The sequence below is a fragment of the Somniosus microcephalus genome, chromosome 4 (assembly GCF_052327205.1).
Source record: "Somniosus microcephalus isolate GS21.2 chromosome 4, FLI_Smic_1.0, whole genome shotgun sequence".
Classification (NCBI taxonomy): domain Eukaryota; kingdom Metazoa; phylum Chordata; class Chondrichthyes; order Squaliformes; family Somniosidae; genus Somniosus; species Somniosus microcephalus.
Window position 1 is genome coordinate 82467472 of NC_140990.1, and position 71830 is coordinate 82539301.

Consider the following 71830-nt stretch of genomic DNA (forward strand, 5'->3'; position numbering starts at 1 on the left):
CGGGGGCCTCGGTTTAACATCTCCTCCGTAGGACGGCACCTCCGACACTGCAGTGCTCCTTCATTACTGCCCCTCCGACAATGCGGCACTCCCACAGCATTGCTTCCCCCGACAGTGTGGCGCTCCCGCAGTACTGCATGTCCGACAGTGCAGTGCTCCCTCAGCACTGCCCCTCCGACAGTGCGGCACTCCCTCAGTACTGCCCCTCCGACAGTGCGGCGCTCCCTTAGCACTGCCCCTCCGACAGTGCGGCACTCCCTCAGCACTGCCCCTCCGACACTCCCTCAGTACTGCCCCTCCGACAGTGCGGCGCTCCCTTAGCACTGCCCCTCCGACAGTGCGGCACTCCCTCAGTACTGCCCCTCCGACAGTGCGGCGCTCCCTCAGTACTGCCCCTCCGACAGTGCGGCGCTCCCTCAGCACCGCACTGGAGTGTCAGCCTCGCTTTATGTGCTCAAGTCCCTGGAGTGGGACTTGAACCCACAACCTTCTGACTCTGCTAGCCACTGAGCCACAGCTGACTCCAGTCTTTTACAGTTTCATCAGAACTTCCTTGCTTTTTGCACTCTACGCCTCTCCTAAAGCAAGGGAAGTTATGATGAATTGTTAAAGTTTATTTTTGCAGAGTGACCAAGGCTGTGTGTAGGAAACAATTTTGCATTTGAAAGAAGCTTGTATTGCAAAGCTTGTGCCCCTTTGCCAGGCCCGCTGCCTGCGGCCCCTCTCCCAGATTCCAGCCCCAGCTCTGTGCTGCTCTCACCTGGGGACAGCGCAACCCTCTTCCTATTGGTAAGCGCTCCCGTCAGTAAGAGGCCCGGGCGGGCCGCCATTCACTTGAATGGGCCGCTTCCTCTGATGACGTCACAAACGGGCCCGAGCCCACCAGCGCCGGGGAGGGAAGGTCCCGCCCCCTAGCCGCGCCGCCATTGGTTGGCGGACCAGGCCGCCCAGTTCAGTCCTTCCACCTTAGCCGGCTTCCTATTGGTCCGCGCTCCTGTCAGTCAGAATCACATTGCTCCGGCTCACTCCGCCACCCCGCGCGTATCAATCCGCTCCGTTCGGCGTCCGCGGAGGTCGCGCCCGCCCGACTCTCAGGTTTGGTTTTTCTCGTATTTCACTTTATAATCTCGCTCTCCGCTCCCCCCGACTCACCTCGATTTAAATCGCTTCCCAAACACTTTACTTTACCCCGGCCGCTGATTCCGCCTCTTCCCCGGACCCGCTGCGTCTTCCGTCTGCTGCCCGGAGGCCCCGCGCAGGCACACTGGCAGCCTGGTGTTGTGGGGGGCCGAATGAGCATGCGCGGCCCCCCCCCCTCCACATTTAAAAGGACACCGACGCCCTCCACATTTAAAGGGACACCCACCCCCTCCACATTTAAAGAGACACCCACCCCCTCCACATTTAAAGAGACACCGACCCATCCACATTTAAAGGGACACCCAACCATCCACATTTAAAAGGACACCCACCCCCTCCACATTTAAAGGGACACCCACCCATCCACATTTAAAGGGATACCCAACCATCCACATTTAAAGGGACACCCACCTCCTCCACATTTAAAGGGACACCCACCACCTCCACATTTAAAGGAACACCCACCCCCTCCACATTTAAAGGGACACCCACCCCTCCACATTTAAAGGGACACCCACCCACTCCACATTTAAAGGGACTCCCTCCCCCTTCATATTTAAAGGAACTCCCCCCCCTGTCGTGTGTTCTTCTGATTAAAGGGACAGTGACAATTCCCCCGGCCACTGCACTTTAGCAAGGATGTGAAAGACCTTGAGAGCCAGCCAGTGGCTCAGTTGGGAGCACCCTGAGTCAGAAAGTTGTGGGTTCAAAGTCCCCACTCCAGGGACTTGAGCACATAAATCTGGGCTGACACTCCGGGGCAGTGCCGAAGGAGCGCCGCACTGTTGGAGGGGCAGTACTGAGGGAGAGCAGCACTGTCAGAGGGGTAGTACTGAGGGAGTGCTGCACTGTCGGAGGGGCAGTACAGAGGGAGCACCGCACTGTCGGAGAGGCGGTACTGAGGGAGTGCTGCACTGTCGGAGGGGCAGTACTGAGGGAGCGCTGCACTGTTGGAGGGGCAGTACTGAGGAAGCACCACACTGTCAGACGGGCAGTACTGAGGGAGCACCACACTGTCAGACGGGCAGTACTGAGGGAGCACTGCACTGTCAGAGAGGCAGTACTGAGGGAGCACCGCACTGTCAGAGGGGAAATACTGAGGGAGCGCCGCACTGTCGGAGGGGCAGTACTGAGGGAGCACCGCACGGTCGGAGGGGCAGTACTGAGGGAGCGCTGCACTGTCGGAGGGACAGTACTGAGGGAGCGCCGCACTGTCTGAGGGGCGGTACTGAGGGAGCGCTGCACTGTCGGAGGGGCAGTACTGAGGGAGCGCCGCACTGTCGGAGGGGCAGTATTGAGGGAGCACCGCACTGTCGGAGGGGCAGTACTGAGGGAGTGTTGCACTGTTGGAGGGGCAGTACTGAGAGAGCGCTGCACTGTCGGAGGGGCAGTACTGAGGGAGCACCGCACTGTCGGAGGGGCAGTACTGAGGGAGCGCTGCACTGTCGGAGGGACAGTACTGAGGGAGCACCGCTCTGTTGGAGGGGCAGTACTGAGGGAGCGCCGCACTGTCGGAGGGGCAGTATTGAGGGTGCACCGCACTGTCGGAGGGGCAGTACTGAGGGAGCACCGCACTGTCAGAGGGCCGTCTTTTGGTTGAGATGTTCAGGTGGAAACATAGAAGATAGGAGCAGGAGTAGGCCATTCGGCCCCTCGAGCCTGCTCCGCCATTCAATGCGATCATGGCTGATCATCCAATTTCATTACCCGGTCCCTGCTTTCTCCCCATACCCCTGGATCCCTTTAGCCTTAAGAAATATATCCAACTCCTTCTTGAGTATATTTACTGAATTTTCTTCTACTGCCTTCTGTGGTAGAGAATTCCACAGGTTCACCACTCTCTGGGTGAAGAAATTCCTCATTTCTGTCCTAAATGGCCTACCCCATATCCTTAGACTGTGACCCTGGTTCTGGACTCCCCGACCATCGGGAACATCATTCCTGCATCTAGTCTGTCCAGTCCTGTCAGAATTTTGTAAGTTTCAATGAGATCACCTCTCATTCTTCTAAACTCCAGCGAGTACAAGTCCAATCGACCCAATCTCTCCTCATACGTCATTCCTGCCATCCCAGGTATCAGCCTGGTGAATCTTCGCTGAACTCCTTCCATGGCAAGAACATCCTTCCTCAGATAAGGCGATGAAAAATGCACACAATACTCAAGATGTGGTCTCACCAAGGCCCTGTACAACTGCAGCAAGACATCCTTGTTCCTGTACTCAAACCCTCTCGCTATGAAGGCCAACATACCATTTCCCTTCTTAATCACCTGCTGCACCTGCATGCTTACCTTCAGCGACTGTTGCACAAGGACAACCAGGTCTCGTTGCACTTCTCCTTCTCCCAATCTATTGCCATTCAGATAATAATCGGCCTTCCTGTTTTTGCCACCAAAGTGGATAGACTCACATTTATCCACGTTATATTGCATCTGCCATGCTTTTGCCCAATCACCCAACCTGTCCAAATCATCCTGGAGTTTCTCGGCATCCTCCTCACAGCACACATGCCCACCCAGCTTTGTGTCGTCTGCAAATTTGGAGATATTACATCTAATTCCCTTCTCTAGATCATTAATATATATTGTGAATAGCTGTGGTCCAAGGACCGATCCCACCGGTACCCCACTAGTCATTGCCTGCCACTCGGAAAAAGACCCATTTATTTCAACTCTTTGCTTTCTGTCTGCCAACCAGTTCTCTATCCAAGTCAATACCTTGCCCTCAATCCCATTTGCCTTAACTTTAAATGCTAATCTCTTATGCGGGACCTGATCAAAAGCTTTCTGAAAGTCCAAATACACCACATCCACTGGTTCTCCCTTATCTATTTTACCAGTTACATCCTCAAAAAATTCCAGTAGAGTAGTCAAGCACGATTTACCCTTTGTAAATCCATGTTGACTTTGTCGATCCTGTCACTGTTTTCCAAGTGCTCTGCTATTACATTAATTTATAATGGACGCTAGCATTTTCCCCACTACCGATGTCAGGCTTACCGGTAATTCCCCGTTTTCTCTCTACCACCTTTTTTGAATAGTGGGGTAACATTAGCTAGCCTCCAATCCATGGGTACTGTTCCAGATTCCATCGAATGTTGGAAGATGATCAGCAATGCATCTACTATTTCTAGGGCCACTTCCTTAAGTACCCTAGGATGTAGATTATCAGGCCCTGGGGATTTATCTGCCTTCAATCCCATCAATTTCCATAACACCATTTCCCTACAAATACTGATTTCTTTCAGTTCCTCCCTTTCATCAGACCCTATGTTCCCCGACATCTCTGGGAGGTTATTTGTGTCCTCCTTTGTGAAGACAGAACCAAAATATGTATTCAGTTGGTCTGCCATTTCTTTGTTCCCCATTATAAATTCCCCTGATTCTGACTGAAAGGGACGCATGCTTGATTTCACCAATCTTTTTCTCTTCACATATCTATAAAAGCTTTTACAGTCAGTTTTTATGTTCCCTGCAAGCTTACTCTCATATTCAATTTTCCCCTTCTTAATTAATCCCTTTGTCCTCCTTTGTTGAATCCTAAACTGCTCCCAATCCTCAGGTTTACTGCTTTTTCTGGCCAATTTATATGTCCTCTCCTTGGATCTTATGCTATCCCTAATTTCCCTTGTTAGCCACGGTTGAGTCACCTTTTTTGTTTTATTTTTATGCCAAACTGGGATGAACAAATTCTGTAGTTCATCCATGCTGTCTTTGAATGTTTGCCATTGCCTATCCACCGTCAACCCTTTGAGTGACATTCCCCAATCAATCTTACCCAACTCGCGCCTCAGACCATCGTAGTTTCCTTTATTTAAATTCAGGACCCTAGTCTCTGAGTCAACTACTTCATTCTCCATCTTAATGAAGAATTCGATCATATTATGACTGCTCCGACCCAAGGGGCCTCGTACAACAAGATTGCTAATTAATCCTTTCTCGTTACATAATACCCAGTCTACGATGGCCTGATCTCTGGTTGGTTCCTCGACATATTGGTCCAGGAAACCATGCCGTAAACACTCCAGGAATTCCTCCTCCACAGTATTGTTACTAATTTGGTTAGCCCAATCTATATGTAGATTAAAGTCACCCATGATGACTGCTGTGCCCTTATTGCACGCTTCTCTAATTTCCCTTTTAATGTCATCCCCAACCTCCGCATTACTGTTTGCAGGTCTATATACCACTCCCACTAATGTTTTCTGCCCCTTGGTATTTCTCAGTTCTACCCATACAGATTCCACATCATCAGAGCTAATATCTTTCCTTACAATTGTGTTAATCCCCTCTTTAACCAGCAATGCTACCCCACCTCCCTTTCCTTTTTGCCTATCTTTCCCGAATATTGAATACCCCTGGATGTTGAGTTCCCAGCCTTGGCCACCCTGGAGCCATGTTTCCATTATCCCAATCAAATCATATTCGTTTACCTCTATTTGCGCAGCGAATTCATCCACCTTATTACGAATGCTCCTCGTATTAAGACACAAGGCCTTCAGGCTTGTTTTTTTAATGCTCTTAGACCTATTAGAATGATTATTTACTGTGGCCATGTTTGATTTAAACCGTTGATTTCTCTGACTGCCACTTTTGTTTTTCTCCTTCCTATCTTTTGCTTTTATCCTTGTTTCCCTTTCCTCTGTCTCCCTGCTCAGGTTCCCAACCCCCTGCCATTTTAGTTTAAACCCTCCCCCAGAGTACTAGCAAACACTCCCCCTAGGACATCGGTCCTGGCCCTGCCCAGGTGCAAACCGTCCGGTTTGAACTGGTCCCACCTCCCCCAGAACCGGTTCCAATGTCCCAGGAACTTGAATCCCTCCCCGTTGCACCATTCCTGCAGTCACGTATTCAGCTGAAATATCCTTCTATTTCTGCTCTGACTAGCACGTGGCACTGGTAGCAATCCTGAGATTACTACCTTTGAGATCCTATTTTTTAATTTACCTCCTAACTCCCTATATTCAGCTTTTAGAACCTCATCCCGTTTTTTACCTATATCGTTGATACCTATATGCACCACGACAACTGGCTGTTCACCCTCCCCTTCCAAAATGTTCTGCAGCCGCTCTGAGACATCCTTGACCCTTGCACCAGGGAGGCAACACACCATCCTGGAGTCTCGTTTACGGCCGCAGAAACGCCTATCTGTTCCCCTTACAATAGAATCCTCTATTACTATAGCTCTACCCCTCTTTTTTCCTCCTGTCCTGTGCAGCAGCACCACCCCTGGTGCCAGGAAGTTGGCTGCTGCTGCCTTCCCCTGGTAGGCCATCCCCCCCATCAGTATCCAAAGCGTTATATCTGTTTGAGAGGGGGATGACCTCAGGGGACTCCTGCTCTACCTGCCTGTGCCTGTTACTCTGCCTGGCGGTCACCCATTCCCTTTCTGCCTTTGCAACCTTTACCTGCGGTGTGACCAACTGGTTAAACGTGCTATCCACGACGTCCTCAGCCTCGTGAATGGTCCAGTATGCATCCAATTGCAGCTCCAGTGCCGCAATGCGGTCTGCCAGTAGCTGCAGCTGGATACATTTCCCGCACACATAGTTGTTGGGACACAAGAAGTGTCCCTGAGTTCCCACATAGCGCAGGAGGAGCATACCACGGGGCCGGGCTCTCCTGACATGACTTACCCTTAAATTAATTCAATTTAAATTAATTCAAATCAACATAAAAGATCCCACTATTTCGAAGAAGGGCAGGAGAGTTATCCCGAGTGTCCTGGCCATTATTTATCATGCAAATTGTCTGCAGTGTTTCCCACATTACAACAGCGACTACACTTCAAAAAGTACTTCATTGGCTGTAAAACCATTGATTGTGAAAGGCGCTGTATAAATGCCAGTCTTTCTTTATTTTCTCTCCTGTATTTACATTAATTACTTACTTATATAAATCTGTTTTACTGTGTCTTGCAAGGGGAGGAATTGCAGACGGGCAGATTAACGTAAACTTCACACGAAGATCTGACAGTGTCACTCGATTCAGCAGGACCTGAATATCATCGACATATGGAAGCGGAAAGCAGCAATCAGAATGCGGGCAAACTGCACACGTGTCTTGTGTGTGGACGTGGATTCAACCAAAGGTGCAGCCTGGGGAGGCACAAGTGTAACCAAAGTGAGGAGAGTCCGTGCAAATGTCGGGAATGCGGGAAGGGATTTAGTTGCCTTTCCGAGCTGGAGACTCATCAACGCAGTCACTCCGTGAAATGGCCGTTCACCTGCTCCGTGTGTGGGAAGGGATTCACTCATTCAGGCACTCTGCGGGCACACCAGCGAGTTCACACCGGGGAGAGGCCGTTCACCTGCTCCGTGTGTGGGAAGGGATTCACTCAACAATCCGCCCTGCTGAGACACCGGCGAGTTCACACCGGGGAGAAGCCGTTCGCCTGCTCCATGTGCGGGAAGGGATTCGCTGAACAATCCGCCCTGCTGAGACACCAGCGAGTTCACACCGGGGAGAAGCCGTTCGCCTGCTCTCACTGTGAAAAGAGGTTTAACCAGTCTTGCAACCTGTTGATACACGAGCGTGTTCACACTGATGAGAGACCTTTTCAGTGCTCCGACTGCGAGAAGGGCTTCAGAAGATCCTGCGACCTGATACAGCACCAGCGAGTTCACACCGGGGAGAGGCCGTTCACCTGCTCCATGTGTGGGAAGGGATTCACTCAACAATCCGTCCTGCTGAAACACCAGCGAGTTCACACCGGGGAGAGGCCGTTCACCTGCTCCGTGTGTGGGAAGGGATTCATTCTCTCCTCCACCCTGCTGATACACCAGCTGGTTCACACTGACGAGAGGCCGTTTTCCTGCTCCGAGTGCGGGAAAGGATTCACTCGTCCCTCCTATCTGCGGCTGCACCAGCGAGTTCACACTGACGAGAGGCAGTTCACCTGCTCCGAGTGCGGGAAAGGATTCACTCGTCCCTCCGCTCTGCGGGAACACCAGCTGGTTCACACTGACGAGAGGCCGTTCTCCTGCTCCGAGTGCAGGAAACGATTCACTCGTCCCTCCTCTCTGCGGCTGCACCAGCGAGTTCACACTGACGAGAGACCGTTCACCTGCTCCGAGTGCGGGAAAGGATTCACTCGTCCCTCCGCTCTGCGGGAACACCAGCTGGTTCACACTGACAAGAGGCCATTCTCCTGCTCCGAGTGCGGGAAAGGATTCACTCGTCTCACCTCTCTGCGGGAACACCAGCGGGTTCACACTGACGAGAGGCCGTTTAAATGTTCCGACTGCGACAAGAGTTTCAAATGCTCCAAGGGCCTGAAGAAGCATCGACGCATCCACACCGGGGAGAGGCCGTTCAGCTGCTCTCACTGCGGGAAGAGGTTTACGCACTCATCCGGTCTTTGGAAACATCAGTTCACCCACACTGGGAAGATGCCATTCCCCTGCTCAGTGTGTGAAAAGGGATTCACCAGTTCATCTCACCTGCTGAGACACCAGCGAGTTCACACCTGAGCGCACTGGTCCCATTCTGCTGTTAATCACATGAAGGACTATTCTGTGTTAAGAATGGCAATTACGGGGTTGGGGGGTTCGGGCGGTTTGAAGATGCTGATAATAACCCCAATAACTAGGCTGGAGTTTAAGAGGGGTCAGCCTCGGCTCAGTGGGTGACACTCTTACCTCTAGTGTCAGAAGGTCGTGGGTTTGAGTCCCACTCTGGAGACTTGAGCACGTAATCTAGGCTGACACTCCAGGGCAGTACTGAGGGAGAGCTGCTCTGTCAGAGGTGCCATCTTTAGGATGCAACATTAAACCGAGGCCCCGTCTGAAGGGATAATTACAGTCCTAGCCCTTTTGGGCTGTCCCAGATCAGGTGTATTCCCCAGATGTTCACTCTCAATTTAAGTTAGAGATAGCCGAATTCCATAAGACGCTTAAATGGGCCTAAAGGGTCAGGCTATCTCTCCCTAAAGGAATGGAACGACTAAAGATGTTACCATCCTCCGGATAGTACTTTTAACATGTTGAACTAGACTGTAACCTTCTGGATATTATGAGGGTCTGGAATACCCCCCAGAATTCTGCAACTCCTTACAAAATTGTGTACAGAATTTGTGGATTCGCGAGTCTATACAGAATTACTCTTTGAGACTATTCTAAAAGTATATAGTTTTATTTAAGAGCTGACATTCAGTTAACATCTGTTGAATCAGTCGCAACATTAACAAATCAAAGTACAATTAGCTTACATTCCTTATTTCTCAGAGATCCTTATTTTCAAATCTTTACTTCATTACATTTCTTATTTCTTACTTATTTCTAAATCCAGAACATCCACCAAAATCAATGTGACTTCCCGAGACTCATAGTTAAAGACTGACAAGAGATGCCTCTGGAAAGTTGAGAAATGCTTTGCCCGTTCAGCGTGTTCTGACTTTCTGTTAAAAATGTCTTATTTTTATACACTTTTGGCAGTGGTTTCTTCTTTGATGTTCTCTGCTGATGTCAGCTAATTGTCTTTATTGATACCTCTTTCGAATGCTTTCTATTTTACTGTCAATTCAACTATTGCATGCATAATTATTTCGCTACCTTTAAGTGTTCCAAAAACCATCGTAAAATCAATGACAGCAGTGGTTTCCGTTTGATGTCATTCTTACCGAAAATTCTTCATTCAATTCTTAATATTGGCTTTACTGGTTCTTAGCAGACATTTTGACTCCCCTTATTCTCCAAGTTCAATACAAACACAATGCAATTGCTTGGTGTATCTATTGAAGTCATATCTTCCAAGTGTCCTTCTTGGTATCATATTTATTTTGTCTATAAATTAAAGACACTTCAACTGAATGTTTCATGCATTTCTAGCTATCGCAATTGGTTGCATATTTAATCTTATGGTTCCTGTTTTCCAAGTCTAACATAAAACTATTTGACCAGCAGATGTTTCTTTTACTTGATGTCATGTTTTCAAAGGCACATGCCTCTTTTAATGTTTGTGTTTCTGTTCCAACGTGTTAGTTCTTAACGCTTAAACTGGGCATTCTCATTGTGTTCGTTCCAAACTCTAGACTCTTCGGAACCACCAATGGTTTGCTTCAATCTTTCATTGTTTTAGCATATTTAACGAATTCCCATTTCAAAGCTTGTTTACAACTTTGTTATCAACGGACCTTTTCTCAGAAGCCTGTATTTCTGTTCACAGCCTTGTCTGCTGAGACTTGTGTCTGTTAAACCCAGTCTGTCTTTTATTAATAATATTAGAATTCTGGTCATAGTATCGTGTATTTCCCTGAATCATGACTATTCCTTCACACGTCTGCCCTCTCAGGTGGGCGTAAAAGATCCCGTGGCTGCTATTTCAAAGAACAGATGCAAGAAAGGATCTCGGCTCGGAAGATCAGGAAGCAGAATAAGGAACTAAGGAATAACAAGGGACAGAAAACACTGGTAGAGTAGTATAAAGGCCCCCTAACAATAGCTATACCGTTAGACAGAATATTAATCAAGAAATAGCAGGAGCTTGCAACAAAAGTAATGCAATAATCTTGAGGTGTTTAATCTTCATATCGACTGGACAAATCAAATTGGCAAAGGTAGTCTGGAGGACGATTACATGGAATGCATTTGGGACAGTTTCCTAAAACAATATGTCATGGAACCAACCAGGGAACAGGCTATTTTAGATCTTGTATTGTGTAATGAGACAGAGTTAATTAGCAATCTCAGAGTAAAGGATCCTCTGGGGCAGAGTGATCGTAATATGATGGAATTTTACATTAATTTTGAGAGTGACTTGCCTCAGTCCAAAACTAGAGTCTTAAACTCAAATAAAGCCTATTATATAGGTATGAGGGGCGAGTTGAATAAGATAGATTGGAAAAATAGATTAAAAGATATGACGGTAGATAAGCAGTGGCTAGCATTTAAAGAAATATTTCATAATTCTCAACAAAAATACATTCCATTGAGAAATAAATACTCCACGGGCAAAGTGGTCCAACCGTAGCTAACTAAAGAAGGCATTAGATTGAAAGAAGAAGCTTATAATGTTGCAAAGAATAATAGTAAGCCTGAGGATTTGGAGAGTTTCAGAAACCAGTAAAGGTTGACCAAAAAATTGATAAAAAGGGAAAAAATGGAATATGAGAAAAAATACTAAGAAATATAAAAGCAGATTGTAAGAGTTTCTACAAGAATGTAAAAAGGAAAAGAGTAGCAAAAGTAAACGTTGGTCCCTTGGAGGCTGAGACAGGAGAAATTATTATAGTGAATAAGGAAATGGCAGAAACGTTACAAAATATGTCTTCACAGTAGAAGACACAAAAAGCATACCCAAAATGGTGGAGAACCAAGGGTGTAATGAGGGTGAGGAACTTAACGTAATTAATATAAGTAGAGAATAAGTACAAGGGAAACTAATTGGACTAAAAGCCGACAAATCCCCTGGACCTGACTGCCTACATCCTAGGGTTCTAAAAGAGGTGGCTGAAGAGATAGTGGATGCATTGGTCGTGATCTTCCAAAATTCCCCAGATTCTAGAATGGTCCCAGAGGATTGGAAGGTCGTAAATGTAACACCGCTATTCAAGAAAGGAGGGAGAGGAAAAGAAGGGAACTACAGGCCAGTTAGCCTGACATCAGTCGTCAGGAAAACGCTGGAATCCATTGTTAAGAAAGAGGTATCAAGTCGTTTAGAAAATCATAACATGATTAGGCAGAGTCAACATGGTTTTATGAAAAGGAAATCGTGTTTGACAAATTTATTAGAGTTTTTTGAGGATGTAACTAGCAGGGTAGATAGAGGGGAACCAGTGGATGTAGTATATGTGGATTTACAAAAAGCATTCGATAAGGTGCCACATAAAAGGTTATTACACAAGATATGGGGTTTGGGGTAATATAGTAGCATGGACAGAGGATTGATTAACGGACTGAAAACAAAGAGTAGGGATAAAGAGATCCTTTTCAGGTTGGCAGGCTGTAACTAGTGGGGTGCCGCAAGGATCAGTGTTGGGGCCTCAGCTATTCTATATTAATGACCCAGATGAAGGGACCGAGCGTAATGTATCCAAGTTTGCTGATGATACAAAGCTAGGTGGGACAGTAAGCTGTGAGGAGAACACAAAGGGCTGGATTTTGCTACGGGGGCGGGTTGGAGGTGGGAAACCCACATTCGGGCTTGTTGTCCCGCCTCCATGGAGATGTGGCCAACCCACTGGATTTTCCTCTGATTGACCTTGTTGAGCCCGCCCTGTGGGCTCAGCAGGCCAATTAAGGGCCACCCGGCAACAGGTGACGTCAGAGATTGACATTTCATCTGTCAAAAGCTTTTGGCACATGAAATATCAGTGTTTAACAGCTGTTTGAAGCTGTCAAGCACTGAAAAACTGCTAATTCAGCCTCAGTCCTTTCTCAGGATAACTTTAAAATCATTTTACTGTAGAAACAAAGAAGCTGATTTTTTTTTAAAAATCGGAGCTTCTGTGGTTCTTGCAGCCGACTCCCGACACCGGAATGCAGGACTCCTGTAAAGGTAAGTAAAAGTAAGTTAAACTTATTTAAACACTTGCAAAACACTTACCTTTGCACTCCTGCACCCCTCACTCACCTGAACACTGGGCATCTCGACCCCTCCAAGACCTCAGACCCACGTCCCGCCTCGAAAACTTTTCGTGGTTTGGAGCTGTCGGGAAGCCCACAAACCTGCAATAAAAATCGCGAATAGGCAAAAAACTACCTGTTAACAGGCAGTTTAATTGCCTTCAATCCCTTCCTGCCTCTGGGAGTCGGGTTCCAGCACTTGTCGGGAACCCGACTCCTATGAAATTGACATGGAGGCAGGTTGGAGGCGGGATGGGGTCGGGACCCCCGGATCTCCGATTTTTATCGCCCGCACGCCTCCAACCCGACTCCAGGGGCTTAGGAAAATCCAGCCCTATGAGTCTGCAAAGGGATTTAGATAGACTAAGTGAGTGGGCAGTAAGGTGGCAGATGGAGTATAATGTAGGGAAATGTGAGGTTATTCACTTTGGTAGGAAGAACAGAAAAATAGAATATTTTTTAAATGGTGAGAAACTTGCAAATGTTGGTGTTCAGAGAGATTTGGATGTCCTCGTGCAAGAAACACAGAAAGCTAGCTCACAGGTACAGCAAGCAATAAGGGAGGCAAATGGCATGTTGGCCTTTATTGCAAGGGGGTTGGAGTATAAGAGTAAGGAAGTCTTGCTACAGTTGTACAGGGCCTTGGTGAGACCACACCTGGAGTACTGGGCACAGTTCTGGTCTCCTTATCTAAGGAAGGATATACTTACCTTGGAGACGGTGCAACGAAGGTTCACTGGATTGATTCCTGGGATGAGAGGGCTGTCCTATGATGAGAGATTGAGTAGAATGGGCCGATACTCTCTGGAGTTTAGAAGAATGAAAGGTGATCTCATTGAAACATACAAGATTCTGAGGGGGATTGACAGGGTAGATGCTGAGAGGTTGTTTCCCCTGGCTGAAGTGTCTAGAACTAGGGGGCCTAGTCTCAGGATAAGGGGTCGGCCATTTAAGACTGAAATGAGGAGGAATTTCTTCACTCAGAGGTTTGTGAATCTTTGGAATTCTCTGCCCCAGAGGGCTGTGAATGCTGAGTTGTTTAGTATATTCAAGGCTATGACAGATAGATTTCTGGACTCTAGGGGAATCACGGGATACGTGGATCGGGCGGGAAAGTGGAGTTGAGGTCAAAGATCAGCTGTGATCTTATTGAATGGCGGAGCAGGCTCGAGGGGCAGAATGGCCGACTCCTGCTCCTAATTTTTATGTTCTAACAATTCCGCACCTTCGTGGCTCGACAACAACCTTCTAGTGCTTGGTTTGCTTTTTTTATGGCCTTGCTAACCTGTGGCGCAACTTTTAGTAATTTGTGTATTTGTACTCCGAGATCCCTTTGTTCCTCTACCCCACCTAGACTCGCACCCTCCAAGTGATAAGTGACCTCCCTATTCTTCCTACCAAAATGTAATACCCCACGTTTATCTGTGTTGAACTTCATTTGCCAATTATATGCTCATTCTGCAAGTTTATTAATGTCCTCCTGTAATGTGTTGCAGTCCTCCTCAGTATTGACTATTCCCCAATGTTGGTGTCATCTGCAAATTTAAAAATTGTGTTTTTGATTCCAAAGTCTAAATCGTTAATATAACTTGTGAGCAACAGTGGACCCAGCACTGATCCTTGTGGAACACCTCCACCCACCTTCTGCCACTGTCAACAGTTACCTTTGACCATTGATTTGTGAAATAAAGTGTATCAATCAGACGTCTCAATGTTTCCTGTTCCACGAGCTTGTTTCGGGGGTCTGGCTCAGCGAATATCCTGTAATCCCACCAACAAGTCCCACTGAGCTGAACAATGGAGGAGAGGAGTTGGAGGAGGATGGTGTGATCAACCGTGGTGAAGCTCGCAGACAGGTCGAGAAGGATGAAGAGAGATAGTCCACCGGTTACAGCCACGGAGGATGTAATTCATGACTTTTGTTGAGGGCTGTTTCATAGAATCATAGAAAGCTACAGCACGAAAGGAGGCCATTTCGGCCCATCGTGTCTGCGCCGGCCAACAAAGAGCTATCCAGCCTATTCCCACTTCCCAGCTCTTGGTCCATGGCCCTGCAGGTTACAGCATCCTAAGTGCACATCCAAGTACTTTTTAAATGTGGTTAGGGTTCCTGCCTCTACCACCCTTTCAGGCAGTGAGTTCCAGACCCCCGCAACCCTCTGGGTGAAGAAATTTCCCCTCAAGTCCCCTCTAAACCTTCCACCAATTACTTTAAATCTGTGCCCCTTGGTTTTTGACCCCTTTGCTAAGGGAAATAGGTCCTTTCTATCCACTTTATCCATGCCCCTCATAAATTTATACATCTCAATAAGGTCTCACCCCAGCCTCCTCTGTTCCAAGGAAAACATCCCAGCATATCTAGTCTTTCCTCAGAGCTAACATTCTCTACTCCCGGCAACATCCTTGTAAATCTCCTCTGTACCCTCTCTAGTGCAATCACATCCTTCCTGTAATGTGGTGACCAGAACTGCACACTATTCTCTAGCTGAGGCCTAACTAGTGTTTTATACAGTTGAAGCATAACCCCCTGCTCTTGTATTCTACGTCATCTTCTATCTATCTATATATATAAATCGGTCCTTCTGTCTGTCCTTCTGTCTGTCTGTCCTTCTGTCTGTCTGCAGGTGCACGTCTGGGCGGCTATGCGCTCGAAAGTTACAGGGCGTACCTACGCGTGCGTTACGTCGAAAGAAAGCTTACCTTTCCAAAACGGTTTTAAGCGTATTTACGTTTCGGCTGGGCTAAAATCGCGCCCGCAGTATCCGAAAAACCTTAACGTTCCGCTCATTAGCATCTCATTATCCGCTCATTAGCGACAGAGTGACCTCGAGCTCGACCAATCGTACACCGGGTTGCTGGCGTGTGCCGCCGGGCCAATCGGTGTGTGTGTGGGCGGGCCTTATCGTTCTGAACCGAGGTGAGTCGCCGCCATCTTGCTTCCATTCTTTTTCCTGCTTTCTGCGTCTTTTCAAATATACATTTCCAGCAAAATAAAATTGAATTTATTAAATTGTTTTAAAATAAATCACTCATTTGTAAATATTTTATCTAACCTGAAGATTTTTTTTCCTACCTTTCCCCGTTTTTTTCTTAGGCCTGAAAGCCTGGGCCTTTCTTGTCCAGCCAGGCCCGAGCTAGGTAATTGGGCTGCTGCTAAGCTCCTCACGCCCCCCCCCCGCACCTGTGTCACGTTACCCGGGGCAATGGCGTCAGCCACGAGGGTCAGGGAGCGCGCGCAGCAGGAGCAGGTGAGACTCTGTTCCGCGCTCAGCTAGGGCGGGGCTCTCGAGAGTGCGGATCTCGGCCTTGGTGAGCGGGAAGGGTTACCCCGGCAATGGGAGTGCGGGGCGGCTGGGGCTTGGAGAGCGCGGCTCTCGGGAGTGCGGGGCGGGCTCGGAGAGCGGGGCTCTCGGGAGTGCGGGGCGGGGCAGCTGGGGCTTTGAGAGCGGGGCTCTCGAGAGTGCGGGGCGGGGCGGCAGGGTTACCCCGGCAACCGGGCGTGGCCGTCTCAGCCTCAAGCCCTCCCTTCCTCCCTCCCCCCTTCCCCTCCCTCCCTCCCCACCCCCTTCCCCTCCCTTCCCCCCTACCCCCCCTTCCCCCTGCCCCCCTCCCTTCCCCCGCCCCCCCTCCCTTCCCCCCCCCGCCCTCCCCCAACTCTTCCCCCCCCCACCCGCGCTCTCTCTCTTCCCCCCCAGTCGCGCACTCTCTTCCCCCCCAGTCGCGCTCTCTCTCTCCCTCTCTCTCTCTCCTCCCCCCCCAGTCGCTCTCTCTCTCTCTCTTCCAACAACAACATGCCCTCGAAAAAGCCTCGGCACCGCCGGGCACTTCAGCTAGTCTATATATATAAATCGGTCCTTCTGCTTGTCCTTCTGTCTGTCTGCAGGTGCGCGTCTGGGTGGCTATGCGCTCGAAAGTTACAGGGCGTACCTACGCGTGCGTTACGTCGAAAGAAAGCTTACCTTTCCAAAACGGTTTTAAGCATATTTACGTTTCGGCCGGGCTAAAATCGCGCCCGCGGTATCCGAAAAACCTTAACGTTCCGCTCATTAGCATCTCATTATCCGCTCATTAGCGACAGAGTGACCTCGAGCTCGACCAATCGTACGCCGGGTTGCTGGCGTGTGCCGCCGGGCCAATCGGTGCATGTGTGGGCGGGCCTTATCGTTCTGAACCGAGGTGAGTAGCCGTCATCTTGCTTCCATTCTTTTTCCTGCTTTCTGCGTCTTTCTTTTCAAATATACATTTCCAGCAAAATAAAATTGAATTTATTAAATTGTTTTAAAATAAATCACTCATTTGTAAATATTTTATCTAACCTGAAGATTCTTTTTCCTACCTTTCCCTGTTTTTTTCTTAGGCCTGAAAGCCTGGGCCTTTCTTGCCCAGCCAGGCCCGAGCTAGGTAATTGGGCTGCTGCTAAGCTCCTCACGCCCACCCCCCCCCCCGGTGTCACGTTACCCGGGGCAACGGCGTCAGCCACGAGGGTCAGGGTACGCGCGCAGCAGGAGCAGGTGAGACTCTGTTCCGCTCTCGAGAGTACGGATCTCGGCCTTGGTGAGCGGGAAGGGTTACCTTGGCAACGGGAGTGCGGGGCGGCTGGGGCTTGGAGAGCGGGGTACTCGAGAGTGCGGGGTGGCGCGGCAGGGTTACCCCGGCAACCGGGCGTGGCCGTCTCTCAGCCTCAAGCCCTCCCTTCCTCCCTCCCCCCCTTCCCCTCCCTTACCCCCCCGCCCTCCCTTCCCCCCTCCCTTCCCCACCCGCCCCGCCGCCCCTCCCCCGCCCCCCCGCTCCCACCCTGCCCCTCCCCTCTCCCCCCTCCCTCCTCCCCCCGCCCCCTCCCTCCTCCCCCTCTCCCCCCCGCCTCCCCTCCCTCTCCCCCCGCCTCGCCCCTCCCCTCCCCCCCCTTTTCCTCCCCCCCGCCCTCCCTTCCCCCCGCCCTCCCTTTCCCCCCCGCCCTCTCTTCCCCCCACCCGCGCTCTCTCTCTTCCCTCCAGTCGCTCTCGCTCTTCCCCCCAGTCGCTCTCTCTCTTCCCCCCAGTCGCTCTCTCTCTTCCCCCAGTCGCTCTCTCTCTACCCCCAGTCGCTCTCTCTCTTCCCCCCAGTCGCTCTCTCTCTTCCCCCCAGTCGCTCTCTCTCTTCCCCCCAGTCACTCTCTCTCTCTCTTCCAACAACAACATGCCCTCGAAAAAGCCTCGGCACCGCCGGGCACTCCAGCTAGTCTATATACATAAAAGGATATGTCTGTCTGTCTCTCTGGCCGGCTATACAATCAAAAGTTATAGAGCGTACCTACACATATGTTATATCAAAAGAAAACTCATCATTAGGGGACTCTTGTAGGCGTATTTACTTTTTGCTCGGACAAAAATTGTGCCGACGGTATCCAAAAAACATTCAAAATTCCTCTCATTATCTGCTCATTTGCATCGAGTGGGGGCGGCTTCATTGTGTGTGCGGGCGAGCCATCCTAGTTGAGTGACGTGATAATTGACCAATCCTACAGTTCAGTGACGTGATGGTTGACCAATCGGCGTGTGTGGGCGGGCCTTATCATTCTGAACCGAGGTGAGTCGCCGCCACCTTGATTCCAAACTTTTCATTTCTTTTTCCCGCTTTCTGCGTCTTAAAAAAAAAGTTGCTTTTAAAACACATATTGTTTTAAAAAAAAGTTAATTACTTTCTAAATCTTTTATCTAATCGCATTAATTTTCCTACCTTCCCCCGCTTTTGCAGGTAGGCCTCGAAGCCTGGGCGTCTGTTGCCAGCCATGCTGGACCCTAGGCAATTGTTTTGTGGCAAGCTCCTCCCACCCCTCACCCCGCCACGATGGGCCCGATTCCGAACCAGCGGCCAGCCATCTTGGTAAAGGCTAGCTGGGCTCACTGCAAGCTCCTCGCGCTAAATTCACGCTGGCGCTGCACGGCGCACGCGGACCTCCACACAGAGCGCGTCAAGAGGGAAGCGAGCAGGTTAGTGGGGGGGGGCTCGGGAGGGGAGGGGGAGCGGAGAGGGTTACCTCGGCAACCGGGCTCGCCAGCCGCAATCGGCCGTCTCAAGCCGCTCAGGCCCGGGCCCGGAGATCGGCAGGCGGCGAGGGGAGCAGGGTTACCAAGGCAACTGGGCCCGGCCAGCCGCAATCGGCCATCTCAAGTCTCATCAGGCCCGGCCTCAGGAGGGCGGGGCTCAGGCTGACCGGGGCGCTGCGCTCGGCATGTCACTGCGTGGGGCGGCACGGAGCTCAGCGGAGCCATCGCCGGCAGAGGGGAGAAGGTCTGCTGGCTCCCCCCTCCATTTCTCCACCCCTCCCCACCTCTCCCTCCCCCCTCCCCCTCTCCCTCCCCTCCCCCGCTCCCCCTCCCCTTCCTCCCCCCCTTTCCTTTCCCCCTCCCCTTCCCCTCCTCCCCTCCCCTTTCCGCTCCCCCCTCCTTTCCCCCATCCCCTTTCCCCCTTCCCTCCCCTCCCCTTCCCACGCCGCCCCTTTCCCCCTCCCCCCCTCCCCATCCCCCAGTCGCTCTCTCTCTTCCCCCCAGTCGCTCTCTCTCTTCCCCCCCAGTCGCTCTCTCTCTTCCCCCCCAGTCGCTCTCTCTCTTCCCCCCCAGTCGCTCTCTCTCTTCCCCCCCAGTCGCTCTCTCTCTTCCCCCCCAGTCGCTCTCTCTCTTCCCCCCAGTCGCTCTCTCTCTTCCCCCCAGTCGCTCTCTCTTCCCCCGTCGCTCTCTCTCTTCCCCCCCAGTCGCTCTCTCTCTTCCCCCCCAGTCGCTCTCTCTCTTCCCCCCCAGTCGCTCTCTCTCTTCCCCCCAGTCGCTCTCTCTCTTCCCCCCAGTCGCTCTCTCTCTTCCCCCCAGTCTCTCGCTCTCTCTCTTCCCCGCAGTCGCTCTCTCTTCCCCGCAGTCGCTCTCTTCCCCCCCCAGTCTCTCGCTCTCTCTCTTCCCCCGTCGCTCTCTCTCTTCCCCCCAGTCGCTTTCTCTTCCCCCGAGTCGCTCTCTCTCTTCCCCCCAGTCTCTCGCTCTCTCTCTTCCCCCGTCGCTCTCTCTCTTCCCCCCAGTCTCTCGCTCTCTCTCTTCCCCCCAGTCGCTCTCTCTCTTCCCCCCAGTCGCTCTCTCTCTTCCCCCCAGTCGCTCTCTCTCTCTCTTCCAACAACAACATGCCCTCAAAAGACCCTCGGCACTGCCGGGCACTTCAGCTAGTGGCTAATAAAGGCAAGCATTCCGTATGCCTTCTTAACCACCTTATGTGCCTGGCCTGCTACCCTCAGAGATCTGTGGACATGCATTCCAAGGTCCTTTGCTTTTTGTGGTATAAATCAATGATTTGGACTTGAATGTAGGAAGTATGATTAACCTGATTGCATTTTTTGAGGAGGTAAGGAGGAGGATCGATGAGGGTAGTGCATTTGATGTAGTCTATATGGATTTTGATCTTTTGATAAGCTCCTACATGGCAGACTGGTGACGACAGTAAAAGCCCATGGGACCCAATGCAAAGTGGCAGGTTGGATCCAAATCTGGCTCAAAGGCAAGAAACAAAAGGTAATGGTCGAAGGGGGTTTCCAGTGGGGTTCCGCAGGGCTCAATACTGGGTCCTTCGCTTTTTGTGGTATAAATCAATGATTTGGACTTCAATGTAGGAAGTATGATTAAGAAGTTTGCAGATGATGCAAAAATTGGCCGTGTGGTTGATAATGAAGAAGAAAGCTGCAGACTGGAGGAAGATATCAATGGCCTGGTCAGGTGGGCAGAACAGTGGCAAATGCAATTCAATCTGGAGAAGTGTGAGGTAATGCATTTGGGGAGGGCTAACAAGGCAAGGGAATACACTATAAATGGTAGGACACTGAGAAGTGCAGAAGATCAGAGGGACCTTGGAGTGCATCTCCACAGATCCCTGAAGGTAGCAGGACAGGTAGATAAGGTGGTTAAGAAGGCACACGGGTTACTTGCCTTTATTAGCCAAGGCATAGAATATAAGAGCAGGGAGGTTATGCTTGAACTGTATAAAACATGTGTTAGGCCGCAGCTAGAATACTGAATGCAGTTCTGGTCACCACATTACAGGAAGGATGTGATTGCACTAGAGAGGGTGCAGAGGAGATTTACAAGGATGTTGCCTGGGCTGGGGAATTTTAGCTATGAGGAAAGATTGGATAAGCTGGGTGATGGGCCTTCAATAACCACAAAACTAGAAGTTATAGACTTAAACAAGTTAGCTTTTAATCACTAAGATCAGAGCTAACATCTCAACACGCCGACTGGTTCACAGGAATGAGTCATACAGATCCTGGGATCTTTATGTAAGAGAAGTCAGGGGCGGAGCCAAGAGCCAAGACCTGGAACCTCCCAGGTTAGTCGGGAAAGAGGAAGTGAAACTATACACAGTGGGGGGAGGGTAATATACATGAGTGCAAAACGAATACAGGACCAAGACAAACAGATTTCATTACATGGGGTTGTTTTCTTTGGAACAGAGGAGGCTGAGGGGAGACTTAACTGAGGTGTATAAAATTATGAGGGGCCTAGATCGAGTGGATAGGAAGGACCTATTTCCCTCAGCAGGGAGGTCAATAACCAGGGGGCACAGATTTAAAGTAATTGGTCGGAAGTTTAGAGGGAATTTGAGATTTTCTTTTCACCCAGAGGGCAGTGGGGGTCTGGAAACCACTGCCTGAAAGGGTGGTAGAGGGAGAGACCCTCATCACATTAAAAAGTACTTGGATATGCACTTGAAGTGCCGTAACCTACAAGGCGATGGACCAAGTGCTGGAAAGTGGGATTAGGGTGGATAGCTCTTTATCAGCCAGCACGGACAAGATGGGCCGAATGGCCTCCTTCTGTGCTGTAAATTTCTATAATTCATTGATCATTCCATTCCCAAGCTGACTCTGTGTTAACACCTCGGACGAGCTGTCCCACGTAGGGTGACTCCCTCAACCTGTTCGATAGCAAAATACTGCAGATGCTGGAAATCCGAAATAACAACAGAAAATGCTGGAAAAACTCAGCAGGCCAGGCAACATCCGTGGAGAGAAATTAGAGTCGACGTTTCGGGTCTAACCCTTTTTCAAAATTGGAAAGGAAATGAAATAGATCGTAAGGCAGGGCTGGGAGAGAACAAAAGAAGTGAAGAGACATTAAGAGGTATTCAAAACGAGAGGAGATGGTGATAGTGGAGACAAAAGACGGCTCAGATTAGGTGTGAAATGTTCTGGCAGAATGAGAGACAGCTGCCATGTGGGAGAGAGAAAAAAAAGGAAAGGGGGGAAAGGAGAAACCGCAAAGGGGTGGATAAAAAATATAAGTAAAAATGTAATAGGGGCCGAGGTTATGATCTGAAATTGTTGAACTCGATATTGAGTCCGGAAGGCTGCAAAGTGCCTAATCGGAAGATGAGGTGCTGTTCCTCGAGTTTACGTTGAGCTTCCGTGGAACAATACAAGAGCCCGAGGACGGTGAGGTCTGAGTGGGAATGGAGCGGTGAATTAAAATGACAGGCGACCGGAAGCTCGGGGTCACCCTTACGGACTGAACGGAGGTGTTCCGCAAAGCGGTCACCCAATCTGCGTTTGGTCTCCCCAATGTAGAGGAGACCACATCGTGAGCAGCGAATACAGTATACTAGATTGCAAGAAGTACAAGTAAATCGCTGTTTCACCTGGAAGGGGTGTTTGGGGCCCTGGACAGTGGGAAGGGGGGAGGTATAGGGGCAGGTGTTACATTTCCTGCGCTTGCACGGGAAGGTGCCAGGGGAAGGGGTGATAAAGGAGTGGACTAGGGTGTCTCGGAGGGAGCGGTCCCTACGGAATGCTGAAAGGGGAGGGGAGGGGAAGATGCGTTTGGTGGTGGGATCACTTTGGAGGTGGCGGAAATGGCGGAGGATGATCCGTTGAATGTGGAGGCTGGTGGGGTGAAAGGTGAAGACAAGGGGAACCCTATCGTGGTCCCTCAACCTGTTCTCCCGGTTACATAACCAGTTTGTCTCTCTCAGGAATGCCCAAGGCACTGTTGTCTGTGCACCAACTCACTCGTGACCTCACATGTTGCCAACAAGTCTGCTGCCTGAGCAGTTTGCAGTGTTTATTAGGTCTGTAGGTCTCTTAGCAACCACCTCCCTTATCTAGGCAAAGGGCTCATCTCCTGACTTTGGGTGTTATCATTTCCAAACTTCAGCATTCTCTGTCTTTTAGCTTCAATCTGTCTGTGTCCACCCAGTGACAACACTGAGCCCCTCCCTCCAACCACTGACACTCGCCCTCTTGCTGAGAAATAAAGACTTGCATTTATATAGCGCCTTTCACCTCAGGATGTTCCACAGCACTTTACAGCCAATGAAGAACTTCTGAAGTGTAGTCACTGTTGTAATGTAGGAAACGCGACAGCCAATTGGCGCACAGCAAGCTCCCACAAACAGCAATGTGACAATGACCAGATAATCTATTTCAGTGATGTTGATTGAGGGATAAATATTGGCCCCAGGACACCAGGGAGAACTCCCCTGCTCTTCTTCAATGTAGTGCCATGGGATCTTTTACGTCCACCTGAAAGAGGTGATGGGGGCCTTGGTTTAACATCTCATCCGAAAGACGGCACCTCTGACAGAGCAGCACTCTCTCAGTACTGGAGTGTCAGCCTAGATTTTTATGCTCAAGTCTCTGGACTGGGACTTGAACCCACGACCTTCTGACTCAGAGGTGAGAGTGCTGCCCACTGAGCTAAAGTGCCTGGCGCTAAGCCAGCTGGGATACTTGACATAGGATTACATCGGAATACGGCACAGAAACAGGCCATTCGGCCCAACCAGTCCATGCCGGTGTTTATGCTCCACTCGAGCCTCCTCCCGTCTTTCCTCATCTAAATCTATCAGCATAACCCTCTATTCCCTTCTCCCTCATCTGCTTGTCCAGCCTCCCCTTAAATGCATCGATACTATTCGCTTCAACCACTCCCTGTGGTAGCGAGTTCCACATTCTCACCACTCTTTGGGTAAAGAAGTTTCTTCTGAATTCCCTATTGGATTTCTTGGTGACTATCTTATATTGATGGCCTCTAGTTATGCTCTTCCCCACAAGTGGAAACATTCTCTCTGTATCCACTCTATCAAAACCTTTCATAATTTTAAGGACCTCTAGTAGGTCACCCCTCAGCCTTCTGTTTTCAAGAGAAAAGAGACCCAGCCTGTTCATCCTTTCCTGATATGTATAACCTCGCATTTATGGTATCATCCTTGTAAATCTTCTCTGCACCCTCTCCAGTACCTCTATATCCTTTTTATAATATGGCGACCAGAACTGTACGCAGTACTCCAAGTGTGGTCTAGCCAAGGTTCGATACAGGTTTAGCATAACTTCACTACTTTTCAATTCTATCCCTCTACAAATAAACCCTAGTGCTTGGTTTGCTTTTTTATGGCCTTGCTAATCTGTGTCGCAACTTTTAGTGATTTGTGTATTTGTACTCCGAGATCCCTTTGTTCCTCTACCCCACCTAGACTCGCAACCTCCAGGTGATAAGTGACCTCCCCATTCTTCCTACCAAAATGTAATACCTCACATTTATCTGTTCAGCCTTGGTCACTCTGCAAAAACTCTGAAATGTTTAATAATGAAATCAGGGAGTTAAAAAGCTCAGGTGAGGCAGTTTAAAAAGACAGTCCCTGCCCAGACATTGCTGGATGCTGACACTCGGTGCTCACAAGGAGAGAATGTCCCATTTCCCAGGCACGGACATCCAGCACCTCGATCACAGCAAAAATTCACAAAACACTGGCAATATAACTTGGAGCAGAGACGGTTAAGTGGAGCTGTGATCGAGGTGCTCAAAATTATGGAGGGGTTTTAATCAAGCAAACAAGGAGAAGCTGTTGTCACTGGCAGGAGGGTCGGTAACGAGAGGACACAGATTTCAGATCATTGGCAAAAGAATCCAGAGAGGAAATGAGGAGACTTTTTTTACACAGCGAATTGTGATGATCTGGAATGCGCTGCCTGAATGGGAGGTGGAAGCAGATTCAATAGTAACTTTCAAAAGGGAATTGGATATATACTAAAAGCAGAAATTTGCAGGGCTGTGGGGAAAGAGCAGGGCAGTGGGACTAATCGCATCGCTCTTTCAGAGAGCCGGCACCAGCACGATGGGCCGAAAGGCATCCTACTGTGCTCCATGATTCTCATAGAGTCATAGAGTAATACAGCACGGATAGAGGCCCTTCGGCCCATCGTGTCCGCGCCGGCCATCAAGCCCTGTCTAATCTAATCCCATATTCCAGCATTTGGCCCGTAGCCTTGTATGCTATGGCATTTCAAGTGCACATCCAAATGCTTCTTAAATGTTGTGAGGGTTTCTGCCTCCACAACCCTTTCAGGCAGTGAGTTCCAGACTCCAACCACCCTCTGGGTGAAAAAGTTCTTTCTCAAATCCCCTCTAAACCTCCCGCCCTTTACCTTGAATCTATGCCCCCTAGTTATTGACCCCTCTACTAAGGGAAAAAGCTCCTCAGCATCCATCCTATCTATGCCCCTCATAATTTTGTACACCTCAATCATGTCCCCCCTCAGCCTCCTCAGCTCCAAGGAAAACAAACCCAACCTGCCCAGTCTCTCTTCATAGCTGAAGCGCTCCAGCCCTGGTAACATCCTGGTGAACCTCCTCTGCACCCTCTCTAACGCGATCACATCCTTCCTGTAGTGTGGCGACCAGAACTGCACACAATATTCCAGCTGTGGCCTAACCAGTGTTTTATACAGCTCCATCATAACCTCCTTGCTCTTATATTCAATGCCTCGGCTAATGAAGGCAAGTATCCCATATGCCTTTTTTACCACCTTATCCACCTGTTCCGCCGCCTTCAGGGATCTGTGTACTTGCACACCCAGATCCCTCTGACCCTCCGTCTTGCCTAGGGTCTTTCCATTCATTGTGTATTCCTTTGCCTTGTTAGTCCCCCCAAAGTGCATCACCTCGCACTTTTCCGGGTTAAATTCCATTTGCCACTGTTCCGCCCATCTGACCAACCCATCTATATCGTCCTGCAGACTGAGGCTACCCTCCTCGCTATTTACCACCCTACCAATTTTTGTATCATCCGCGAACTTACTGATCATACCCTTTACATTCATATCCAAGTCATTAATGTAGACCACAAACAACAAGGGACCCAGCACCGATCCTTGTGGTACCCCACTGGCCACAGGCTTCCAGTCACAAAAACAACCTTCGACCATCACCCTCTGCCTTCTGCCACTAAGCCAGTTTTGTATCCAATGTGCCAAGGCACCCTGGATTCCATGGGCTCTTACCTTCTTGACCAGTCTCCTGTGCGGGACTTTATCGAAGGCCTTACTGAAATCCATGTATACCACATCCACTGCGTTACCCTCATCCACACACCTAGTCACCCCCTCAAAAAATTCAATCAAATTAGTCAGACATGATCTTCCCTTGACAAAGCCATGTTGACTATCCCTGATTAATCCTTGCCTCTCCAAGTGGAGACAAATTTTGTCCCTCAGGATTTTTTCCAATAATTTTCCTACCACTGATGTTAGGCTCACTGGCCTGTAGTTCCCCGGTTTTTCCCTACTACCCTTCTTGAATAATGGTACTACATTAGCGGTTCTCCAGTCCTCTGGCACATCCCCTGTGGCCAGAGAGGTCCTGAATATATGTGTTAGAGCCCCCGCAATCTCCTCCTTTGCCTCACACAGCAGCCTGGGATACATTTCATCCGGGCCTGGGGATTTATCCATTTTTAGGCCAGCTAAAACCGCCAATACCTCCTCCCTCTCGATGTTAATATGTTCGAGCATATCACAGTCCCCCCGCCCTATTTCTATGTCTACATCGTCCTTCTCCATAGTGAAAACAGATGCAAAAAATTCATTTAGAACCCCTCCTACATCTTCCGGCTCCACACACAGATTGCCACTTTTGTCCCTAATGGGCCCTATTTTTTCCCTAGTTATCCTCTTACCCTTAATATACTTATAAAACATCTTCGGATTTTCCTTTATTTTGCTTGCCAGTGTTATTTCATGGCCCCTCCTTGATCTCCTAATTTCTTTTTTAAGTATCCCCCTGCACTTTTTGTACTCCTCTAGGGCTTCCTCCGTCTTTAGCCTTTTGTATCTACCAAATGCCCTCCTTTTTTTCCTAATCCATTCTCGTATATCCCCTGACATCCAAGGTTCCCTGTGGTTTTTGGAACCACCCTTGACCTTTACGGGAACATGTTGCCATTGTATGATCTCAATCTCCCTTCTGAAAGCCTCCCATTGCTCCGATGCGGATTTTCCTACAAGTAGCTGATCCCAGTCCATTTTGGCCAGATCCTGCCTTATCCTATTAAAATCGGCCTTCCCCCAATTTAGAACCTTTATTTCCGGCCCATCCCTGTCCTTTTCCATGGCCACCTTAAATCTTACCATATTATGGTCACTATCACCAAAGTGCTCACCTACTATAACATCAGCTTCTCTCTACCCACTGGTACTGAGAGAACAGGGAATAATCTTTAAATCCAGCCCAGTTATTGGGGTTTTAACATTAACAAGCCCCAGTTGCCTGAATTAACATGGTTCAGTCCTGGATGTGATTAAAGGCATCGGAAACAGTGGAATCGAACCACCGCAGTCACACTGTGGACACTCTGGTGTGTCAGCGGGTGGGATACACCAGGGAATCCCTTTCCACACACTGAGGTTGACCCTAATGAGTGGGAGTCCTAGAGTTTCGGACACCAGATAATCAAGCTCACAAGAACACAAATTGTCTCTCCAGACTTTATTAAGAGCGCTGCATAACACAGATCGGGTGATAATTCCCTCAATCTGGAGAATAGAAGTACAGTGGATTCGCGCGCAATCTTCTCGAGTCTGTTCCAACTGACAACGGCTTAAGTGGCCTGTTCTTATACACAAGCTTGGTTACCGCTCCGGAAATGGGATTGTTTGGACTCGTCTGTTGACCGCCTGCTGAACTCCTACTAATTCAGGGAATTTAGTCCATCTGTGACCAGACTATAACCACAAGCCTGTCTGGTTATCACACCTATACGGTCCATGAGGCTATTATCAGATTCACACCCAGACGTTGTGCCTTCACTTGTCTGGCACTTCATCCCATAACACAGGTACAGGGGCTCAGTAATGTTTCATTCATCAGAAAAAGACAAAGTACAACAACATACTGGTCAGCTTAACAGAATCTCATCATATTTATGGGGCCATCAATATAAGATGGTCATGAATAAATCCAGGAGGGAATTCAGAAGAAACTTCTTTACCCAAGAATGGTGAGAATGTGAAACTCGCTACCACAGGGAGTAGTTGAGGGGAATAGCATAGATGCATGTAAGGAGAAGCCACATAAGAACATAAGAACATAAGGAATAGGAGCAGGGTTAGGCCAATTGGCCCCTCGAGCCTGCTCCGCCATTCAATAAGATCATGGCTGATCTGATCCTAACCGCCAATCCACTATGACAGGACTATCTCCTGAATCTAACAGCATTAGACACACGAAAACAGGAGCAGGATCAGGCTACACGGCCCCTGGGCCCGCTCCGCTACCCACAGGGCCATGACCTATCTGAACCTAGACTCATGTCCAAATTCCTGCCCGCTCCCTGTAACCCTTAATTCCCTTTTCTACTAGGAAACTGTCTATTTCTGTTTTAAATTTATGTAATGATGTAGCTTCGACAGCTTTTTGGGGCAGCATATTCCATGGACCTACCACCCTCTGAGTGAAGTAGTTCCTCCTCATCTCAGTTTTGAAAGAGCAGCCCCTTATTCTAAGACTATGCCCCCTAGTTCTAGTTTCACCCATCATCTGGAACATCCTCCCTGCATCCACCCGATCCAACCCCTTCATAATCTTATATGTTTCAATAAGATCGCCTCTCATTCTTCTGAACTCCAATGAGTAGTGTCCCAATCTACTCAACCTCTCCTCATATGTCCATCCCCTCATCCCCGGGATTAATCGAGTGAACCTTCTTTGTACTGACTCGAGAGCAAGTATGTCCTTTCTTAAGTATGGACACCAAAACTGTATGCAGTATTCCAGGTGCGGTCTCACCAATACCTTGTACAACTGAAGCAATACCTCCCTATTTTTATATTCTATCCTCCTAGCAATGAAAGCCAACATTCCATTGGCCTTCTTAATCACTTGCTGCACCTGCATACTAACCTTTTGAGTTTCGTGCACCAGGACCCCCAGATCCCTTTGTACTTCAGCACTTTCCAGTTTCTTGCCATTAAGATAATAACTTGCTCTACGATTTTTCCTGCCAAAGTGCATAACCTCACACTTTCCAGTATTGTATTCCATCTGCCAAATCTCTGCCCACTTACTTAGCCTGTCTATGTCCCCTTGCAGGTTTTTTATGTCCTCCTCACTCACTACTTTCCCTCCCATCTTAGTATCATCTGCAAACTTTGATGTGTTACACTCGGTCCCCTCCTCCAAATCCTCCCATGAGAAAGGAATGGGAGGATGTGTTGATCGGGTTAATTGAAGTAGGGTGGGTGTGGGGCATAAACACTGGCTTGGACCAGTTGGGCTGAATGGCCTGTTTCTGTGCCGTACATTCTATGTAACGCCATGAACAGTCAAATCAAGGGAATCATCAGTACAACAGCAGTACAAGAATTTATAAAACATTCATCCATTCCATGATCATGGTTTCCCAGCTGTCCACAGGGCCCTGCGCTACAGAACATTGTGAACTTGCTGGTGTCTCAGCAGGCTATTGGAGCTTTTGAAGCTTTTCCCACAGACAGAACACTTAAAGGGTTTCTGGTCAGTGTGAGCTCGCTGATGGGACAGCTGTTCTGATGACAGAGCGAATCCTTTCCCACACACGGAGCAGACGAATGACCTAACTGCAGCGTGATGGCGCTGGTGTAACTTCAGGTTTCCATTGCTTATAAACCTCTTTCCACAGTCAGAGCACTTAAAGGGTCTCTCATCAGTGTGAATCTTCTGGTGTGCACGCAGGTTGGACGAATCACTGAATCCCTTCCCACACACCGAGCAGGTGAACGGCCTCTCTCCAGTGTGAATTCTCTGGTGTGCACGCAGGTTGGATGAATCACTGAAACCCTTCCCACACACCGAGCAGGTGAACGGTCTCTCTCCAGTGTGAGCTCGCTGGTGTGTCCGCATGTTGGAGGACTGAGTGAATCCCTTCCCACACACGGAGCATGTGAAGGGGCTCTCCCCAGTGTGAACCCACCGGTGTCTCCGCAGGGTGGATGAAGCACCGAATCTTTTCCCACAGATGGAGCAGCTGAACAGCCTCTCTCCAGTGTGAACCCACTGGTGCGTCAGCAGGCAGGAAGAACGACTGAATCGCTTCCCGCACTTGGAGCAGGTGAACGGCCTCTCCCCAGTGTGAACTCGCTGGTGTCTCTTCAGCCCCTGGGAGCTTTTAAACCTCTTCCCACAGTCAGAACATTTAAAAGGTCTCTGATCAGTGTGAACAAGCTGGTGTGTCCGCAGGCCGGATGTCTGAGTGAATCCCTTCCCACACACGGAGCAGGTGAACGGACTGTCCCTGGTTTGACTGCACCGATGAACTTCCAACACAGATGGGGAACTGAAGCTCTTCCCGTTGTCCCCACCTTTACCCAGTTTCTCCCCAGTGTGACGGCGCATGTGACTCGTCAAGACCGGCAATCGACTGAAGGCGAGTCCACACACAGAACACGTGTGCGATTTGTCTACGCTGCGATCACTGCTCTCTCCTTCCATGTGCAAAGGCCGATGATATTCAGGTCCTGATGAATCGAGCGACTCTGTCAGATCTTGAGGTGATGTTTGGTCTGAGCTTCCTGTCTGTAAATGCTCCACTTCTAAAACCCTGTAAAATGAGTTGAGAAAGGGAGTAAGAGGGAGAATGTTGCCTCATGTCTCCCTTTTCCAGCCCAGGGGCAGTGAAGCTGATTTTACACAGGTTGGTTGAAAGGATCAACAGTAAATGGCGGCTGCAATCCCCACAAGCCCCCGCGCTCCAGAAAGTGCTCCGGCCGCCGCGCTGAGTTGTGGCTGACACCGCACATGCGCCCCATAGCCCCACCCTCTCCTGCTCCACAGGCGCCCGGCCCGCACCGCGCATGCTCAGCACACACCCCATCTGAGGGTCCGGATCACCGGCGGAAAGTGAGTTTTATCAGGGTTTTTTATATATAGCGGAGAGAAGCGCGGGCGGGGAGATAAATAAAAAGAAAATACAAACCGCACCGTCCCAGTGCCCTCCCGGCACCGAGCGGAGCGGATTGAGCGGCCGCAGCCCCTTGTCTTCTGCAGGGAGCCGGACTGGGGCACGTCATCAACTCCACGGCGGTGACTGACGTGAGCTCCGACCAATAGGGAGAGAGCGGGCGGAGCTCCGAGGACTGAGGTGGCAGCGGATCCTCCAACCAATCGGGGTGTCCGAGGGGCGGGACTTCCACCACCTGCTTCTCCCGCTGCTGAGACAAGTGGAATGCAGCAGAGGGCGCTCTTCTGAGTTTGGGGCTCAGGCATGTTAGTGGAGCAGTGCAGAGGGAACTTTACTCTGCACTGGGCTTTACTCCCTCAGCACTGCACTGGAGGGGCAGCACAGAGTTTTACACTCGAGTCTCTGGAGTGGGACATCAACCCACAACCTTCTGACTCAGAGGAGAGAGAGTGCTGCCGCCTGAGCCACGGCTGACACTCTGTATCTAACCCGTGCTGTACCTGCCCTGGGAGTGTTTGATGGGACAGTGTAGAGGGAGCTTTACTCTGTATCTAACCCGTGCTGTACCTGCCCTGGGAGTGTTTGATGGGACAGTGTAGAGGGAGCTTTACTCTGTATCTAACCCGTGCTGTACCTGCCCTGGGAGTGTTTGATGGGACAGTGTAGAGGGAGCTTTACTCTGTATCTAACCCGTGCTGTACCTGCCCTGGGAGTGTTTGATGGGACAGTGTAGAGGGAGATTTACTCTGTATCTAACCCATGCTGTACCTGCCCTGGGAGTGTTTGATGGGACAGTGTAGAGGGAGCTTTACTCCGTATCTAACCTGTGCTGTACCTGCCCTGGGAGTGTTTGATGGGACAGTGTAGAGGGAGCTTTACTCTGTATCTAACCTGTGCTGTACCTGCCCTGGGAGTGTTTGACGGGACAGTGTAGAGTGAGCTTCACTCTGTATCTAACCCATGCTGTACCTGCCCTGGGAGTGTTTGATGGGACAGTGTAGAGGGAGCTTTACTCTGTATCTAACCCATGCTGTACCTGCCCTGGGAGTGTTTGATGGGACATTGTAGAGGGAGCTTTACTCTGTTTCTAACCCGTGCTGTACCTGCCCTGGGAGTGTTTGATGGGACAGTGTAGAGGGAGATTTACTCTGTATTCAACCTGTGCTGTACCTGCAATGGGAGTGTTTGATGGGACAGTGTACAGGAAGCTTTACTCTGTATCTAACCCGTGCTGTACCTGCCCTGGGAGTGTTTGATGGGACAGTGTAGAGGGAGCTTTACTCTGTATCTAACCCGTGCTGTACCTGCCCTCATGAGCAAATTTGGCAAGGGTAAATAAAATCAGAGAGTTAAATGTGTGGCTCAAAGACTGGTGTGGGAGAAATGGGTTTTGCTTCTTGGGACACTGGCACCAGTACTGGGACAGGAGAGAGCTGTTCCGTTGGGACGGACTTCACTTGGCCAGTGCTGGGACTAGAATCCTGGTGAATCGAATAGCTAGGGCTGTAGAGAGGGCTTTAAACGAATTAGTGGGGGGGAGGTTTCAAGAGAGCGAAAAATAAAAATGTCAGCGGAGAAGGCAATAGAGCAAGGTAGCAGTGGGGGAATTAAAAACCAGAGCGTGTCAGGAAGGGACAGAATATATAAAGATAAAGGTAAAGTAGTAAAGGGGGTAAAAGCAGGAATAAATTGTCACAAAACATATTTAAAAGTTCTTTATCTGAATGCACGCAGCATTCGTAACAAAATAGACAAGTTGATGGTACAAATAACTGCACATGGGTATGATCTGGTGGCCATTACGGAGACATGGCTGCAGGGTGACCATGACTGGGAACTAAACATCCAGGGGTATTTGACTATTAGGAACGACAGACAGGAAGGAAAGGGAGGTGGGGTGGCTGTGTTAATAAAGGATGGAATCACTGCAATAGTGAGAAATGATATTGGGTCAAAGAATCAGGATAGTGAAACGGTTTGCGTGGAAATAAGGAATAATAAGGGGAAAAAGTCACTCGTGGGCGTAGTCTATAGGTCTTCTAACAGTTGCAACTCTATTGGTCGGAGTATAAATCAGAAAATAGTTGGGGCTTGTAATAAGGGAACAGCTATAATCATGGGAGATTTTAACTTTCATATTGACTGGACAAATCAAATTGGGCAGGGCAGCCTTGAGGAAGAGTTCATAGAGTGCATTAGGGACGGGTTCCTTGAGCAGTATGTTACTGAACCAACCAGGGGGCAGGCAATCTGAGATCTGGTCCTGTGTAATGAGACAGGATTAATAAAAAATGTCCTAGTAAAGGATCCCCTTGGAATGAGTGACCATAACATGGTTGAATTCCAAATTCAGTTGGAGGGTGAGAAAGTTGGATCTCAAATCAGCGTATTAAGCTTAAATAAAGGAGACTATGAAGGTATGAGAGCAAAGTTGACTAAAGTGGACTGGGAAAATAGATTAAGGTGTAAGACGGTACATGAGCAGTGGTGTACATTCAAGGAGATATTTCACAACTTTCAAGAAAAATATATTCCACTGAGAAAAAAGGGGCGTAAAAGAAAAGACAGCCAGCCGTGGCTAAGTAAAGTAATAAAGGATAGTATCCGACTGAAAACAAGGGCGTATAAAGTAGCCAAATCTAGTGGGAGGATAGAAGATTGGGAAGCATTTAAAAGCCAGCAAAGAATAACTAAAAGATTAATTAAGAAAGGGAAGATAGATTATGAAAGTAAACTAGCAAAAAATATAAAAACAGATAGCAAGAGTTTCTACCGTTATATAAAAAGAAAAAGGGTGGCTAAAGTGAATGTTGGTCCCTTAGAGGAAGAGATCGGGAAATTAGTAGTGGGGAACATGGAGATAGCAAAAACGCTGAACAAATATTTTGTATCAGTCTTTACAGTAGAGGACACTAAAAATATCCCAACACTGGTCAAACAGGGGGCTATGGGGGGGGAGGAGCAAAACACGATTAAAATCACTAAGGAGATGGTACTCGGTAAGATAATGGGACTTAAGGCGGATAAATCCCCTGGACCTGATGGCTTACATCCTAGGGTCTTGAGAGAGGTAGCGGTGGGGATTGCGGATGCATTGGTGGTAATTTTCCAAAACTCCCTGGATTCAGGCAAAGTCCCAGCAGATTGGAAAACTGCTAATGTAACGCCCTTATTTAAAAAGGGAGGTAGACAAAAGGCTGGAAACTATTGACCAGTTAGCCTAACACCTGTGGTTGGTAAAATGTTGGAGTCCATTATTAAGGAAGCAGTAACAGGACATTTGGATAAGCATAATTTAATCGGACAGAGTCAGCATGGTTTTATAAAGGGGAAGTCATGTTTGACAAATTTGCTCGAATTCTTTGAGGATGTAACAAACAGGGTGGATAAAGGGGAACCAGTGGATGTGGTGTATTTGGACTTCCAAAAGGCATTTGACAAGGTGCCACACAAAAGATTACTGCACAAGATAAAAAATCACGGGATTGGGGGTACAGGTAGACTACCCTTTATCCGGACTTCCGAAAACCGAAACCCTCTAAAAACCGAAGGTTTTTTCGGTCAGCTTAAGTCCAGCGTAAGTCGTGCGCACGACCCCCCGCGGACCCGACCCCCGCGCCGACCCCCCCGCGGACCCCCGCCGACTTACGCTGCGCGTAAGTCGTGCGCACGACCCCCCGCCGGCCCCCGCCGACCCCGACCGACTTACGCTGAGCGTCAGCGTAAGTCGTGCGCACGACCCCCCGCCGACCCCCCCGCAGACCCCTGCCGACCCACCTTCCGAAATCCGAAATTCTCCGAAAACCGAAACACGGCTGGTCCCGAGGTTTTCGGATAAGGGATAGTCTACCTGTAATATACTGGCATGGGTGGAAGATTGGCTATCTAACAGAAAACAGAGAGTTGGGATAAATGGTTCATTCTCGGGTTGGCAATCAGTGACTAGTGGTGTTCCGCAGGGGTCAGTGCTGGGACCCCAACTCTTTACAATCTATATTAACGATTTGGAGGAGGGGACCGAGTGCAACATATCCAAGTTTGCCGACGATACAAAGATGGGAGGGAAAGCAGTGAGTGAGGAGGACATAAAAAACCTGCAAAAGGACATAGACAGGCTAAGTGAGTGGGCAGAAATTTGGCAGATGGAATATAATGTTGGAAAGTGTGAGGTTATGCACTTTGGCAGAAAAAATCAAAGAGCAAGTTATGATCTAAATGGAGAGAAACTGCAAAGTGCTGCAGTACAAAGGGATCTGGGGGTCCTGGTGCATGAAACACAGAAGGTTGGTATGCAGGTACAGCAGGTGATCAGGAAGGCCACTGGAATCTTGGCTTTTATTGCAAGGGGGATGGAGTATAAAAGCAGGGAAGTCTTGCTGCAGTTATACAGGGTATTGGTGAGGCCACACCTGGAATATTGCGTACAGTTTTGGTTTCCATATTTAAGAAAAGATATACTTGCTCTCGAGGCAGTTCAGAGAAGGTTCACTCGGTTGATTCCGGAGATGAGGGGGTTGACTTATGAGGAAAGGTTGAGTAGGTTGGGCCTCTACTCATTGGAATTCAGAAGAATGAGAGGCGATCTTATCGAAACATATAAGATTGTGAGGGGGCTTGATCGGGAGGATGCGGGGAGAATGTTTCCACTGATGGGTGAGACTAGAACTAGGGGGCATAATCTTAGAATTAAGGGGCTGCTGTTTCATAACTGAGATGAGGAGAAACTTCTTCACTCAGAGGGTGGTAAATCTATGGAATTTGCTAGCTGATAAGGGAATTAGGGGTCACGGGGAGCGGGCAGGGAAGTGGACGTGAGTCTAGGTTTGGATCAGCCATGATCCTATTGAATGTCGGTGCGGGGCCGTATGGCCTACTCCTGCTCCTACTTCTTATGTTCTTATGTTCTTTTTCTCTTCACATATCTATAAAAGCTTTTACAGTCAGTTTTTATGTTGCCTGCAAGCTTACTCTCATATTCTATTTTCCCCTTCTTAATTAATCCCTTTGTCCTCCTTTGTTGAATCCTAAACTGCTCCCAATCCTCAGGTTTACTGCTTTTTCTGGCCAAATTATATGTCCTCTCCTTGGATCTTATGCTATCCCTAATTTCCCTCGTTAGCCACGGTTGAGTCACCTTTTTTGTTTTATTTTTATGCCAAACTGGGATGAACAAATTCTGTAGTTCATCCATGCGGTCTTTGAATGTTTGCCATTGCCTATCCACCGTCAACCCTTTGAGTGACATTCCCCAATCAATCCTACCCAACTCGCTCCTCAGACCATCGTAGTTTCCTTCATTTAAATTTAGGACCCTAGTCTCTGAGTCAACAACTTCATTCTCCATCTTAATGAAGAATTCGATCATATTATGATCACTCCGACCCAAGGGGCCTCGTACAACAAGATTGCTAATTAATCCTTTCTCATTACATAATACCCAGTCTAAGATGGCCTGATCTCTGGTTGGTTCCTCGAAATATTGGTCCAGGAAACCATCCCGTAAACACTCCAGGAATTCCTCCTCCACAGTAGAGGACGTGAGAGGGGGGGAGGGAGTCCCTTTAAATGTGGAGGGGGTGGGTGTCCCTTTAAATGTGGAGGGGGTGGGTGTCCCTTTAAATGTGGAGGGGTGGGTGTCCCTTTAAATGTGGAGGGGGAGGGAGTCCCTTTAAATGTGGAGAGGGTGGGTGTCCCTTTAAATGTGGAGGGGGTGGGTGTCCCTTTAAATGTGGAGAGGCGGGGCCGCGCACGCTCATTCGGCCCCAGCATAACACGAGACTGTCAGTGCGCCTGCGCGGGGCCTCCGGGGAGCTAACGGAAGACCGGGCCCGGGGAAGAGGCGGAATCAGCGGCCGGGGTAAAGTGTTGGGGAATCGATTTAAATCGAGGTGAGGGGGGAGCGGAGAGCGAGATTATACAGTAAAAAAGACGAGAAAAACCAAAACTGAGAGTAGGGCGGGCGGGATCTCCGCGGACGCCGAACGGATCGGATTGAACCGCGCGGAGGTGGCGAGTGAGCCGGAGCAATGTGATTCTGACTGACGGGAGCGCGGACCAATAGGAAGAGGGCTGAGCTGGGAGGACTGAACTGGGCGTCCTGGTCCTCCAACCAATGGCGGCGCGGCGAGGGGGCGGGGACTCCTCTCCAGCTCAGGTGCGCTGGGGCCGATTGTGACGCGCTGTCCCCAGGTGAGAGCAGCACAGTCAGCACAGAGCTGGGGCTGGAATCTGCGAGAGGGGCCGCAGGCAGCGGGCCTGGCAAAGGGGCAGAAGCTTCACAATACAAGCTTCTTTGAAATGCAAAATTGTTTCCTACAGACAGCCTTGGTCACTCTGCAAAAAAAACTGTAACAATTCATCGTAACTCTCCTGCTTTAGGAGAGGGGTAGAATGCAAAAGCAAGGAAGTTATGATGAAACTGTGTAAAAGACTGGAGTCAGCTGTGGCTCAGTGGATAGCAGAGTCAGAAGGTTGTGGTTTCAAATCCCGCTCCAGGGACTTGAGCATATAAAGCGAGGCTGGGGCAGTACTGAGGGAGCGCCGCACTGTCGGAGGGGCAGTACTGAGGGAGCGCCGCACTGTCGGAGGGGCAGTACTGAGGGAGCGCCGCACTGTCGGTGGGGCAGTACTGAGGGAGCCGCACTGTCGGAGGGGCAGTACTGAGGGAGCGCCGCACTGTCGGAGGGGCAGTACTGAGGGAGCGCCGCACTGTCGGAGGGGGAATGCTGAGGGAGCGCTGCACTGTCGGAGGGGGAATGCTGAGGGAGCGCTGCACTGGCGGAGGGGCAGTGCTGAGGGAGCGCCGCACTGTTGGAGGGGGAATGCTGAGGGAGCGCTGCACTGTCGGAGGGGGAATGCTGAGGGAGCGCCGCACTGTCGGAGGGGCAGTACTGAGGGAGCGCTGCACTGTCGGAGGGGCAGTGCTGAGGGAGCGCCGCACTGTCGGAGGGGCGGTGCTGAGGGAGCGCCGCACTGTCGGAGGGGCGGTACTGAGGGTGCACTGCACTGTCGGAGGGGCGGTCCTCAGGGAGCGCTGCACTGTCGGAGGGGCAGTACTGAGGGAGCGCTGCTCCATCGGCGGGGCAGTACTGCGGAAGAGCCGCATTGTCGGAGGGGCAGTGCTCAGGGAGCGCCACACTGTCAGAGGTGCCGTCCTACAGATGAGACGTTAAACCGAGGCCCCTGTCTGCCCCCTCAGGTGGATGTAAAAGATCCTGTGGTGCTATTTCAAAGAAGTTATCCCGGTGTTTTGAGCCCAATATTTATCCCTCAATCAACATGACGAAAAAACAGATTATCTGGTCATTATCACATTGCTGTTTGTGGGAGCTTGCTGTGCGCAAATTGGCTGCCGCGTTTCCTACATTATAACAGTGACTACACTTCAAAAGTACTTCATTGGGTGTAAAGCGCTTTGGGACGTCCGGTGGTCGTGAAAGGCAGTTAAGAAGGCAAATGGTATGCTGGCCTTCATTACAAGAGGATTTGAGTACAGGAGTAAAGAAGTCTTACTCCAATTATATCTTCTTCTTTCTTCTTAGGCAGTCCCTCGGAACCGAGGATGACTTGCTTCCACATTAAAAATGAGTTCTCAGGTGTAAGGGTAAACCAGGAGAGCTTCTTCTCCCCGAGACGGACCCTCTGATATAAAGGATCGACTGGATCCATGTTTATCTGTAATTTAAACAGAGGTCTGGTCGTCTTCCAGGCTCTTTCCCCTAGAGGAGAGGGTAGAATGGGGGTCTTTAGTGTTAAATGGTTTCACCTGGGTCCATTGCTTCCATCGCATACCCATCGGTTCCTGTAGACAAACACACGTATCACTTGTCATTAATACAGTGCATGGCCCCATCCAACGGGCCCCATTCCCTTTCTTCCGATAACTTGCGTCATTACTTGTTGACCTATTCTGGGCAACTCATCTGGTTTAAGTCCAGCATTCTGCCTTTCTAGATCTTTAATCTGTTGTTGGTTCCTCACTTCTTTATTTAGTGCTTGTACCTCTGATTTAGTTGTACTAAGTATCGCCTTAATCTATCTTGTACTGGTCCTGGTTTTCCCACTCCTCCAGCCAAATCCTCTGGTAGTCTCATAGCTCGTCCTGTCATTAATTCATAGGGGGTCAGTCCGGTCGTTCGTCCTGGGGTGGCTCGCAGCCTCATTAGTATGCTGGGTAATAATTCCGACCATCCCTTCCCTGTTTCTTGGATGGCTTTTGTCAGCGCGTTTTTCAGTGTCCTATTCTTTCTACCGTCTCCGAGCTCTGGGGGTGATATGTAATGTGATATTTTTGTGTCACATGTAGCAGCTTACAGATTTCTTTCATTATTTTGCTGGTGAAATGAGTGCCGTTGTCTGAGTCAATTTGCAGAGGCACTCCCCAACGGGGTATAACCTCGGTAGCCAATATTAGTGCAACTGTTTTTGCAGAGCAGTCTCGGGTGGCAAAGGCTTCCACCCACCTGGTAAATTGGTCAATTATTACCAGGCAATATTTCTTGCCCCGGTCCTGCACTAAGGGGCCGGTAAAGTCAATTGGTAAGTTTTCCCAGGGTCCTTGGGGACTGGGTTGGTTTGCTACTCTAACTCTACATCTCCGTCCTACATTATTCTTGTGCATATTATACAGCGGTGGCAATATTTCGCTACTTCCCGACCCATCTTTGGCCACCACCGGTACTGTGTCAGTAGGTGCAACATGTTACTTCTGCCAGTATGTGTTACACCAAGGTATAGCGCCATCAGTTGTTGTCTACAACATTCCGGTGCCACCACCTGGTTACGTGGGCCCCATTTCCAAATTCTATCTTGTAATTGCGCGCCAGCTTATCTCCATTTCTCCTTTTCCTCTTTACTAGTATTTTCTTGTAGCTCCATTATATTAACTTCCTGAACCCCACTGACTATCATGACCATATTTATTTCGTTTTTGAACGCGTCCTCTGGTTGCATTTCTTCCGCAGCTAGTTTTGCACCTAGATCTGCATACCTATTCCCTATAGGGGCCTGGTCCTGGGGTTCATAGAAACATAGAAGATAGGAGCAGGAGTAGGCCATTCGGCCCCTCGAGCCTGCTCCGCCATTCAATGAGATCATGGCTGATCATCCAATTTCGGTACCCTGTCCCTGACTTCTCCCCATATCCCTTGATCCCTTTAGCCTTAAGAACTATATCCAACTCCTTCTTGAATATATTTAATGAATTGGCCTCCACTGCCTTCTGTGGTAGAGAATTCCATAGGTTCACCACTCTCTGGGTGAAGAAATTCCTCCTCATCTCTGTCCTAAATGGCTTACCCCTTATCTTTAGACTGTGACCCCTGGTTCTGGACATCCCGACCATCGGGAACATCCTTCCTGCATCCAGTGTGTCCAGTCCTGTTAAAATTTTATAAGTTTCAATGAGATCCCCTCTCATTCTTCTAAACTCCAGCGAGTATAAGCCCAATCGACCCAATCTCTCCTCATACGTCATTCCTGCCATCCCAGGTATCAGTCTGGTGAATCTTCGCTGCACTCCTTCCATGGCAAAACATCCTTCCTCAGATAAGGCGACCAAAACTGCACAAAATACTCAAGGTGTGGTCTCACCAAGGCCCTGTACAACTGCAGCAAGACATCCTTGTTCCTGTACTCGAACCCTCTCGCTACGAAGGCCAACATACCATTTGCCTTCTTAACCGCCTGCTGCACCTGCATGCTTACCTTCAGCGATTGGTGCACAAGGACACCCAGGTCTCGTTGCACTTCCCCTTCTCCCAATCTATTGCCATTCAGATAATTATCTGCCTTCCTGTTTTTGACACCAAAGTAGATAACCTCACATTTATCCACGTTATATTGCATCTGCCATGCTTCTGCCCAATCACACAACCTGTCCAAATCATACTGGAGTTTCTCGGCATCCTCCTCACAGCACACACGCCCACCCAGCTTTGTGTTGTCTGCAAATTTGGAGATATTACATCTAGTTCCCTCGTCCAGATCATTAATATTTATTGTGAATAGCTGGGGTCCAAGGACCGATCCCTGCGGTACCCCACTAGTCACTGCCTGCCACTCGGAAAAAGACCCGTTAATTCCAACTCTTTGCTTCCTGTCTGCCAACCAGTTCTTTATCCAAGTCAATACCTTGCTCCCAATCCCATGTGCCTTAACTTTACACGCTAATCTCTTATGTGGGACCTTATCGAAAGCCTTTTGAAAGTCCAAATACACCACATCCACTGGTTCTCCCTTATCTGTTTTACCAGTTACATCCTCAAAAAATTCCAGTAGATTAGTCAAGCATGATTTACCTTTTGTAAATCCATGTTGACTTTGTCCGATCCTGTCACTTTTTTCCAAGTACTCTGCTATTACATCCTTTTTAATGGACTGCAGCATTTTCCCCACTACCGATGTCAGGCTTACCGGTCTATAATTCCCCGTTTTCTCTCTACCACCTTTTTTGAACAGAGGGGTAACATTAGCTACCCTCCAAACCATGGGTACTGTTCCAGAGTCTATCGAAGTTTGGAAGATGACCAGCAATGCATCTACTATTTCTAGGGCCACTTCCTTAAGTACCCTAGGATGTAGATTATCAGGCCCTGGGGATTTATCGGCCTTCAATCCCATCAATTTCCCTAACACCATTTCCCTACAAATACTGATTTCATTCAGTTCCTCCCTCTCATTAGACTCTATGTTCCCCGACATCTCTGGGAGGTTATTTGTGTCCTCCTTTGTGAAGACAGAACCAAAGTATGTATTTAAGACCAGGACCAGTGCAAGATAGATTAAGGCGATACTTAGTACAGCTAAATCAGGAGGTACAAGCAGTAAATAAAGTAGTAAGGAACCAACAACAGATTAAAGATCTAGAAAGGCAGAATGCTGGACTTAAACCAGACGAGATGCCCAGAATAGGTCAACAAGTAATGACGCAAGTTATCGGAAGAAAGGGAATGGGGCCCGTTGGATGGGGCCATGTACTGTATTAATGACAAGTGATACGTGTGTTTGTCTACAGGAACCGACGGGTATGCGATGGAAGCAATGGACCCAGGTGAAACCATTTAACACTAAAGACCCCCATTCTACCCTCTCCTCTAGGGGAAAGAGCTCGGAACACGACCAGACCTCTGTTTAAATTACAGATAAACATGGATCCAGTCAACCCTTTGTATCAGAGGGTCCGTCTCGGGGAGAAGAAGCTCTCCTGGTTTATCCTTACACCTGGGAACTCATTTTTAATGTGGAAGCAAGTCATCCTCGGTTCCGAGGGACTGCCTAAGAAGAAAGAAGAAGATATAATTGGAGTAAGACTTCTTTACTCCTGTACTCAAATCCTCTTGTAATGAAGGCCAGTATACCATTCTCCGCCTTAACTGCCTTTCACGACCACCGGATGTCCCAAAGCGCTTTACAGCCAATGAAGTACTTTTGAAGTGTATTCACTGTTGTAATGTGGGAAACGCGGCAGCCAATTTGCGCACAGCAAGCTCCCACAAACAGCAATGTGATAATGACCAGATAATGTTTTTTCGTCATGTTGATTGAGGAATAAATATTGGGCTCAAAACACCGGGGATAACTTCTTCAAAATAGCACCACGGGATCTTTTACGTCCACCTGAGGGGGCAGACGGGGGCCTCGGTTTAACGTCTCATCTGTAGGACGGCACCTCCGACACTGCAGCGCTCCTTCATTACCGCCCCTCCGACAGTGCGGTGCTCCCTCAGCACCGCCCCTCCGACAGTACGGCACTCCCTCAGTACTGCCCCTCCGATGGAGCAGCGCTCCCCCAGCACCGCCCCTCCGATGGAGCAGCGCTCCCTCAGCACCGCCCCTCCGACAGTGCGGCGCTCCGAGTACTGCCCCTCCGACAGTGCGGCGCTCCCTCAGTATTGACCCTCCGACAGTGCGGCGCTCCCTCAGCACTGCCCCTCCGACAGTGCGGCACTCCCTCAGTACTGCCCCTCCGACAGTGCGGATCTCCCTCCGTACTGCCCCTCCGACAGTGCGGCGCTCCCTCAGCACTGCCCCTCCGACAGTGCGGCGCTCCCTCAGCACTGCCCCTCCGACAGTGCGGCGCTCCCTCAGCACTGCCCCTCCGACAGTGCGGCGCTCCCTCAGTACTGCCCCTCCGACAGTGCGGCGCTCCCTCAGTACTGCCCCTCCGACAGGGCCGCGCTCCCTCAGTACTGCCCCTCCGACAGCGCTGCTCTCCCTCAGTACCGCCCCTCCATCAGTGCAGCGCTCCCTCAGTACCGTCCCTCCAACAGCGCAGTGCTCCCTCAGTACCGCCCCTCCGACAGCGCGGCGCTCCCTCAGTACTGCCCCTCCGACAGCGCGGCACTCTCTCAGTACCGCCCCTCCGACAGGGCCGCGCCCCCTAAGCACCACCCCTCCGACAGTGCGGTACTCCTTCGGCACTGCCCCAGCGCGTCAGCCTAGATTTATGCGCTCGAGTCCCTGGAGTGAGGACTATGAACCCAGAATTTTCTGACTCAGACGAGGGTGCTCCCAACTGAGCCACTGGCTGGCTCTCATGGTCTTTCAGATCCTTGCTAAAGTGCAGTGGCCGGGGGAATTGTCACCGACCCTTTAATCAGAAGAACACACGACGGGGGGGCGGGGGGGAGAGTCACTTTAAATGTGGAGTGGGTGGGTGTCACTTTAAATGTGGAGGGGCAGGGCTGCGCATGCTCATTCGGCCCCCTCCCCACAAATGCGAGGTTATCCACTTTGGTGGCAAAAACAGGAAGGCAAATTATTATCTGAACGGTAATAGATTGGGAGAAGGGGAAGTGCAACGAGACCTGGGTGTCCTTGTGCACCAGTCGCTGAAGGTAAGCATGCAGGTGCAGCAGGCGGTTAAGAAGGCAAATTGCATAGCGAGAGGATTTGAGTACCGGAGCAAGGATGTCTTGCTGCAGTTGTACAGGGCCTTGGTGAGACCACACCTTGAGTATTGTGTGCAGTTTTGGTTGCCTTATCTGAGGAAGGATGTCCTTGTCATGGAGGGAGTGCGGCGAAGATTCACCAGACTGATACCTGGGATGGCAGGAATGACGTATAGGGAGAGATTGGGTCTGTAGTGTATGTACCTTTAAGAGAGAACTACTTTTACAGCTCCTGTATACTGTAGTACTGGCAGTGACCTCACCTGTATATAAACCCTGAGTAGGGATCTGTACTGTTAGTTTTTAGACTACCCTCATCCAGTAAACACCTGTTGATTGTTAATCTGCAGTCTCCGTCTATTTATTGAAGAACACCATACCTTAAGATTCACGGATTTAACAGTGGCGACGAGGTCGATTCGAACCTACCTGCAACTCTACATTTCCTCCCAGGGATTCGCTCCTGGAGGACAGTGGAAGAAAGTCGAGGCCAGAAGCACGGGCGTCAACCACGAGCAACCGCCCAGTCATCCGGCAGAGAGTGAGCATCGCAGGGGAGGCTGTTGAGAGCTGGGCATGGTTCTCCAGCCACGACGATCCAGCAACAGGCTGGCAACAGGTACGGCGCAGACCCTTCCCGGACAGCGGCGGCTGGAGCCGACCGACGGCACAGAAAAGGCCGAGCAGCGTCGACGGGGTAAGAGAGAGGGTAAAGCACACAGGGCGCAGCCAGGGGTTGAAGACCGAGCGGCGTCGACGGAAAACAAAAAGAGAGAGAGGGGAAAGCACAGCCGGGGTTCAGGACCGAGCGGTGGCAACGAGAGAGACGCGCAGAGCGCAGCCAGTGCTCAAGGGCTGAGCAGCGTCCGCGGGGGAAGAAAGGAAGCGCGGGAGACGCCATTTGAGCCGCGGAGAAGAAGGGAGAGCGCGGGAGACGCCATTTTTGAAGCCGCAGCGGAGAAGGGCGAGCGCGGGAAGAAAGGGAAGCGCGGGAGACGCCATTTTGAGCCATCGGAGAAGAAGGGAGAGCACGGGAGACGCCATTTTAGCCAGTCTAACCACACCCAGGGATGCCGAAGAGTGGCAGTGTCACAGCGTTCGACAATGAAGTCGAAGATTGCGCGACATATGTGGAACGCATTGAAGTGTACTGCAAGGCGAATGAAGTGCCAGATGCCAGGAAAGCACTGGTATTGTTGAATTCCATGGGTGCAAAAACGTATGGTTTACTGCGAAACCTAGTAACCCCAGAGAAGCCAGTGGATAAGGATTTTGAAAGCACAGTGGCAACCCTACAGGACCACTTAAACCCCACACCGCTGCTGATAGCAGAAAGATTTAAGTTCCACAAAAGGAACCAGCATAAAGATGAAAGTAATGCTGAGTATTTAACGGAACTGCGCAAGCTATCGAAACACTGCCAGTTTGGAATGGGACTAGCAGATACGTTAAGGGACAAGTTTGTGTGTGGGCTTCAAAGTGAAGGAACCCAGAAACGGCTTCTATCAGAAAAGGATCTTACGCTGGATAAGGCTTTCAGCATGGCAGTATCACACGAAGCAGCCGCACGGGGCGCTGCAGAGATACAACGGAGACCGGAAGAATATGGCACCAATGAAATGTCATATGGAGCAGTGAAGTGTTATCGCTGCGGCAGAACAACACACGACCAGAAGCATTGTTGGTTCAAGGACCAAGTGTGCAGACAGTGTGGAAAAGCAGGACACATAGCAAGAGTCTGCAGATCGGGAAAGAAAACCAGCAGCATGAAATCTCCACAGGAGAAGTACAAAAAGGTACACAAGGTGACGGAGAGTAGTTCAGACGAACAGAAAAGTGATACAGACTCCGGAAGCAAGGAGCTGGGTTGTCTGAAACTACATAATGTAATCAAAATGGAGGATCACCAAACTATCTGGGTCACACTCAAGATAGACGGAGTCCAAGTGAAAATGGAATTGGACACAGGATCAGCCCTAACAGTCATAAACCGACGGGACTACAAGCGGCTATTCTCACATATACCCTTGAGAGATACAGAGATTGTCTTGAAGACGTACATGGGGCAAAAAGTCTACCCCAAAGGAAAAATAAGGGTGAACGTGATATACAACGGCAACGAAACACCAAAAATTGATCTATATGTATTGCCAGATGGAGGACCACCACTACTAGGACGAGAACGGATCCGGAAGATACAGTTAGATTGGCATTCCATACAGGCACTGACGGTAGAGACCAAAAAGGATGACGACGTCACACCTGGACGACTGTCAAAAATGCTAACTGACGCACAAGAAGTGTTCCAGGAGGGACTCGGAACACTAAAAGGCATAACAGCGACGATCAAAATAGATGAAAATGCAAGCCCAGAGTTTTTAAGGCCAGACCGGTGCCTTATGCGATCCGCCCAGCCGTCGAAGCAGAGCTGGAAGGTTTGGAACGTTCAGGAGTACTGTCCAAAGTGGACTGGAGCGAGTGGGCTACACCCATCATTCCTGTAATGAAGAGGTCGTTGAGTAATACGCCTGGGGAACCAAAGAAGGTTCGCATCTGTGGGGACTTCAAGGTGACAGTGAACCCAGTCCTTCACACGGTACAATATCCGCTTCCGCGGATTGAAGATAATTTCGCCTCGATATCTGGAGGAAAACGCTTCACTAAGATTGATCTGGCCCAGGCGTACCTGCAAATGGAGGTAGAAGAAGCCTCGAAACAATACCTCACGATCAACACTCACAAAGGTCTCTACCAATACAACCGGCTGGTGTTCGGGGTAGCATCAGCTCCGGCTATTTGGCAAAGGGCAATGGATCAAGTCCTGCAAGGGATTCCAGGGACCCAGTGTTATTTGGACGACATCCTGGTCACGGGCGAAAATGACAGTGATCATCTCGCCAACCTGGAGCAGGTGCTCACCAGATTGAAGGAATATGGGCTATGAGCTAATCGCCACAAATGCGAGTTTTTCCAGAAGCAGATCTCGTATTGTGGCAACGTTATTGATGAAGAGGGGTTACATAAGTCCCCTGAAAAGATTGAGGCAGTAGTCAAGGCTCCAGCACCGGAAAATGTGTCACAACTGAGGTCGTTCCTCGGGCTGGTGAACTACTACCATAAGTTCTTACCAAATTTGTCTACAGTATTACACCCACTGAACACCCTACTGCAAACGGGGGTACCATGGAAGTGGAATGACGAAAGTAAACGAGCTTTCCAGAAGTGCAAAGAATTGATCACATCAAAAGAGGTGTTGGCTCATTTCAACCCAGCACGACCAATTCGGTTGGCGTGTGATGCATCACCCTATGGTATTGGAGCGGTGCTGTCGCACAAATTCCCAGACGGTTTTGAGAGGCCAGTAGCCTTTGCGTCTCGGTCACTAACCTCAGCCGAGCGCAACTACGCCCAGATTGACAGGGAGGCCCTCAGCCTAGTATGGGGAGTGAAAAAGTTCAACCACTATCTGCATGGGTAGAAGTTCACCTTGCTGACTGACCACCAACCACTTGTCTCCATCTTTAATCCAAAGAAGGGCGTTCCGGTGATGACTGCGCAACGGCTACAAAGATGGTCCCTTTTTCTAGGGGCGAACCAATATGAAATAGAGTATAAGGGCACGAAACAGCATGGAAACGCTGATGGGCTATCACGCCTGCCATTGCTTACTGTGGAGGAAGTACCAGCAGTGGACCCTGTCGAAATATTTTATTCAACTATAATTGAACGCTTGCCAGTAACTAATGCGGATATAGAGAAGGAGACCCGAAATGATCCGACACTGTCTCGGGTATATGATTTGACGGTGAAGGGATGGCCAACACATGGCGACTCACTGTTGCCAGCATTCTCATCCAGAAGAGAACAGCTGTCAGCTGGTGTAATTAGAGGGATTGATTTAATTTTAATCCAATTAATTAAAGGGGATACTAGCATCTAAAATCGGGCAGAGGGTGTCCATAACTAACAATAAAAAATTAAATTTATTACATAGAATGGAGCAGGTGATGTGTTACTGTTGCGAGATGTGGGAGCCGGTGAACCCCATTGAGGCTCATGGTGATTACGTCTGTGACAAGTGTCTGCTGCTACAGGAACTCCAGCTCCGTGCTGATGAGCTGGAGTCTGAGCTTCAGACGCTGCGACACATCAGGGAGGGGGAGAAGTACCTGGACTCTATGTATCAGGAGGTGGTCACACCTATGAAGTTAATTAATTCAGATGTAGCCCATGGTCAGGGACAGGACGGTGTGACTACGAGTGAGGCAGGTACGGGGATCCAGGAGGTAGAGCTGGAGGAGCCGCAGCCCTTGCTCTTGTCCAACAGGTTCAAGGTTCTTACTCCCTGTGGGGACAGGAGCAGGGACTGCAGGGAGGATGAGCAACCTGGCCACAGCACGGTGGAACGGGGGGCCATTCAAGAGGGGGGAGTAAATAGAAATGTTGTAGTGATAGGGGATAGTATTATTAGGGGGATAGATAGAGTTCTCTGCAGCCGAGAGCGAGAGTCCCGAAGGCTGTGTTGCCTACCTGGTGCCAGGGTTAAGGACATCTCCTCTGGGCTGGAAAGAAACTTGCAGTGGGAGGGGGTGGATCCAGTTGTCGTGGTCCATGTTGGTACAAACGACGCAGAAAGACTAGGAAGCCGGTTCTGTTAAAGGAGTATGAGCAGCTAGGGGTCAAATTAAAAAACAGAACCTCAAGGGTAATAATCTCTGGATTATTACCTGAGCCACGAGCAAATTTGGCTAGGACAAATAAAATTAGAGAGTTAAATGCGTGGCTCAAAGACTGGTGTGGGAGAAATGGGTTTTGCTTCCTGGGACACTGGCACCAGTACTGGGGCAGGAGGGAGCTGTTCCGTTGGGACGGGCTTCACTTGGCCAGTGCTGGGACTAGAGTCCTGGCGGATCATATAACTAGGGCTGTAGGGAGGGCTTTAAACTAACTAGTGGGGGGGAGGTTCCTAGAGAGCAAATAATAAAAATGACAACAGAGAAGGTCATAGACTTAGGTAGCAGTGGGGAAATTAAAAACCAGAGTGTGTCAGGAAGGGGCAGAAGGTATGGAGTAAAAGGTAAAGTAATAAAAAGGGCAAAAGCAGGAACTGAGTGTCACAAAACATATTTGAAAGTTCTCCATCTGAATGCACGTAGCATTCGTAACAAAATAGACGAGTTAATGGCACAAATAACTACATATGGGTATGATCTTGTGGCCATTACAGAAACATGGCTGCAGGGTGACAATGCCTGGGAATTAAACATACCAGGTTATTTAACGATCAGGAAGGACAGGCAGGAAGGAAGGGGAGGTGGGGTGGCTATGTTAATAAAGGAAGGAATCACTGTAATACAGAGAAATGATATTGGGTCAAAAGATCAGGATAATGAAACAGTTTGGGTGGAGATAAGGAATAATAAGGGGAAAAAAACACTAGTGGGTGTTGTCTATAGGCCTCCGAACAGTTGCAACTCTGTTGGACGGAGTATCAATCAGGAAATAGTTGAGGCTTGTAATAAGGGAACATCTATAATTATGGGGGATTTTAACTATCATATTAATTGGACAAATCAAATTGGGCAGGGCTGCCTTGAGGATGAGTTCATTGAGTGTATTAGGGATGGGTTTCTTGAGCAGTATGTAACTGAACCGACCAGGGGGCAAGCAACCTTAGATCTGGTCCTGTGTAACGAGACAGGATTAATTAAAAATGTCCTAGTAAAGGATTCCCTTGGAATGAGTGACCATAACATGGTTGAATTCCATATTCAATTAGAGGGTGAGAAGGTTGGATCTCAAACAAGCGTGCTAAGCTTGAATAAAGGAGACTATGAAGGTATGAGAGTGGAATTGAGTAGAGTGGATTGGGAAAATAGATTAAAGGGTAAGACAATACATGATCAGTGGTGTACATTTAAGGAGTTATTTTACAACTCCCAAAAAAAAAATATTCCACTGAGAAGAAAAGGGTGTAAAAGAAAAGACAGCCATCCGTGGCTAAGTAAAGAAATTAAGGATAGTATTCGACTAAAAACAAGGGCATATAAGGTAGCCAAATCTAGTGGGAGGATAGAGGATTGGGAAAACTTTAAAAGACAGCAAAAAATAACAAAAAGATTGATTAAGAAAGGGAAGATAGATTATGAAAGTAAATTAGCAAAAAATATAAATAGTAAGAGTTTTTATAGTTATATAAAAAGAAAAAGGGTGGCTAAAGTAAATGTTGGTCCCTTAGAGGATGAGACCGGGAAATTAATGGTGGGAAATATGGAGATGGCAAAAACACTGAATGAATATTTTGTATCAGTCTTTACAGTAGAGGACACTAAGAATATCCCAACACTGGACAAACAGGGGGCTATAGGGGGGGAGGAGCTAAACACGATCAAAATCACTAAGTAAGTGGTACTCGGTAAAATAATGGGACTCAAGGCGGATAAATCCCCTGGACCTGATGGCTTACATCCTAGGGTCTTGAGGGAAGTGGCGGTAGGGATTGTGGATGCATTAGTAATAATTTTCCAAAACTCCCTGGACTCAGCAAAGGTCCCGGCAGACTGGAAAACTGCTAATGTAACACCCTTATTTAAAAAGGGCAGTAGACTGAAGGCTGGAAACTATAGACCGGTTAGCCTAACATCTGTGGTAAGTAAAATTTTGGAGTCCATTATTAAGGAGACAGTAACAGGACATTTGGATAATCATAATTTAATAGGACAAAGTCAACATGGTTTTATGAAGGGGAAGTCATGTTTGACAAATTTGCTGGAGTTCTTTGAGGAAGTAACATATAGGGTGGATAAAGGGGAACCAGTGGACGTAGTGTAGTTAGACTTCCAAAAGGCATTTGACAAGGTGCCACACAAAAGATTATTGCTTAAGATAAAAAATCACGGGATTGGGGGTAATATTCTGGCATGGATAGAGGATTGGCTATCTAACAGAAGGCAGAGAGTTGGGATAAATGGTTCATTCTCAGACTGGCAATCAGTAACTAGTGGTGTTCCGCAGGGGTCAGTGCTGGGTCCCCAACTCTTTACAATCTATATTAACGATTTGGAGGAGGGGACCGAGTGTAACATATCAAAGTTTGCAGATGATACTAAGATGGGAGGGAAAGTAGTGAGTGAGGAGGACATAAAAAACCTGCAAGGGGACATAGACAGGCTAAGTAAGTGGGCAGAGATTTGGCAGATGGAATACAATACTGGAAAGTGTGAGGTTATGCACTTTGGCAGGAAAAATCGTAGAGCAAGTTATTATCTTAATGGCAAGAAACTGGAAAGTACTGAAGTACAAAGGGATCTGGGGGTCCTGGTGCACGAAACTCAAAAGGTTAGTATGCAGGTGCAGCAAGTGATTAAGAAGGCCAATGGAATGTTGGCTTTCATTGCTAGGGGGATAGAATATAAAAATAGGGAGGTATTGCTTCAGTTGTACAAGGTATTGGTGAGACCGCACCTGGAATACTGCATACAGTTTTGGTGTCCATACTTAAGAAAAGACATACTTGCTCTCGAGTCAGTACAAAGAAGGTTCACTCGGTTAATCCCAGGGATGAGGGGATGGACATATGAGGAGAGGTTGAGTAGATTGGGACTCTACTCATTGGAGTTCAGAAGAATGAGAGGCGATCTTATTGAAACATATAAGATTGTGAAGGGGTTGGATCGGGTGGATGCGGGGAGGATGTTCCCGATGATGGGTGAAACTAGAACTAGGGGGCATAGTCTTAGAATAAGGGGCTGCTCTTTCAAAACTGAGATGAGGAGGAACTACTTCACTCAGAGGGTGGTAGGTCCATGGAATATGCTGCCCCAAAAAGCTGTAGAAGCTACATCATTACATAAATTTAAAACAGAAATAGACAGTTTCCTAGAAGTAAAGGGAATTAAGGGTTACAGGGAGCGGGCAGGAATTTGGACATGAGTCTAGGTTCGGATCGGACATGGCCCTGTGGGTAGCGGAGCGGGCCCAGGGGCCGTGTAGCCTGATCCTGCTCCTATTTCGTGTGTCTAATTCTGTTAGATTCAGGAGATGGTTCTGTGATAGTAGATTGGCGGTTAGGATCAGATCAGCCATGATCTTATTGAATGGCGGAGCAGGCTTGAGGGGCTGATTGGCCTACTCCTGCTCCTATTTCTTATATTCTTATGTAGTATGCCAGGGGACATTGATGTGTGGATCACGAGTGGTAATTCCACCCAAGTTAAGGGAGAGAGTGCTCAATGAGCTTCACGAAGGCCATCTGGGAGGGGTGAAAATGAAAAGCCTTGCTAGGGCTTATGTGTGGTGGCCGGGGATCGATCAACAAATCGAGGACCTGACAAAGAGCTGCTCAGGATGCCAGAAGGTCCAAAATGCACCACCACATGCCCCTCTACACCCATGGGAGTGGCCCTCCTCTCCATGGCAACGGGTGCATATTGATTTTGCTGGTCCATTCATGGACTCAATGTTCTTAATAGCAGTGGATGCACACTCGAAATGGCCTGAGGTGATCAAAATGTCCTCCACCACTACGGAGAAAACGATTGCAGTCCTACGGACCATATTTGCCAGGAACGGCTTGCCAGAACAGATTTGCTCTGATAACGGACCACAGTTTGTGTCCGAAGAGTTTCGGAAATTTATGAGAAGGAATGGGGTAAGGCATTACACATCCGCCCCGTATCATCCAGCCACAAATGGATTGGCTGAGAGGTTTGTACAAACCTTTAAAAAGGCAGTAAGGGCCATGTGCGATGACAACATTCCACTGCAGCAAAAGGTGGACAATTTCCTGTTAGCCTACAGAAATGCGACACATGCAGTTACCAACCAGACCCCGGCCATAATGTTCTTTAACCGAAGGTTGAGATCTCGTCTGGATTTGCTCAGACCAAATGTACGAAGAAATGTTGAGAAAAAGCAATTCCAGCACATCAATGAGAAGCCGACGAGCTTCAATGTAGGACAACCAGTCTTGGCCCGCGACTACCGAACAGAGAAATGGCAACCAGGGATGATATGCACACGGCAGGGGCCACTAATGTACACAGTGGATGCTGGGGAGAACATTGTGAGACGCCATGTTGACCAGATCCTAGCGTCACAAGAACGAGTCAACCCCAGGTCTCGCGTACCTGGTGATGAACCCGACATACCGGTAGCATCTACCCCAGAAACCGTAGCATCGGAAGCTGATGAACTAACCGACGACAGGGGGCCAGAATCGCCTCCGCACCAAGAACAAGACACTTCAGAAAGGCGCTATCCAGAAAGGATCAGGAAGCCTCCCCAAAGACTGAATCTATAAATGGACTATTTCAGTTAATGTGCATGTTAAAAGTGTTAACTGTTATTTGAATGTTATGGTACTGTTAATCTAAAAGGGGAGGCATTGTAGTGTATGTACCTTTTAAGAGAGAACTACCTTTATAGCTCCTGTATACTGTAGTACCGGCAGTGACCACACTTGTATATAAACCCTGAGTAGGGATCTGTACTGTTAGTTTTTAGACTACCCTCATCCAGTAAACACCTGTTGATTGTTAATCTGCAGTCTCCGTCTATTTATTGAAGAACACCATACCTTAAGATTCACGGATTTAACAGGGTCGCCTTATCTGAGGAAGGATGTTCTTGCCATGGAGGGAGTGCAGCGAAGATTCACCAGGCTGATACCTGGGATGGCAGGAATGACGTATGAGGGGAGATTGGGTCGATTGGGCTTATACTCGTTGGAGTTTAGAAGAATGAGAGGGGCTCTCATTGAAACGTATAAAATTCTAACAGGACTACACAGACTAGATGCAGGAAGGATGTTACCGATGGTCATGGATTCCAGAAGCAGGGGTCGCATAGAAACATAGAAGATAGGAGCAGGAGTAGGCCATTCGGCCCCTCGAGCCTGCTCCGCCATTCAATGAGATCATGGCTGATCATCCAAATTCAGTACCCTGTCACGGTCTTCTCCCGATATCCCTTGATCTCTTTAGCCTTAAGAAATATATCTAACTCCTTCTTGAATATATTTAATGAATTGGCCTCAACTGCCTTGTCAGAGAATTCCACAGGTTCACCACTCTCTGGGTGAAGAAATTTCTCCTCATCTCTGTCCTAAATGGCTTACCCCTTATCCTTAGACTTCGAGATGAGGAGGAATTACTTCAGCCAGAGAGTGGTGAACCTGTGGAATTCTCTACCATAGAAGGCAGTAGAGGCCAATTCTTTAAATATATTCAAGAAGGAGTTAGATGTATTTCTTAAGGCTAAAGGGATCAAGGGATATGGGGAGAAAGCAGGGACAGGGTACTGAATTTGGATGATCAGCCATGATCTCACTGAGTGGTGGAGCAGGCTCGAGGGGCCAAATGGCCGCCTCCTGTTCCTATCTTCTATGTTTCTTCTTTGTTTAAGCTGAAGAAGAGGGGGGGGGGGGAGAGAGTCCCTTTAAATGTGGAGGAAATGGGTGTCCCTTTGTGGAGGGGGGGAAAATGTGGAGGGGGTGGGTGTCCCTCTAAATGTGGCGGGGGTGGGTCTCCTTTTAAATGCGGAGGGGGTGGATGTCCCTTTAAATGTGGAGAGGCGGGGCCGGGCATTCTCATTCGGCCTCTCGCCACAAAACCAGACTGCCAGTGCGCCTGCGCGGGGCCTCCGGAGAGCAGAGGAAGGCTGGGCCCGAGGAAGAGGCGGAATCAGCGGCCGGGGTAAAGTGTTGGGGAATCGATTTAAATCGAGGTGAGTGGGGAGCGGAGAGCGAGATTATAAAGTAAAATACGAGAAAAAACAAACCTGAGTGTCGGGCGGGACCTCTGCGGACGCCGAACGGAGCGGATTGAGCCACGCGGGGTGGTGCAGTGAACCGGTGCAATGTGCTTCTGACTGACGGGAGCGCTGACCAATAGGAAGAGGGCTGAGCTGGGAGGACTCAACTGGGGGACCTGGTCCTCCAACCAATGGCGGCGCGGCTAGGGGGCGGGACCTTCCTCTCCGGCGCTGAGGCTGGGGCCCGCTTGTGACGTCATCACAGGAAGAGGCCGAATCAGGTGGATGGAGGCCGGCCCGCCCTGTGACTGACGGGGGTTCTGACCAATAGGACGAGGGCTGAGGTGGGAGGACTGAAATAACAACAGAAAATGCTGGAAAAACTCAGCTGACCACCTGAGTTTTTCCAGCATTTTCTGTTGTTATTTCGGATTTCCAACATCTGCAGTATTTTGCTATTGTGGGAGGACTGAACTGGGTGGCCTGGTCCTCCAAGCAATGGCGGCGCGGCGAGGGGGCGGGGCCTCCTCTCCAGCTCAAGTGTGCTGGTTCGATTGTGACGCGCTGTCCCCAGGTGAGAGCAGCTCAGTCAGCACAGAGCTGGGGCTGGAATCTGCGAGAGGGGCCGCAGTCAGCGGGCCTGGCAAAGGGGCACAAGCTTCACAATACAAGCTTCTTTGAAATGCAAAATTGTTTCCTGCACACAGCCTTGGTTACTCTGCCAAAAAAAAAACTGTTTAACAATTCATCATAACTCCCCTGCTTTAGGAGAGGCGTAGAGTGCAAATGCAAGGAAGTTATGATGAAACTGTGTAAAAGACTGGAGTCAGCTGTGGCTCAGTCGATAGCAGAGTCAGAAGGTTCTGGGTTCAAATCCCACTCCAGGGACTTGAGCATATAAAGCGAGGCTGACACTCCAGTGCGGTGCTGAGGGAGCGCCGCACCGTCGGAGGGGCGGTGCTGAGGGAGCGCCGCACCGGCTGAGGGAGCGCCGCACCGTCGGAGGGGCGGTGCTGAGGGAGCGTCGGAGGGGCGGTGCTGAGGGAGCGCTGCAGTGTCGGAGGTGCCATCCTACGGATGAGACGTTAAACCGAGGCCCCTGTCTGCCCCCTCGGGTGGATGTAAAAGATCCCGTGGTGCTATTTCGAAGAAGCTATCCCCCGGTGTTTTGAGCCCAATATTTATCCCTCAATCAACATGACGAAAAAACATTATCTGGTCATTATCACATTGCTGTTTGTGGGAGCTTGCTGTGCGCAAATTCGCTGCCGCGTTTCCCACATTACAACAGTGAATACACTTCAGAAGTACTTCATTGGCTGTAAAGCGCTTTGGGACATCCGGTGGTCGTGAAAGGCAGTTAAGGCGGAGAATGGTATACTGGCCTTCATTACAAGAGGATTTGAGTACAGGAGTAAAGAAGTCTTACTCCAATTATATCTTCTTCTTTCTTCTTAGGCAGTCCCTCGGAACCGAGGATGACTTGCTTCCACATTAAAAATGAGTTCCCAGGTGTAAGGGTAAACCAGGAGAGCTTCTTCTCCCCGAGACGGACCCTCTGATATAAAGGGTCGACTGGATCCATGTTTATCTGTAACTTAAACAGACGTCTGGTCGTGTTCCGAGCTCTTTCCCCTAGAGGAGAGGGTAGAATGGGGGTCTTTAGTGTTAAATGGTTTCACCTGGGTCCATTGCTTCCATCGCATACCCATCGGTTCCTGTAGACAAACACGTATCACTTGTCATTAATACAGTACATGGCCCCATCCAACGGGCCCCATTCCCTTTCTTCTGATAACTTGCGTCATTACTTGTTGACCTATTCTGGGCAACTTGTCTGGTTTAAGTTCAGCATTCTTCCTTTCTAGATCTTTAATCTGTTGTTGGCTGCTTACTTCTTTATTTAGTGCTTGTACTTCCTGATTTAGTTGTACTAAGTATCGCCTTAATCTATCTTGCACTGGTCCTGGTTTTCCCACTCCTCCAGCCAAATCCTCTGGTAGTCTCATAGCTCGTCCTGTCATTAGTTCATAGGGGGTCAGTCGGGTTGTTCGTCCTGGGGTGGCTCGCAGCCTCATTAGTATGCTGGGTAATAATTCTGACCATCCCTTCCCTGTTTCTTGGATGGCTTTTGTCAGCGCGTTTTTCAGTGTCCTATTCATTCTTTCTACCATCCCCGAGCTCTGGGGGTGATATGGTATGTGGTATTTTTGTGTCACATGTAGCAGCTTACAGATTTCTTTCATTATTTTGCTGGTGAAATGAGTGCCGTTGTCTGAGTCAATTTACAGAGGCACTCCCCAACGGGGTATAACCTCGGTAGCCAATATTAGTGCAACTGTTTTTGCAGAGCAGTCCGTTATGTCCGTGTATAATAAGACACCGACTGTAGGAGAAACTGTACAACAGGTGTTTACTAAACGTGGCTCACACTGGAACTGCCTGTACAGATTACTACTCAGTGCTATATACAGGTGTGGTCACTGCCGGTACTACAGTATATACATGAGCTGTAAAAAGTAGTTCCCCCCCTTAAAGGTATATACATTACAATTCCTCCCCTTTTAGATTAACAGTACCATAACACTCATTTAACAATTAAATATCAAACTAATTACAATTAACACTTTTAACATGCAACATTAGCTGAAAATAGTCTATTTATATATTCAGTCTTTGGGGAGGCCTCCTGATCCTTTCTGGATTGCGCCTTTCCCGAGTGTCTTGCTCTTGGTGCGGAGGCGATTCTGGCCCCCTGTTGTCGGTTGGTTCATCAGCTTCCGATGCTACTGTTTCTGGGGTAGATGCTACCTGTACGTCGGGTTCATCACCAGGTACGTATGGGCGAGGCATCGGGTTGACTTGTTCCTGTGACTCTAGGATCTGGTCAGCATAGCGTCTCACGATGCTCTCCCCAACGTCCACTGTGTACATTAGTGGGCCCTGCTGTGTGCATATCGTTCCTGGCTGCCATTTTTCTGTTCGGTAGTCGCGGGCCAAGAGTGGTTGCCCGACATTGAAGCTCCTTGTTGGCTTCTCATGGATGTGCTCGAATTGCTTACTCTCAACATCTCTTCATACGTTTGGTCTGAGCAAATCCAGGCGAGATCTTAACCTTCGGTTAAAGAACATTATGGCTGGGGCCTGGTTGGTGACTGCATGTGTCACATTCCGGTAGGCGAACAGGAAATTGTCCACCTTGTGCTGCAGCGGAATGTTGTCATTGTAAATAGCCTTTATTGCCTTCCAAAAGGTTTGTACGAACCTCTCAGCCAATCCATTTGTGGCTGGATGATACGGGATGGATGTGTAATGCCTTACCCCATTCTGCATTTTGGACTTTCTGGCATCCTGAGCAGCTCTTGGTCAGGTCCTCGATTTGTTTATCGATTCCCGGCCACCACACTTAAGCCCTGGCTAGGCTTTTCATTTTTACCCCTCCCAGATGACCCTCATGAAGCTCATTGAGCACTCTATCCCTTAACTTGGGTGGCATTACCACTCGAGATCCACACATCAAGTCCCCCGGCACACTGACAGCTGTTCTCTCCTTGTCGAGAATGCTGGCAACAGTGAGTCGCCATGTGCTGGCCATCCCTTCACCGTCAAATCATATACCCGAGACAGTGTCTGGTCATTTCGGGTTTCCTTTTCGATACAAGCGTTAGTTACCGGTAGGTATTCAACTATAGTCGAATGGAATATTTCGACAGGATCCACTGCTGGTGCTTCCTCCGCAGTAGGCAGTGGCAGGCGTGATAGCCCATCAGCATTTCCATGCTGTTTCGTGCCCTTATATTCAATCTCATAGTGGTGCGCCCCTAGAAAAAGTGACCATCTTTGTAGTCGTTGCGCAGTCATCACCGGAACGCCCTTCTTCGGATTAAAAATGGAGACAAGAGGCTGGTGATCAGTCAGCAAGGTGAATTTCTGCCCGTGCAGATAGTGATTGAACTTTTTCACTCCCCACACTAGGCTGAGGGCCTCCCTGTCAATCTGGGCGTAGTTACGCTCGGCTGAGGTTAGTGATCGTGACGCAAAGGCTATTGGCCTCTCTGAGCCGTCCGAGAATTTGTGCGACAGCACCGCTCCAATGCCGTAGGGTGACGCATCACATGCCAACCGAATTGGTAATGCTGGGTTGTAATGGGCCAATACCTCTTTCAATGTGATTAGTGTTTTGCTCTTCTGGAAAGCTCGTCTACATTTGTCACTCCACTTCCATGGCACCCCAGTTTGCAGTAGGGTGTTCAGTGGGTGTAGTATTGTTGACAAATTTGGCAAGAACTTATGGTAGTAGTTTACCAGCCTGAGGAACGACCTCAGTTGTGACACATTTTCCGGTGCTGGAGCCTTGACTACTGCCTCAATCTTCTCTGGGGACTTATGTAACCCCTCTTTATCGATAACGTGGCCACAATACGAGATCTGTTTTCTAAAAAACTCGCATTTGGGGCGGTTAGCTCGGAGCCCATATTCCTGCAATCTAGTGAGCATCTGCTCCAGGTTGGCAAGGTGATCACTGTCATTTTCGCCCATGACCAGGATGTCGTACAAATAACACTGGGTCCCTGGGATCCCTTGCAGGACTTGTTCCATTGCCTTCTGCCAAATAGCCGGAGCTGATGCTACCCCGAATACCAGCCAGTTGTATTGGTAGAGACCTTTATAGGTGTTGATTGTGAGGTATTTTTTAAATCCTCCTTCTACCTCCATTTGCAGATACGCCTGGGCCAGATCAATCTTAGTGAAGCGTTTCCCTCCAGATAGCGAGGCGAAAATATCTTCAATCCGCGGAAGTGGATATTGTACGGTGTGAAGGACAGGGTTCACTGTTACCTTAAAGTCCCCACAGATGCGAACCTTCCTTGGTTCCCCAGGCGTGCTGCTCAACGACTTTTTCATCACAGGGACGATGGGTGTAGCCCACTCGCTCCAGTCTACCTTGGACAGTACACCTAAACGTTCCAGACTCTCCAGCTCTGCTTCGACGGCTGGGCGGATCGCATAAGGTACCGGTCTGGCCTTAAAAAATTTTGGGCTTGCGTTTTCTTCAATTTTAATCATTGCTGTCATGCCTTTTAGTGTTCCGAGTCCTTGCTGGAACACTTCTTTCGCGTCAGTTAGGATCTTTGACAGTCGCCCAGGTGTGACGTCGTCATCCTTTTTGTCAGCCACAGCCAGTGCCTGTATGGAATGCCAATCCAGTTGTATTTTCCGGATCCATTCACGTCCCAGTAATGGTGGTCCTCCATCTTGCAATATATACAAGTCTAGTTTTGGTGTTTCCTTACCGTTATATGTAACGGTCACCCTTATTTTTCCTTTGGGGTAGACTTTTTGCCCCGTGTACGTCTTCAAAATAATTTTTGTGTCTCTCAAGGGTATGTGTGAGAATAGCCACTCGTAGTCCCGTCGGTTTATGACTGTTAGGGCTGATCCTGTGTCCAATTCCATCTTTACCTGGACTCCTATCTTGAGAGTGACCCAAATGGTTCGGTGATCCTCCGTTGTGATCACATTATGTAGTTTCAGACAACTCAGTCTCCTGCTTTCGGAGTCGTTATCACTCTTTTGTTCGTCTGAACTATTCTCCGTCATCTTATGTACCTTCTTGTACTTTCCTTTGGTCGGTTTCTTATTGCTGGTTTTCTTTCCCGACCTGCAGACTCGTGCTATGTGTCCTACTTTTCCACACTGTCTGCACACTTTGTCTTTGAACCAGCAATCATTCTGGTCGTGTGTTGTTCTGCCGCAGCGATAGCACTTCTCTGTTCCATATGACATTTTGTTTGTGCCATATTCTTGCGGTCTCTGTTGTATCGCTGCAGCGCCCCGTGCTGCTGCTTCATATGATACCGCAATGCTGAAAGGCTTTTCCAGCGTAAGGTCCTTTTCAGATAAAAGCCGTTTCTGGGTTCCTTCACTTTGAAGCCCACACACAAACTTGTCCCTTAAGGTATCTGCCAGTCCCGCTCCAAACTGGCAGTGTTTCGATAGTTTGTGCAGTTCTGTTAAATAATCAGCATTGTTTTCATCCTTATGCTGGTTCCGTTTATGAAACTTGAATCTTTCTGCTATCAGCAGCGGTGTGGGTTTTAAATGTTCCTGTAGTATTGTTACTATGTCTTCAAAACTCTTTTCCATTGGCTTCGTTGGGGTTACTAGATTTCGGAAAAAACCATACGTCTTTGCACCCATTAAATTTAACAATACCGACGCTTTCTTGTCATCTGACACCTCATTTGCCTTGCAGTACACCTCTATTCGTTCGACATATGTAGTCCAATCTTCGACTTCATTGTCAAATGCGGTAATACTGCCACTCTTCGGCATTTTGGGTGTGGTTTAAAATGGCGTCTCCCAATGGCTTAAAATGGCATCTCCCGCGCGTTCCTTCCTCCCCCGCTGCTGCCAACGCCGCTCCCGGCGGTTCTCGTGGCAATGGCGGCGCCCTGTAGGTTTTGCGCGCTTCTCCTGCGCTGCTGCCAACGCCGCTCTCGGCGGTCCTCGTGGCAATGGCGGCGCCTCGCGGGTTTCTGCGCGTCTCTCTCTCCCTCTCTTCGACGCTGCTCGGCCCCTGAACACCGGCTGCGCCCTGTGCGCTCTCCCCTCTCCCTCTCTCCCCCGTCGATGCTGCTCGGCCCTTTGCTGTGCCGCTCGGTCGGGCTCTAGCCCGCCGCTGTCCGGGAAGGATCTGCGCACTACCTGTTGCCAGCCCGTTTCGCTGGACTACCTCAACTGGAAAGCCAAGCCTGGCTCTCGACAGCCTCCCCCGCAATTCTCGAGTCTCTGCTGGATGACTGGGCGGTTGCCCGTGGTCGACGCCCGAGTCTCTGGCCTTGACCTCCAATCCACTGATCTCCAGGAACGAATCCCCGGGAGGTGATGCAGAGTTGCAGGTAGGTTCGAACTTGCCTTGTCGCCAATGTTACGTCCATGTATAATAAGACACAGACTGCAGGAGAAACGGTACAACAGGTGTTTACTAAGCGTGGTTCACACTGGAACTGCCTGTATAGATTACTACTCAGTGCTATATACAGGTGTGGTCACTGCCGGTACTACAGTATACATGAGCTGTAAAAAGTAGTTCCCCCCCTTAAAGGTATATACATTACAAGTCTCGGGTGGCAAAGGCTTCCACCCACCTGGTAAATTGGTCAATTATTCCAGACAATATTTCTTTCCCCGGTCCTGCGCTAAGGGGCCGGTAAAGTCAATTTGTAAGTTTTCCCAGGGTCCTTGGGGCCTGGGTTGGTTTGCTACTCTAACTCTACATCTCTGTCCTACATTATTCTTGCACATATTATACAGCGGTGGCAATATTTCGCTACTTCCTGACCTATCTTTGGCCACCACCAGTACTGTGTCAGTAGGTGCAACATGTTACTTCTGCCAGTGGCAGGCAGTGACTAGTGGAGTACCGCAGGGATCGGTCCTAGGACCCCAGTTATTCACAATATATATCAATGATCGAGACGAGGGAACTAGATGTAATATCTCCAAGTTTGCAGACGACACAAAGCTGGGTGGGCGTGTGTGCTGTGAGGAGGATGCTGAGAAACTCCAGTATGATTTGGACAGGTTGGGTGATTGGGCAGAAGCATGGCAGATGCAATATAATGTGGATAAATGCGAGGTTATCCACTTTGGTGGCAAAAACAGGAAGGCAGATTATTATCTGAACGACAATAGATTGGGAGAAGGGGAAGTGCAACGAGACCTGGGCGTCCTTGTGCAGCAGTCGCTGAAGGTAAGCATGCAGGTGCAGCAGGCGATTAAGAAGGCAAATGGTATGTTGGCCTTCGTAGCGATAGGGTTTGAGTACAGGAACACGGATGGCTTGCTGCAGTTGTACAGGGCCTTGGTGAGACCACATCTTGAGTATTGTGTGCAGTTTTGGTCGCCTTATCTGAGGAAGGATGTTCTTGCCATGGAGGGAGTGCAGCGAATATTCACCAGACTGATACCTGGGATGGCAGGAATGACGTATGAGGAGAGATTGGGTCGATTGGGCTTATACTCACTGGAGTTTAGAAGAATGAGAGGGGATCTCATTGAAACTTATAAAATTCTAACAGGATTGGACAGACTAGATGCAGGAAGGATGTTCCCGATGGTCGGGGAGTCCAGAACCAGGGGACACAGTCTAAGGATAAGGGGTAGGCCATTTAGGACAGAAATGAGGAGGAATTTCTTCACCCAGAGAGTGGTGAACCTGTGGAACTCTCTACCACAGAAGGTGGTGGAGGCCAGTTCATTAAATATATTCAAGAAGGAGTTGGATATATTTCTTAAGGCTAAAGGGATCAAGGGGTATGGGGAGAAGGCAGGGACAGGGTACTGAATTTGGATGATCAGCCATGATCGCGTTGAATGGCGGAGCAGGCTTGAGGGGCCGAATGGCCTACTCCTGCTCCTATCTTCTATGTTTTCTAGGCCAGTCAGTTTAACATCAGTGGTGGGTAAAGTTTTAGAAAGAATAATCAAGGAAAGAATTAACAGGCACTTGGAGAAGTTTAAGCTAATTAAGGAGAGCCAACACGGATTTGTAAAAGGCAGATCATGTTTGACTAATTGAATTTTTTGATGAAGTAACAAGGAGGATTGATGAAGGGAATGCAATGGATGTTGTCTACATGGATTTTCAGAAGGCGTTTGACAAAGTACTACATAGAAGGCTGGTTAACAAAATTGAGGCTCACAAAATAGGTGGGTCAGTGGCAGCTTGGATAAGGAATTGGCTTAAGGACAGAAAACAGCGAGTTGTGGTAAATAGCTGTTTTTCAGACTGGAGGATGGTAGACAGTGGTGTTCCCCAACGGTCAGTGCTGGGGCCACTGCCTTTTTTGATAAATAAAACTGACCTGGATATTGGAATACAGAGTAGAATTTCTAAATTTGCCGATGACACCAAACTTGAGGGTGTGGCAAACAGTGAGGATGATACCAATTGACTGCAACAGGACATAGAAAGGCTAGTAGAATGGGCAGACAAGTGGCAGATGCAATTTAATACAGAGAAGTGTGAGGTGATGCATTTTGGCAGAAGGAACAGGGAGAGGCAATATACACTGAATGGCACAGTTTTAAAGAGTGTGCAGGGAGAGAGGGACCTGGGAGTTAATGTGCATAGGTCCCTGAAGGTGGCAGGACATATTGAGAGATTGGTTAGTTAGGTGTTGTAGAGTGTATTAACTGACACTCGACCCGAGGTTTCAGATCGATATTCAAGTGGTGTTTATTACGCCGGCGGGGAGTCAGTCTCTCACCTACAGACTTCTCCAACTTGTTACAGTGTATACAGCATTTTTATACTTTCCAGTACCTCGTGGTGACCTTGTGACTTGTTACAATCTTATTGGTCTTCTGCAGTTGCTTAATTGGATTATAAGCTGCATGATTCAAACCGGCCAATTATCTTACGGATGATGCAGTGCAGCTTTTGAATGATTTCATTAACTCTGGGTATAGCTGCTGATTCAAAGGTCAGTTTCCATCACATTACAAAACCTCGTCAAGATGTTTTCTGTTTTGATAAGCCGCCACGCGTTTCTGCGCACACATACTGTTTTGCAAGCTGTCAGCAAATTTTTAACTTTAACTCTTTCCCCACTTCACAAAGCATATGGGATCTTGGGCTTCATAAATAGAGGTATTGAGTACAAAAGTAGAGAAGTTATGCTGAACCTTTATAAAGCGCTGGTTAGGCCACAACTGGAGTATTGCGTCCAGTTCTGGTCACCACACTTTAGGAAGGATGTGAAGGCCCTTGAGAGGGTGCAGAGGAGATTTACCAGAATGGTTCCAGGGATGGGGGATCTTAGCTACAAGGACAGGTTGGAGAAGCTGGATTTGTTTTCATTAGAGCAAAGGAGGTTGAGGGGTGATTTGATAGAGGTGTACAAGATTATGACGGGTTTGGATAGACCGGACGGGGAAAGGCTGTTCCCACTAGTTGATGGTACAAGGACTAGGGAACACAGATTTAAAGTTTTGGGCAAGAGATACAGGGGGGACGTGAGGAAAAACATTTTTACGCGGCGAGTGGTGAGGACCTGGAACTCGCTGCCGACGGAAGTGGTGGAAGCGGAGACACTCAATGTTTTCAAGGGGAGACTGGATAGGCACTTGAGGGAAATAAACTTGCAGGGCTATGGGGATAGAGTGGGTGAATGGGACTGACTGTTATTCTGCAGAGAGCCGGCACAGACTCGATGGGCCGAAAGGCCTCCTTCTGTGCTATTATGACTCTGACTCTATGACTTGCATTAGAATTTGAGACAGTCTTTTTAATCTGTTAGATTAGGTGAAGCACAAACATTCCACACGGGGGCCCATAGGATGGCATTGCCTGTTATAGTTGTTTGTAAGTTAGGGTCTGGACTTTGTTAATGTATTTTTAATTTGGCCAGTGAAGGCCCAACCTATGTTTCTTCCATTGTTACTAATAACCATATTATAATCTCCACAGATAGAATTTGGAGTTTGTTTAGCAGAACTGCTTGTGAAGATAACTAAAAGTTAATTAGGAAAAGAGATAGAATGAAAGGAATTTGAGGATGCTAAGGTATCCATCTTAGAATGGGTCATTTGCTAAATGGAAGTGAGATAGCGACTGGCTAATGTGCGACAGCTCTGGCCGGGGTCATGATTAAGAGGGACTGGGTCCGGCCTTGTACTTGCTGGGTCAAGGAGGATAGAGACAAGAGAGATAAGACACACGTTCTAAAGGAATAACCTTCAGAAAGATTAAACAACAAGACAAATTGGATGAAGCAATGAGACCCTCTTTTGGGGAGGGCTTTCATCCAAGAATCGAGACAAAGAACTTGAGCTGTCATTGGGTGATGAGGTTTTAGAGGAAGCTCGATAGGTTAAATGGTCTTGTCAATAACTTGGCCTCAGGCCCACCCCTAAAAAGTGGATAAAAGTGACCCCCCCCCCGAGTGCTTGCCCACACAGACGGTGGAAGGGAGAGCCGAGCAGAAGTTGGGCTGGTCGAACGTTCTTTTGAGCATGATCCCACACTCACCATCAGAGGTGAGAGAGAGAGAGAGAGAGAGAGAGAAAAGCAAAGAACTGTTCACGCACGCCAGCCGTCTGTCCGATCGGGACTGGTACCAGCTGCTTGTCACGGTCGTATGTTTTTGCTGTATAACCAGCACGTTATATTCCGTCTTAAACTCTGATTAAACACAATATACCCACCATACTGGTTTGCAGTCGGTCCTGATTATTTGAAAGACTGGAGACAAGTTACTAAACGGCCTAATCTCTACAATCCTGGGGGGATCACCATTGACCAGAACCTTAACTGGACCACCCACATAAATACTGTGGCAGCAAGGGCAGGTCAGAGGCTGGGTATTCTGCGGCAAGTGTTTCAGCTCCAGACTCCCCAAAGCCTTTCCACCATCTACAAGACACAAGTCAGGAGTGTGATGGAATGCTCTCCACTTACCTGGATGAGTGCAGCTCCCAACAATACTCAAGAAGCTCAACGCCATCCGAGGGTACATAAGGAAGTGGCCCTAGAAATAGTAGATGCATTGCTGGTCATCTTCCAAAATTCGATAGACTCTGGAACAGTTCCCATGGATTGGAGGATAGCTAATGTAACCCCACTATTTCAAAAAAGGTGGTAGAGAGAAAACGGGGAATTATAGACTGGTAAGCTTGACGTCGGTAGTGGGGAAAATGCTAGAGTCCATTATGAAAGATGTAATAGCAGAGCACTTGGAAAACAGTGACCGGATCGGACAAAGTCAACATGGATTTACAAAAGGTAAATCATGCTTGACTAATCTACTGGAATTTTTTGAGGATGTAACTGGTAGAATAGATAAGGGAGAACCAGTGGATGTGGTGTATTTGGACTTTCAGTAGGCTTTCGTTAAGGTCCCGCATAAGAGATTAGCGTGTAAAGTTAAAGCACATGGGACAGTGGGTAAGGTACTGACTTAGAAACATAGAAGATAGGAGCAGGAGTAGGCCATTTGGCCCTTCGAGCCTGCTCCGCCATTCAATGAGATCATGGTTGATCATCCAAATTCAGTACCCTGTCCCTGCCTTGATCCCTTTAGCCTTAAGAAATATATCCAACTCTTTCTTGAATATACTTAATGAACTGGCCTCCACCGCCCTCTGTGGCAGAGAATTCCACAGGTTCACCACTCTCTGGGTGAAGAAATTCCTCCTCATTTCAGTCCTAAATGGCTTACCCCTTATCCTTACACTACAAGAACCAGGGGTCATAGTCTATGTGCCTTTAAGAGCCCCATGTGTACTGTAATGCCGGTAATGGCCACTCGGGCTATATAAGCCTGAGTATTGTGTTGTATCCGTTAGTTCCCCTCCAGACTTTGTTTAGTAAACACCTATCAAACCAACTCCTGTCTTCAGTGTCTCTATCAACACACAGACACAACAGTGGCGACGAAGTGGAAACGGACTTACCTACAATTCGGCAGCACCTCAAGGACATCGATTCCTCTGGCATCCAGAAGAATCAAGAAGTGAAAGAAGCTGTTGTTTCACCAGCAGGCCAAGCTGGTGGCAGGTACTGCGGTAATCCTTCCTGGGCGTCAGGCTGGGGCTCCAGCGGCTGGCTCTACAGCTGGGCCAAGCAGCGAAAGCGGAGGCAAGCAGTAACAGACGGGGAGGGAGCACTCGGGAGACGGCTGGCGCTGCAAGCAGGTCGGCGTTCAGACCTAGAGAGAGAGTCCGGCGGGAACGAGTCTCCAACTGTAAATAAATAAATAAATAAAAAAGAACGGAAACCGCGGGAAACAGCGTTGTCATCGGCAGCAGCGGCGGGAAAGCGCGGGAAGCGCCATATCTTTTCTGCAGAAAAGAAAGAAAAGCACGGGAAGCGCCATATCTTTTCTAAGATGCCTAATTCTGGCAATATTGATGCTTTTGATAACGAGATAGAGGATTGGACCACATATGTGGAAAGAGTGGAGGTATATTGCACCGCAAATGGAATAGAAGATGAAAAAAAAGCTTCAGTACTTCTAAATCTAATGGGCGCAAAGACATACAAGCTGTTACGAAACTTAATCACTCCAGTGGAACCAATGGACAAGAATTTTAGGGAAATTGTTGATACCCTACACTGCCAATTCGAGGCAGGACTGGCAGATTCTCTACGAGACAAATTCGTCTGCGGTCTCCTAAGTGTAGGAACACAAAAAAGGCTATTTTCTGAGAAAGATTTAACACTGGACAAGGCTTTCAGTGCAAGAGGAGCTGCAGAGATACAGCAAAAGCCACAGGACTTCGGCACCCATGAAATGACACGGGGTTTTGAGAGATGTTATCGCTGCGGCAGATCCACCCATGACCAGAGGGACTGCTGGTTCAAGGACAAAGCATGCAGGCAATGCGGAAAGATGGGACACATTACACGTGTATGCCGATCTGGAAACAAAAAATCCACTAACAGGAAAAAAATCAATAAGGAAAAGCACAGAAAGGTACAAATGATGACGGACAGTAGCTCCGAAGACCAGAAGAGCGATAGTGACTCCGGGAACAAGAGACTAAGCTCTCTCAAATTACATAATGAGATTACCAGACCATTTGGGTTACCCTCACAATAGCAGGGTCCCCAGTTAAAATGGAGCTAGATACAGGATCAGCTCTGACCGTCATAAATCGACGGGATTACGAGCGGCTATTTCCGCATATACCTTTTAAAAGACACATCCATTATCTTGAAAACATATACGGGGCAGAAAGTATACCCCAAAGGAAAAATAAGGGTGCCTGTTGTATACAACGGCAAGGAAATACCGAAGTTGTATTTATACGTTCTACAAGATGGTGGTCCACCGCTGTTGGGACGTGAATGGATCAGGAAAATACGTTTAGACTGGCACTCCATTCAGGCACTGACGGTGACCAGTAAGGAAAAAAAATGATGATGACGTCATACCTGAACGATTAAAAGACATCTTGGCCAACGCCAAGGAAGTGTTTCAAGAGAAACTAGGAACCTTGAAAGGCATCACCGCCTCAATAAAAGTGGAAAATGTAGCAATTCCCAAGTTTTTTAAGGCAAGACCGGTGCCATATGCAATTCGTCCAGCAGTCGAGGCAGAGCTGGAAAATTTGGAAAAGGCAGGCGTATTATCTAAAATAGATTGGAGCGAGTGGGCAACACCCATCGTCCCAGTCATGAAGAAAGCATTGACGAATGATAAATCTGAAGAACAGAGAAAAATTCGCATCTGTGGAGACTTCAAGGTGACTGTAAACCCGGTCCTTCACACGGTACAGTATCCTCTTCCGAGGATAGAAGATATTTTCACCTCACTATCTGGAGGGAAACGTTTCACCAAAATTGACTTGGCACAGGCATATCTACAGATGGAGGTTGAAGAGGCCTCTAAAAAATATCTCACGATAAATACACACAAAGGTCTGTACCAGTACAATCGACTGGTTTTCGGAGTAGCATCCGCTCCAGCTATCTGGCAAAGAGCTATGGAGCAAGTCCTCCAAGGGATTCCGGGGACTCAATGCTACCTAGACGACATCCTTGTAACAGGAGAAAATGACAACAAGCACCTTGCCAATTTGGAGCAGGTGCTCACTAGGCTGAGAGAACGGGGCCTACGAGCAAATCGCCCCAAGTGCGAATTTTTCCAAAATCAAATATCATATTGTGGCCACATAATTAATAAGGAAGGGTTGCATAAGTCACCTGAAAAAAATTGAAGCGGTCATAAAAGCCCCAGCACCTGAAAATGTTTCACAATTAAGGTCGTTCCTGGGATTAATAAATTACTATCATAAATTTTTACCGAACTTATCAACTCTTCTACACCCTCTTAATGAACTGCTACAAACAGGAGTATTTTGGAAATGGAGCGAAGACTGTAAACGTGCCTTCCATAAATGCAAAGACTTAATCACGTCCAAAGAAGTTTTGGCTCATTACAACCCATCACTGCCAATCAGACTGGCGTGCGATGCATCCCCTTACGGCATAGGAGCAGTATTATCGCATAAATTCCCTGATGGCTCGGAACGGCCGATAGCTTTTGCGTCACGCTCATTGAACTCAGCTGAGCGTAACTATGCCCAAATCGACAGGGAAGCACTCAGCCTGGTATGGGGAGTGAAGAAATTCAACCATTACCTACACAGACAAAAACTTACGTTGTTGACTGACCATCAACCCCTCATCTCCATATTCAACCCTAAAAAGGGTGTTCCCATTATGACAGCGCAAAGGCTACAGAGATGGTCCCTTTTTCTAGGGCCACACCAATACAACATAGAATACAAAGGATCAAAGCAGCATGGGAATGCTGACGGTTTATCGCGCCTACCGTTGCCAACGGTAGAAGAGACACCTACAGTAGACCCAGTGGAGATGTTCCACTCAACCATAGTGGAATGTCTACCAGTAACAAATTCTGCCATTGAAAAGGAAACGAGAAATGACCCGACTCTCTCACGAGTCTACGACTTAACGGTGAAGGGATGGCCAGCACATGGCGAACCACTGTTGCCAGCAGTCTCGCAAAGAAGAGAACAGCTGTCAGTGTGCCGAGGAACCTTGATGTGTGGATCCAGAGTGGTGATTCCACCCAAACTCCAGGATAAAGTGCTAAAGGAGCTTCACGAGGGGCATCTGGGTGGAGTGAAAATGAAGAACCTAGCCAGAGCATTTGTATGGTGGCCAGGTATCGATGGAGACATCGAAGAAATGACCAAGAGCTGCCTAGGATGTCAGAAGGTCCAAAACGCTCCACCCCAAGCCCCTCTACATCCATGGGAGTGGCCCTCATCTCCCTGGCAAAGGGTACACATCGACTTTGCTGGTCCATTTATGGACTCAATGTTCTTAATCGCGGTTGATGCACACTCCAAGTGGCCGGAGGTAATCAAGATGTCCTATACCACCACGGAAAAAACTATCACAGTATTAAGGACCATATTTGCCAGGAATGGGCTGCCGGAACAGATCTGTTCTGATAATGGACTGCAATTTGTGTCCGAAGAATTCAGGAAGTTCTTAAAAAACAATGGGGTTAAGCACTACACATCCGCCCCATACCATCCCGCCACCAATGGATTGGCTGAAAGGCTTGTCCAGACCTTCAAGAAGGCCATAAAGGCCATGGGTAATGAAGACATAAAACTTCAGCACAAGGTGGATAACTTCTTGTTCGCATACAGGAATGCACAAACCAAACTCCCGCCATGATGTTCTTCAATAGAAGCCTAAGATGCCGGCTGGATTTGATCAAGCCCAACATCAGAAGGGACGTGGAGAACCGGCAATTTCAAGGCATGAATGAAAGGCCAACTAGAACCTTCCAGATAGGTCAACAAGTTTTGGCCCGGGACTACCGTACCGAGAAATGGCAGCCTGGAACTATCTGCACACGACTAGGACCACTGATGTATACCGTGGACATCAGAGAAAGCATAATAAGGCGCCATGCTGACCAAATCATAGAGTCATCCGAAAAGGGACAACCTACACCACAACTCTATACGCCTAACGATGAAGTAGAGATACCTATATCTACCTCCGATCCGGTGATACTGGAACCCGATGAACCCGACACTGGCATTCAAGCCGAATCAGCCTTGCCAAAAGAACCTACTACACCACCGAGGCGTTATCCGGACCGAGTCAGGAAGCCTCCAGAGAGACTGACTTATAACTAATTAACTGCAGCAATGTATAGATTAATTTTCTTGTAACATGTAATTAATAATTACTTAAAATATTATGTACTGGTTAGCTAAAAGGGGAGGAATTGTAGTGTATGTGCCTTTAAGAGCCCCATGTGTACTGTAATGCCAGTAATGGCCACTCGGGCTATATAAACCTGAGTATGGTGTTGTATCCGTTAGTTCCCCTCCAGACTTTGTTTAGTAAACACCTATCAAACCAACTCCTGTCTTCAGTGTCTCTATCAACACACAGACACAAGAGTTCTGGACTCCCCGGCCATCAGAAACATCCTTCCTGCATCTAGTCTGTCCAGGCCTGACAGAATTTTATAGGTTTCGATGAGATCCCCTCTCAATCTTTTAAACTCCAGTGAGTATAAGCCCAATCGATACAATCTCTCCTCATACGTCATTCCTGCCATCCCAGGTATCAGCCTGGTGAATCTTCGCTGCACTCCTTCCATGGCAAGAACATCCTCAGGTAAGGCGACCAAAAATGCACACAATACTCAAGGTGTGGTCTCACCAAGGCCCTGTACAACTGTAGCAAGACATCCTTGTTC

The 71830-nt window shown here is 48.7% G+C and overlaps 3 protein-coding genes across 3 annotated transcripts in view; 1 reads left to right on the forward strand and 2 right to left on the reverse strand.

Annotated features, from left to right (window-relative positions):
- LOC147119359 (uncharacterized) overlaps positions 1-1272 on the reverse strand; it is an 11343-nt gene extending 10071 nt beyond the window's left edge. The window contains exon 1 of the mRNA XM_085984985.1: positions 1153-1272. The gene's annotated coding sequence lies outside the window, so the exon portion shown is untranslated. The remainder of the gene's footprint in view (positions 1-1152) is intronic.
- The window catches only part of LOC147119358 (uncharacterized), a 94029-nt gene extending 83989 nt beyond the window's left edge, over positions 1-10040 (forward strand). The window contains exon 3 of the mRNA XM_085984082.1: positions 7099-10040. Within this exon, the coding sequence (XP_085840208.1) occupies positions 7099-8610 (1512 nt within the window). The 3' untranslated portion in view covers positions 8611-10040. The remainder of the gene's footprint in view (positions 1-7098) is intronic.
- Positions 10041-27469: 17429 nt separating this feature from the next.
- Positions 27470-54723, reverse strand: LOC147119360 (uncharacterized). The gene is made up of 2 exons (XM_085984989.1): positions 54588-54723; positions 27470-30558 (listed from the first exon to the last, which is right to left on the reverse strand). The coding sequence occupies exon 2, from the start codon at positions 30447-30449 to the stop codon at positions 29406-29408; it is 1044 nt and encodes a 347-aa protein (XP_085841115.1). The 5' UTR covers positions 30450-30558; positions 54588-54723; the 3' UTR covers positions 27470-29405.
- Between the last annotated feature and the right edge of the window lie 17107 nt (positions 54724-71830).

Excerpts from the sequence above, each read along its gene's own strand:
- LOC147119360 (XM_085984989.1), bottom strand. The coding sequence starts at position 30,449 with ATGGAAGGAGAGAGCAGTGATCGCAGCGTAGACAAATCGCACACGTGT.